This window comes from Phodopus roborovskii, unplaced genomic scaffold, assembly GCF_943737965.1.
Source record: "Phodopus roborovskii unplaced genomic scaffold, PHOROB, whole genome shotgun sequence".
NCBI classification, from domain to species: Eukaryota; Metazoa; Chordata; class Mammalia; order Rodentia; family Cricetidae; genus Phodopus; species Phodopus roborovskii.
This window is the reverse complement of record NW_026126480.1, coordinates 40,403,549-40,474,943: the sequence shown is the minus strand read 5'-3', so window position 1 is coordinate 40,474,943 and position 71,395 is coordinate 40,403,549. Positions and strand designations below refer to the sequence as shown.

Here is a 71,395-nt window from a genome sequence, read left to right as displayed (position 1 = left end):
GACAACGGGGAGTCCATGGATCCTTTGCTCTGCGTATGATTTGGCTCAGAATAAAAATGATGCGTTAAAAAGCAGGTGAAGCCTCCTTGTTGTCCGAGTGGTGGAAGATAAATTTGCTTTCAGCTGTTGCAAACAAATCAATGGGAAAAACCGCAGGGCTGCTCACTCTCAGTCAGCAGGTTTTTGGTTTACAAGAGGAGCCCTGTCTATTCACAGGCCTTCCACTTCAGATGGCCTAGGAACTGGCTGGCTCCCGTATTCATATAAGCAGAACATAGCTCTCATCTGGATGATTCAGAAAGTCATACAACAGGCCTTAAAAAGAAACCTCATTCAACATTTCTTTTAAAAAAGCAGCTTTTTTTGGGGGGGGGTATTATATGCTGTGTTAGTCAGTTTCTCATTGTTGTGACAAAAATAACAGACAGAAGTAATATAAGAAGGAAGGGTTTATTCTGGCTCCCAGGTGGAGGGCACAGCTTATGGTGGTGGGAAAAGGCATGGCAACAGGAACACCAGGTAGCCGGGCACACTGTAGCCACAGTCAGGAAGCAGACTGAGACGAATGTTGGTTCATGTTGCTTTTGCTTTTTATTCAGTCAGGACCTGAGCCTGTGGGATGGTTCCACCCACATTTGGGGTGGATCTTCCTGCTCTAGTTAAATCTTTCAGGAAACACAGTCACAGACACACCACAGGTGTGCTTTTATGGCGATCCTGAGTCGACTCAAGTTGACAAGCCACACATGCTGTATAGTTTATCCATGTGAAACATATAATTAAATGCCGTCTGTGTATCTGTAGGTATGTGTATGGCATCACAGCTAGTGTTATGGTATTTCATCCACTAAGCAAGAAAGCCTGTATCCTCTGCTTACCGTTGCCCTCTTCCCCCATCCCCTGCCACGCCACCATCCATCCACAGTCCTGAACAGCCACAAATCAACTTTTGGTCTCTGCCAATCCAGTTTTCTCAGTTCTGGACTTGTGTATGGATAGATCATGACGAACATGGTGTTCTGTGGATGGCTTCTTTCACTCTGCACGATTCACGTTGTCCCTTGGTATTCATTTGCATTATCGCCATGATTTGGCTCTCATGAGCATCATTACTGTAAACTTTCTAGTCTAGGTTTTTCCATGTGAATGTGCTTCCATTTTTGGGTTACATTTTGCTTTCTTTTGTTTTAACATATTTTTATTTTCTCCTAACAACAGGATTCATTTATTTTTCTTTCCCCGGCCCCAGAGAAGTCTTGCTTTATAGATGAGGTCTTGACCTTGCTTGTTGTAATGCTGGATGAGGCACTGAAGAGTTGAATTGTTGAGCTGAAAGGACCTGTGCTGAACATAGTTCGTGTCGTCTTTATACATGGGGAAACTGAGGCCCCAGAGATGTCACACAGAGGCAGGATTGAATCTAGGTTTGTAAGTTATAATTCAGTTACTCTATGTGCTCTTCCAAATTCTTTGTGAAACTCCAGGCTGCATTCTTGATCAGCCTGGGGAGAAGGTGAGGGTGGGTGGGCGAGTGGTGACCATCAGCCTGTCTATCTAGCCACCCAGTTGTCCAATCTTCTCCTAATATGAGGAAGGTTCATTTCTTACTTCAAAGGTACTGAATGGCAGAGATAAAACAAAGGCAATCATGTGCTGTCAGCCATTGTCACAGATGACACCTAAGCCTCTGGCATGGCTGCTGTGGGAACAGAGGGTGGGAACACTCACAAGGAGAAGGAAAATGAATCTAAACTCACACACACACACACACACACACACACACACACACACACACACACACTGCTGAGAGAGGGAAGGTGAATTGCATCTAGGAAATCTGGACATGGGACCTAAAAACAATCACAGGGGAAGTCGCAACAGACACTGAGGACAAATGAGAGTCATTGTCCCAATCACTGTTCTGATTACCCATCCCTCATCTTCAATGTGAAATGCCCCTCAGAGAATGATTGTAATCACTGCCAAATTCCAGAGAATACTTCCTAGCTAAAGAGCTGGATAAGTGTGGCTCTACATACATCCATGCATGCACGTGTTCACCTATGCACACCTGCACCTGTGCACACGTAGATGCCTCCAACAATCTAATACAATCAAGCTAATAGAAAACCACAGGAAGCCAATGTCTTTCAAAACCCTGTGGGGTTTCCAGTGCAGCACCCTTGATTTAGAGTCCCTAACTTTCCTCCCAATTTTACCTCTTTGTGTGGTTTGCAAAGGCCTATTAGCTAGAATGCTAGTGACCACAGCGTGATACAGCTATGCTGGTGAACTTGGGAGAGGGAGTATGAATAATGTTTCAACTCATCTTTCTCTCAACTCCATCTTCCTCATCTACCTTTCCCAGAGTGACCTTTGCTGGACCCTTGGGGCTGGTCTCTCTCTACCTCCTAATTCACCACAATGTGAACAGTACCCTCCTCATCCTCCCAGTGCCACCAAGCTTTCCTTTAGACAGAAAGCAGTACTCTTCAGCTTCCCCACCTTAGGGACTGCTGGCAGCTTCTCATTCACACTTGTGTTGTTTCACGTACCTGTCTGCCTCTCCTCCAGCATCTCTCTAATTCAACTCCAACAGAGATGTCACTGTTCAAGGGTTTCAACTTAGTTCAGCATAGAAAGAAGCCAGATGGCCCTTTATTGGACAGTGGGGTCCTTCTTGTCTCCCTGACCCAATCCATAATCCTTGGTTTTCCCACCATGGTAGATTCTGTCAGCATGGCTATATCATTAAATCCATGGCCACATCATTTAATCACTAAATAGAAACTTCTCCTTCTATACATCATCTCCCACCTGTCAGAGCACTTGGAAAGTTCTGCAAAACTGAGAGGCAGCTCTGGGGTCTCCTCTCTATTCTCTGCACATCTCCATGTATAAGTGCGCAGAGCAGACATCTGGCTTTCTGGTTTCTTGAAGTCAGCTTCAACCATGTGGCTGTGTTGTTTGCTGGTCTGGGCGGCAAAAAAGGGAGCCACTTCGGAACTCCCCAGTCTCTTCCAGAGTCACTTGTGAAGGCTAGGCAGAAGAACTCTCCATCCCAGCCACAAAACACAATTATCCACCACAGTGGAGCTCAAGAAGGACTTGGAAATGGAGCATCTGAATGGCTGGCCTGGGGACACAGCCAGACCCCCAGGACGGCACACTCTTGTCCATTGCCAACCCCAGCCAGGGAGGCCTCCAGCTTGGCCCCAGTGGAGTTTCTCGCATGCTTTAGCCCAGCACAATTCTTTAAAGCACAACTTCTTGATGTCTCCTGAAGACATAATCACAGCCCCTTGTTTATAGACGTGGCCAGATCAGATAAAATTTCATTCTCTGAATTGGTTCCTAATTTAATTACTCCCCCCCAGATCAGCAGCAGCCTCTCATTGCTGCAGGGAAAAAGAACTAGAAAGCCATTGGCGCCACACTTTGCAGCTCTTGTTGGTATCTGGTGAAGATGAGACTCTCCCAGGCCTTTGTTAGGTTAGGAGTGGGCTGAGCCGAGGTGGTCACCACTCGCCCACCCACCCTCACCTTCTCCCCAGGCTGATCAAGAATGCAGCCTGGGGTTTCACAAAGAATTTGGAAGAGCACATAGAGTAACTGAATTATAACTTACAAACCTAGATTCAATCCTGCCTCTGTGTGACATCTCTGGGGCCTCAGTTTCCCCATGTATAAAGACGACACGAACTATGTTCAGCACAGGTCCTTTCAGCTCAACAATTCAACTCTTCAGTGCCTCATCCAGCATTACAACAAGCAAGGTCAAGACCTCATCTATAAAGCAAGACTTCTCTGGGGCCGGGGAAAGAAGGCAGGCAAGAGTGGGTGGAAGTGTCGTGGGGAATTGAGAGCTAGGGTTAGGATGGCTGCAGGCTTTCCTGCCGTTCTGTCACCACCCTGCTCTCTGACTTTGTAGCCGGGGACACCTGCTCAGATGAGTGGCTTGATTGGCCCCTTTATCCCCCTTCATAAGAACACTTAGTCTGACCCCAAATTGCCATTTGCAGTTTCTTGCATTAGGGTGATGAACACCCATCTGAGCGAGCCTTGATGGCCAGCAGTTTCTTCGATGTTCAGAAGTCAGGGAGAGAGATGAAAAATATACCAGCAGCCCTGTCTCTCTTGCAATGGTTGGCTTGTGAACAGGAGTTAAAGGGGGAAGCCATGGTGGACAGCTGGAACCATACTCCTAAAAACAATACTGAAATAAGCACAATATCCAAAGGTGAGCGTTGCTGTTAACTTGAGTTCAATGGTAATTTCAAGCAGCTGGGCCAGGGACAGGAACTAGGTCCAAGAAACATGCGCACTGGCACGATTACCCCATCCAGCAACCCTTTCTTGCCCTGCCCTCTTCCACAGAGCGTGATTAGTCCTTGCTCTTTGCCATTGCTGCTTCCAAATGTTTCTCTTTGAGATTCTTGCTGTGGGTTTTCCCTTTGCTACTGTTGTCTCTCTGCTTTCTAGGTGGTAGCTGCCCAGGCTGCCTCCCCATTTCATGCCATGCTGTCACCCACAGGGGGTTGTGCCTCCATGGGACACTACTATGGTTTCCTGGGTCCTCTGTCAGGAGGACTTGTCTACAGCTGGGCTGCTACAGACAACATGTAGTTGATCTGCAGGGATGATGTGTTAACCCCAGCTTTTCTGCCCTGCAAACAAACTGGCAGGACCTCATCAGGTTATTCCTGTCCCTTTCTGGGTGTTAAGTCTCCTCCACTCCTCCTTGGATGTCCTTATGACTACCATGCTAGAAACTATTGGCAATAAATATTTATCAAGTAGCAAATACACAGATCTTTTTCCTATAGCTTATGATCAATTTTTTAAAGTTGTGTATAAAATAGAAACTTTAGTAAATGGAGAGGAAAGAAAATAGTTTTTCTTTTCTTTTTTTTCCAGAGTAGGTTGATTTAGAATCATTCCAGATGTTCACCCACCAGCTCTCTTTTCCAAGCCAAGCCCAACTGTCTGGACGCTGTCTTGACTGGCTGAAAACCTGCCAAGGGCCCCCTTAATTTTTCTCTACTTATAACACTGCCTCATAATTTTAACTTTTTATTTTGAAATAATTTTAGACATGCAGGAAGTTGCATTGTTCCTTCACCCAGCTTCCTACCATGATAGCATCATCTGTGACCTTGGGACCCCATAAAAGCCAGGAAATTGAGGCTGGCCCAATCTCATTAACTAAGCTGCAGGCTGCATTCTGTGCCTTCTGATGTTATTAAACCCAGGGATCCACAGCACTTTGGAAGCATTTTAGGATTTCATGAATTTCAGCCCCATCATTTATCTTATAGATGATTTTTGAATCTTTTCCAATTGGCAGTCAATGACATTAGCTTCCTTCAGGTCGATAAATCCTAGAAGAGATACTTTCATGTTTTTCTCGAATTCTGGAGTCCCCATGGTGCTCTATGGGTTCCTATCCCTGAAGAGAGTGTACTGAGAGAACCGTCTTACCTGGGCTTGAAAGGTTCTTGGAGACAAGGGATGGTTCAGATTATGTGTGTATAATGAAACATAGCACAGAGATCTGGAGATCTTGGGATCTGACCACAGTAACCAGCATACATGGGGAATATATGAACTACTTCCATTTAATATTCTTGTCAGCTTTTGAAGAGATAGGCTGAACAGCCCAGTGCCCCCATTTCACAGTTCAGGTTCCTGCAGCTCAGTGGTAGAGTTGGGACTTGAACCAGGGAGTCTGAAGCAGAGACTGCTTGCAGCCTAGTAGCGCTTAGTCCTTGAGTCAGGCTTATACACTTCTCCCTGTCCACTCTGTGCATCTTTGACTTCCCAGCTCTGAGACAGCCTTTTCTGAGTTCTGTCACATCTCTTAAGTGCAGTTGGTTTTCCTGGTGAAATGGTTCCACTGGTAGAGCTGGGAACCCTCAAAGAAACAAGCAAAATCCCTACCCTGCCCCTTGGAGGTACTTTAAAAAGGGGGAGATTTCTGTAGTCCCCTTTGGTGTGATAGAAGCCTTAGTTCCCATTGAATTATGTTTTGATGGTGTTTTAATTAGGCTACCTTTAATTAGGTTACTGATTTTAAGATGCAAAACCCTGAGTGGCAGGTTAGCCCAGCACCCCCATATACACTCAGGACTCAAGACTCAAATGATGTGTGTGCATCCTTCTCTCTCCCTGTCATTGGTACCATTAATGGTGACATGCGACTAGAATGGAATGTGGGAACTTTATCTGCATATACCTAATTAGTTTTTGCATTCTTTACTAAGGGAGGTTGAAATGAAGCCTGTTTATAAATGGTGTTTAAGCTGCACAGGCTTGGGGACAAGCTGTAAAAACTAACAGTGCAGAGCACTGGGTGAAGGGCTTAATTTTCTCCTCTGGTTGGGGACTAAACACATCACTCCATGAAGGTAAAGATTTTCCCATTTATAGAGGCTGTGAGGGATAAGCCTTGGCTCATAAATTTCCTCCATGGCCTCTCTTCAGTGCCTGTGAGATGGCCTGACTCTGGGGACCAGTGTCTAACCACATTAGTACGATAAATTAAAGGGCCTAGTGTTGGCTAAATTGTCAGGCAGAGAGCTGCATGGGAGCTGGTCCTGAGATTGGAGTTGTGATAAACAAGCTGCTGCTAGCTCCTCCCAGGAGAGGGACCATTCTGGTCACCTTCTCAAGCACTCCTAGAAAGCCCCAGTGATGATCCCAAATCTGAGAGGCAGAATGTAATTTTCTGAATGATGACAACCATCAGCTCTAATGCATAGAAAGAGATTCCTGGGTATGTTTTCTCTCTCTGTTCAATCCTCATTGTTGTTTAATTTTTTCTTTTTAGACAGTGCCTCACATATTCTGGGCTGTCCTTAAACTCCTTAAACTAAATATGCAGCCAAGGATGACATTGAATTTCTGATCTTCCCATCCTTACCATGACTGCTGGGATTGCATGTATGGGCCACCACACTTGGTGATGCTGAGGACTGAGTTCAAGACTAGGCAGGCATTCTTACCAACTGTCTTGGTCACTTTTCTATTGTGATAAAGCACATGACCAAAGCCACTTGTTAAATAAAGCATTTAGTTTGGGGTTTACAGTTGCAGAGGGTTAGAGCGCATGATGGTGGAGCAAGGGCAGGGACAGCTGAGAGCTCACATCTCGAGCTACAAGTAGGAGGTAGAGAGAGCGACACACTGGGAATATTGCTAGGCTTTTGAAACCTCACAGCCTGATCCCTGTGACACACCTCCTCCAACAAGACCGCATCTTCCTTCCTTTCTCAAATAGTTCCACCAGATGGGGACCAAGTATTTAAATGTATATGTATATGGGGGCCATTCTCATTCCAAACTGAGTTATATCCCTAGCCTTCATTATTAAACTATAAATCTCTACACTGGCAACGTCATTTACAGGCTCCAAAGCAATGTGGTCATATTAAAAAATTAAGAACTTCAGAATGGGGCCAGCATAGCATTAAATCAAGTATCCAGAGGGCTTGAGCATGGCTTTATGAATGTGGCTGGCTGTGTGACTGCTGAGTCCTTGTCTATGCTGCTAGCCTTGGAAACCTGCATGGTACTGAAGCTGGCACCTGATGGAGGGCATACTGGGAGAGTTAGACTGTAAGTGTGCAGACGGCAGAGGTGTGCTGCATTCCCAGTACAGACCTCTGAGGAGTCTGGCTGGGTGCCTTTCTGAGGACACACGGAGTCTGTCTGGGGATAATCTTAGGGAATACTTGAGGAACTGAAGCGACACATCATGATTTTTCTAATCAGAGCTGGGATTTCATGTGGCTCTCAGATTGCATGCATCAAGACTCTGGAGTAATTACCCATGGGCTGTTCAAAATGAACAGGGACAGGGACCTAAATATCTAGTGGAGCTCACTGCCTTCACAGTTCTGCCTTGAGAATATAAAATATGAATATGTGTTTCTCCCAGTGTGTGTGTGTGTGTGTGTGTGTGTGTGTATGAATCCTTGTGCCTTGCATGATGAAAACAGGAGGCTGACAAACTGTGTGTGTTTATCCAGTGCTGTGAATGCTAACATGAGCTTCTCTTCCTGGCTTTTTGCCTCTATATCTCAGCCCCAAGAGGGGAAGTCCATCTCCTCTTTCTTCTTGGCTTTTCCCCTCTGATATTTTCTTCTTGGGCCCTGCCCTTTGTAGCTGAGTGGAATGTCCTCGAAGAAAGCCTAGGATTTCAAAGGCCACCATAGGTCACCCTAGTCACTGTGAAGAATGCCAGCTGCAAAGCCGGGGGCCTTCTGGGGAGGGCAGTGCATTTTAGAGAGGAGCTTTGGAGGGTATCTCTGTTCTGAGCAAGTGGCTGCAGAGCTTGGAAGGAACTTGTCCGCCTTTTGTCAAGGCTTTGTTCTCTTTCAGCATGAGGATCTTACTTCAGGTGTGGCAGGTGCCCTGTTCTTCTTGGAAGCTAAAAGGAGTGAGGTGAGTGTCAAGGGCTGTCTGTCACAGAGGGACACTCCCAGCCCTGGACAGCTCAGACTTTAAAGGGTTTTCAGTTGGAAATAGGAATATTGAACACGGATTAAAATTATCTAAACATTGGTTGGGGGATATGAGGGACTCGGAATTACACAGGGAGAGCTACCCATAACACACTCTTTCAGAGCTGGGTCCTGGGGTAGCCGTGCATATGGCCTCGATGATCGCCACCTTTTGTCCTCAGCTTGTCCCAAGGACACTGGACTTGTGAATCCCCAGCTAGCCAGGACTCTGCTCTCACTCTGCATTGTCACAAGTTGGTAAATCTGAATGGGGCCATGACACTTGAAAGAAACTGGCTGTCTTTTATGTCTCCTGGCTATGGGGAGAAAGTGTGGCGGGCTGCCAGGTGTGCGCAGCGAGGGGAAGTCGGCTATACCTGCTTGTCTGGAATTAGATCCTCATGGACCATGAAACACTGAACACAGTCACTGAATAACAAACACAGAAGTTATGTGTTCAAGTGAAAGCTGTTTTTTTTTTCCTCCCATCAAGACAGCCACAATCACTGCTTTTACTTTAAAAGGAGAATAATAAAATTAAGTCTATGATACTCTTATTACCCGACAGGAGAGCCTGCTATATGTGGGCCCTACTCCACAAAGTTGCTTAGAGCCCTGGAGTGAACCAAGTGACATGGTTTCATTAGCAGCTAGGGGCTTGGTAGGAGACTGCTGAGTGGTGTGTTAGGTGAGTGAAGTGAGCCCACTCTGGGGAAGGTGGTGGGTAGTGTCGCAGAGCTCTAGACTGTGGTGGAAGAATCCTGGAGGGGAGCCTGGAGCTCTGAAACCCTGAGCCCAGAGGTCAGGAGAGGGAAGGACCTGGAAGAAGGACCTGGAAGGAACTTCAAGGGTGAAAGCAGGTCTGCAGGTGTTCTGTGAGCATGGTATTGGTGTTGGTATCAGGGAATCATCAAGGAAGAGGTCACCCAAATGTCTGTGGATCTCCTTCTAAGCTTTAGAATATGCTAGAAACCTGTACCCAGGGACTGGACTGATTCCCCCCCTAATGGCCATTTTACTTATAGTTTTGAAATGATCTCTGTTTTTATTTAACATTGTGTGAGGGTGCTGAATCCCCTGGAACTGGAGTTACAGACATCTGTGAGCTGCCATGTAGGAACTGAACCTGGGTCTTCTGTGCTCCTAACTGCCCTGCTTTCCTTGCCTCACACTTCCTGACTGCCTCAGAGTTCTGTTTCCCTCGGGACAGTGGCTCACATGTTCACTGTCTCTCAGTGGAGCCAGGCTTCTTCCATGGCCAGCACATAGGGTCCCAGAGATTTACTTTGACTGTCACTTTCAAACGTCTTTGAGATATTTCCTGTAAGCATCTTAAACTTTATGGCAACCCAGGAACTAGAAGACTTCCCTGCATGGGAATACTGGCTCTGCCCAGTGCCCTGAAGATTCTGGGGTTATGTGCTTCTGCCCTGGAAAGAATTGTAAGGAAGATGATAAAAGGAGTGTGTAGATGGCGTTCCTTCCAATGTCCACTTAAGACTTCTCACCTGATTTGTGCCAGTGGCCACTGAGTAGAGCAAGGCTTGTAACCCCCTCCTGTCTCACTAGAGAGGAGCCATTTAAGACCTTGGCACCTGGAGGTCATTAGCCATCTGATTGCATGACGGATCATAAAATAAGCCCCAAGTGCTTATGAATGCTGCTAACCACTTAAAAGTGAATGGAGAGTGGACGTTTCATTTGGCACCTCTGAAAGGAAATGGCATTGGCCTAATGGAAGAACACTCGCCTCCATGGTGGAGGTGTGCAAGGGCTAGGCTGTTAGAGAATGGCCCATGGGATCTTCTCCACCCCATTGGTAGAAACCAAACTACCCATTAAGCTAATGTTATGAACTATTTTTATTTTTATTTTTTATTTAATTTTTTTTTGGAGACAGGGCCTCATGTAGACCAGGCTGAACTCCTAATCCTGCAGTTCCTGAGTTCTGAGATTCTAGCCATGAGCTTATGGACTGTTTTTAAACTGGAGTACAACTTACATCAAAAATATCCACCTTAAGTGTAGAGCCTGAAGGAACTTAACAAACAGCTCCCCCATGGGCAACCTAAAAGCCCCTGACACTGCCATAGAGGTCACTAACCACCCTGCCCATGGGAAACCTCCTTCCTAACTGCCACAGCCTTGATCTCTTTGGCTTGGATCTTGAGCTTCATAGCAGAGGAGTCATGCGGTATGTTTTCCTTTGTGTTTGGTCTCTTTTGTTCGACACTATGTTTGTGAGATTCTGCCCTGGTGTTGTGTGGTCATCCACACCACTGTGGGTTGACACTGAGATTTACAGTTTGGAGCCTTAAAAACAGAACTGGGGCTATTCCAGCTTGTGTCTTTTGGTAAGCCTGGGAGGTGTCTCTGATGGGCATGAATGTAGGAGTAGATGGCTTCACTATAGATGAGCTTGAGGGAGATTCTGTCAGGCCTTCAAGTGATCAAGACAGGTCTACCTACAGTGTGTGGAATTCTCCTGAAAAAATGAGACAGGAGGCTGCAAGAAGGGAACAGGAGAGAGAGGACTTCGTCTGTGTTCTGCCTGAACTTCCTGAAAGATAAAGTTTGGGATGACTGCTGGATTGATGGAGTAGGGAGAGAGTCCTTATCACCGGTGGGTGACCTGGAAGATTCCCCTGTCCCGATGGGCCTCTGCACCCCCACACTCACATTTCATGAAAAAGTAGTCTGTGTTTAAATCTGGGCTCTGGGGGATTAGTCAGTCTCTGAAAAGGGCTCAGGACCAGCATTTTGGTCTTGATGTTCTGGGGTTTGTGTCTACATTGGAGTAAAGTCTCAGGGCTAATCTTTGAGATGGGAGTGTTTAATTTAGGAGCTAGCCTGGAGTTCTCCCTCCTGAGAAGAGAGCCTGGGGCTGCCATATATACCCAGTGGCTCATTCACACAAGGTCTTCAGGAGATGGGAGAGGTGAGGACTTGCAGCTGTCACACTTATGCTGCTGCCTACCTGAATGACCCCAGCCACATAGGTCCATCCCCAGGGACAGCATTGCACAGAGTCTTATAGCAGCTCTGGGAAGTGGCTTCCCAATGCCTTCTGGTTGGCAGGCTTGCAAGGAGGGAGTGAGATGTGGGACTCTGACCCCGCCTTCCTGGCTCACAGCCCCAGCAGTCCCAACATTTCTGTGATGTTGCACCTGCTGTCGGTCCACCTGTGCCATCTACCTGCGTGATACACCCTGGTGACACCACTTAACTAGCAGGTATTTGTCATGTGACCAGTGAGGCCAAAGAAAATTTTTACATTTCTTTTAACTTGTCCTAATTTCACTTAATTTAAAATTAAAAGTAGATTCTCAACTCCAGAGCCGAAAGACTTTTTTTTTTTTTTAAAAGTATTTGGAGCAGCTTGGGCACATGACGCTTATAAAAATATTATAAAATAAGTACAGATCACTTACTCTCAGGTCAGACAGGAATTTAGCACCCAAAATGGGACATGCTAAAAATGAGAATTATTCATTAGCAGCTTCTATATGAAGATGGAGACCATGACATCTTGAAGATGTTGGCTTGAATAGCACGTGAAAATGGAGCTTTTCCTGGGGCTCACACTCATGTCCTGTCCGACAGAACTGTTATGGGGAGCATCCTGTCCTCGAATCCCAGCAGGGAACTGGAAGTGGGGAGGGAACCCTCTGCTTCCCTTTGTCCCTATCACCTGGGTGGTGTCTGGGGATGACTGCCCTTGAGGACCCCTGGTTGCTCATGTGGGGGCTCTGGTTGGTTGTGGCAGTCCCGCCCATTGTGTTCACTGTCCAGAAAGGGGGAGCTCTGGCAGACTTGGGGCCATGTCCTCCCTGTTACTTCTCCCCAAGCTGGGTGCTTACTTTTTAATTTTTAATGTAAAACAAAACAAACAAACAAACCGCCATTGTATGTGGTACTTAGGACATTTTCATACAGGTACATACTGTATGTTGAGCATATTCCTACATCCTCCCCTCCCCTCCACTTCCGGTCTCTCCTCTCCACACTGTTAGTCCCTTTTGTTGCCCTGCTATCATGCCATACAATATATGGCATATTTTGCTTACTCTATATTATAATCTAGGGAGAAAGCATACAATATTTGTCATTCTGAGATTAGCGTTGTTTACTTCATTGGCTTGCCTTTTTTCCTTTACGAACTTTCCCCCAACCATCCCTAGTTAGTTTCTCCTGGAGCATGGTGGCCACGTCACCATTTTCATGTGCCTTGGGGCAGGCCCACTGGTCCAAAGTCTTACAAGTAAAGGGAGCGATGGCTCGACTTCAAATTCAGGGGAATACTCATTTTTGGGTGACTTCTTTGACCTGGTATATTCCACATTTAATGCACACTAATTTATAAATCCTGATGGCCCTTGGGAAAGAAAGGCTGAAGTCATGTGTCAGGCTGTATGATTGAAAGTCTGTTTTCCTCCTCAAGAAGACTGGAGTCTGCTCTGGCTAGGACAAGCTGGCCATCTGGTCATGGGCCGGTTTCAGGCTGGCCTTTGAGTGCCTGTGTCTCTTAAAGAGAGTTTGTGAAGGAGTGCTGTTCCAGTTTGTACATCTGTGCCTGGCTCTCTGTTTAAAGCCAGTGATGTATATGCCTACGGCCTGAAACTGTCAGTCTGGGTCCCTAGTCCCCTTCCACCTTCTCCAGGCCACTGCATACTGTTCTTATTAGTCATATTTCTCCTACTATGTCACCTTTTCATGCTCAGTGACCTTGATGGGCTATCACTGTGAAGGCCAGGGCTTACAAGCCCTTCTAAAATCCCTAGGGCCAGTCCTGATGGATTCCCTGCCGTGGTGCCTCTGTTTCTAGCCCACTGTATCCTGCTGCCAATGGGGAGGAAACCCTGAGAGTTTCTGGGATAAACTTGAACTTTACAAGAGTGCTTCCTGGTTATGAGGCATTGGTTTGTAAGAGGGCCAAACCTACAGGAGTCAGCTGAGCCTGAACTGTCTGTGGGGGACTCAATGGGATCTTGGAGCATGGGCATTTACAACTTGTTTAGTGACTGCAAAGCACAGACTAATGGTCTTCTTGAGATGGCCCAAAGGTGGGACTGGGGGTTTATAAGCAGCCCAGAAGTGTCTGTGCATCTGCATGGCAAAGAGGCCGGGGTTGGATCTGCCTTGCCTGTCCCATGGTACCTGTGGCAATGCATCCCAGGCTACGTGCCCAGGCAGGCGTGCTCTGACACTTTCTGGTGTGGGTCATCTTGCTACATTTTGTGTACTCAGGGTCCAAAAAGATAGAGCAGTCTAAATTTTTTTAAAGGACTCGTTTTATCATTTGAATTTTTGCTTTTTCTTAAATTCAAACATTTTAGAGCCATTCTCAGGAAAAGGTCTCCTTTAAAAAGTAACAGTTTCCTCTGTCTCTCCCCCCCCCCCTTTGAGAACAGGTGTTTTTAAAAATAAGAGTGTGGTGATATTTTTCATAGCTGATGTAGAGAAGACATTAAAATGGTTTCCTCTTTTTTTCTGATTTGGAGATAACAGGATAGTAGCTCATATCTGATGTACTTCGGGGACCCTGGTGTCTAGAAGAGACAAAAAGGAAGCTTGTCTCTATAACCTGAATGTTATGGACCAGAACAGAAAATAGACACAACCCACATGTCACTTAACATGAACTACAGAGATGGTGATAGGACCAGAAATGGAAACAATGGTCAGAGCAGTCTGGTGATTGTCAGTCCTGGGCTTCTCACTCAGTGCTTTCCATGGATTGTTACACATTTGTATCAGGCCTGAAAACCAGGCCAATGCTTGTTTCCAAGTCTGATAAGTTGGAGAGTTTTGTCAGGCAGTTTACCTTACAACTCAAAGCTTAAGGCATCAAGTACTTTAGGAAAGCAAGTTAGAAACTGAAGTTTGTATCTTTTTGCCCCAAATAGAGTTGGGTTTTCAGAGGTCGTGAAGGGGGCTGTGTCTAAGCACAGGAAGTGAAAAGAAGCAGTAAGGCAGTTACTCAGATACTTAATGTCAAAACTCTCAGCACCTCTGCCTCAATTAGTGAGGTAACTGAAGCAAAAAATGAACATATGGGCGATTCCACAGGCGATTCCGGGAATATCTGGCTCAAGTTCTCAGCTCCTGAGGAGCAGTGGCCCGGAGGAAACTGTAGGGGATGGCAGAGCACTGACTCCATGTGGAGTGGTTTGTGTGTTGAGCAGTGGGGGGGGGGCAGGGGCATGCTTACAAGGACACAGGTCCTCATCACTAAGCCAATTTCAGTGCCTCATCTTAAAATGGAGATGAAGGGGCTGGGGAGATGGCTTAGTGAATAATAGCACTTGCTGTAAAAGCACATGCAAGCCAAACATACCTGTTCTATAACCCCAGCATTGAAAGGGGGGCCAGTATCTAACTGGCCAACCAGGCTCATGATGATGAGTTTTGTGTTTAGTAAGAAACCCTGTCTCAAACAATAAAATGGTGTTCAATAGAGGAAGACACTTGATGTCCTCCTTGGACCTCTGCATGCACCTACTGGCAGCACACACACACACACACACACACACACACACACACACACAATCAGTCCAGCTTTGGCCTTAAGCAGGTTGTCACTCTGCTCCTCAGCTGGGAGTTTTGAGCTTTACTCAAGACTATTTTCTAGTCCCCTGCCAGTGACCTTGGTGGCCACTTGGATTGCACATTTTAGGACTAGGCCTGCCCTCTTTGCCTCCATCCTTAGTGCAGAAACTGCACAAATTGGGCTGGAGAAGTCTGAAATCTGCCTGTGATTTCAATAAATGAAATGAATGAAAATGACAGGCCAGGAACCATCCACAGAGCGGAACAGGCAAGCGCCACATGTTGTGTCTGAAAACGATTATGCATCTTTCATAATCTCTAGAGATGGTTCTAAGGAGGCTTGGAATACGCTGCTTATGACAGCTCAGTAGTGTTCTTTGGCATGTAAGTTTGTGGAGCGTAGCATCTGGGAGTGCCTGATTACCTGGGCTGGGTGCTGTGCTCACTGATACTCTGAGAAGGCCAGCCAATTACTTTGGGATCTGCAGGTAACCCTCTCCTGCTTCAGTGCAAAGCCACTTTGGAGTGGGTCAGAACCTAAGGGATGGTGCTAGAGGGATGGTGTTGAATTCGGCAAAAAAAAAAAAAAAAAAAAAAAAAAAAAAAAAAAAAAGGAGGCTAAGCACATTGAGAAGATCACTAGGATGGCTCTGTGCCAGTTTCCCGAGGGGGGCGGTTGGGGTGGTGAGGAGGCAGGAGAAATCATATTCTGGTGGTAAGGTAGAGGTATCCATGGATGTGAGTCCAACCCTGCTGGACTACTCCCAAGGCTAAGAAACACCATGCCCTGTTTCTCATCTGCATCTCCTACTCTTCCCATATGGAGGAGAGTCCTGGCCTCAGCACTCTCCGGGAGGGTGTCTACTGAACTCCAGGGCTAGCCCACCAGTAAACCCCAGCAGTTCCATTATGCAACGTGTCTTTTCTGAAGTGCAGAATGGAGGAAAGCAGCAGAGGAGCCACAGCAAGGGAGAGAGACATGAGAAGCTGGGTAATTAGGGGCTTTAGTTCTCTCTGAATACTGGAAGTTTTTGAAACGCTTCCAGATTTCCTTTATGGGAGAGGAATGAAATGTCCACAAGGAGGAGGGCCTCTCTCCCCAGGCCCTCCCCCCCCCCCCAGCACACTTCTTTTGTCCTGAGCTCAGTACCTGGGATTTTACGGCATGTGGTGAAAAATGGTATGGTCTGAATACATTCGGAAAATTTGCCTGACAGTGGGGTTAGAACTGAAAATGGGCAAAGCGAAAGAAAATGGAGAAAACAGAACTTCTGCACACAGATCAGGATCATATAATTTACCAAGACGTATCATGTTGTTGTTTTCTGAGGCGTGAAAGCTAATTTAGAAAGGACAGAGAGGCGCACTGGGGTTGGCAGGAGTGACCATATCCCCTTGTTTCTGTTCCTGCAGATGGGGTGTGGGCATCAGAAATCCCCAGGCCAGTGGAACCAGGGCCCCCCACATGTCCCCATATTAGTGACAACATCCGCCAGCAAGATACCAAGAAATGAGTTTTCAATGAAGGACACTAATCCCAGAGAGGCAGATTTTAAAATTCTGGTTTAGTTATAAAAAGTGAAACATTTATCGGGAGTTTTTACTTATGGTGGTATGGGATTTTGATGCGTGCTAACGCTTCCAGTGTCCTTTTCTGGTTTCCTTCCTTTGGGACACTTTTGTAACAATGAACAGAGCCTCTCCCACCTGCACTGAGCTCACCATCCAGTGATTGAGGCAGGTGCTGTCAGACACCCACAGATATGCCCAGCAGAAAGGGTGTGAGGGGCAAGAGCAGGGTCTGATGGGCTAGGGATTCAGGGAGAAGCTTTAGCTCATGTCTAGAGTATGGGCAGCAGTGATAGGCCAGTGGGACCAGTGATGTTGGAAAATGGTGCTGGCCAGAGGCTGAGGAGTACAATGACTGTTATATACAGGTAGACAGGACAAAAAGGAAATGGCCAAGGTGGACAGGTGGGCTTCTGTTTGTCCTTTAATTCTTCCTGTGGTATTGTAATGGGTCAGCAAGTGGCACCGGGCTCCAGCCTGGTGGTAGAGGAAGGGCTGGAAGCAGCTGTTTCTCCAGGACTGAACAGTTGCTGCCTAACCCTGGGTGTCCACTGCCTTGTAAGTGCCATAAAGCCCAGACACTCCTGCTCTGCTCATCTTAAATCACCCAGGACTCCAAGTCCAGCAGTTGTTCATGTCAGCTGCTTAGCCTCTGTTGTGCTTTTGCAAGTGCGGGATTGTATCACGTAGGCCCTTGACAGCCATCACTACTGCCGCTAAACTGACCTAAGAACTGGGAACAGTTGGGTCAAATGTTTGTTTTTCAGACAGAGACCAGAGCAGCACTTGATAGGAAGTTGGTTGCAAGGTTATTTTCCTTTTGACTCTTGCTTTTAAGCCCAGGAGGAAGTCTGACACAGGACGGGGGAGGGTACTCCCAAGTCTCCATGTGACTTCGTACTCTTCGGCAGTTAATTCCGAGGTTACAGATTTCTCATATCACACATCATTTGCTTTGTGGGAGTCTGCACTTGAGCCAAGAAGCAATGATTATTTTTTGAATAAGTACTTTTTCTTTTTTATTAACTTGTTTACATAGAGCTGAGAGCACAGCGGCTCTTGGGGCCAGACAGCTGGCTTCATCTGCTTTGTCGCAGCCTCCCTATGTTCTCACCTGGTCTCACAAAGCTGTGAGTGGCAGCTTCACCCCCAGCTAGTGGTGTCCTTGACACACTGGTCACAGACAGCCATGGTTCCAGAGTGTCATAGCAGCATCTGGCAGACACCAAGATTCTTGGATTCACCTCCTCAGTTTCAACTATAGAGACTTGGGGAAGATTTAAAGAAAACTAAACCCAAACCCATGGTCTACCAGGCACTTTAAAATTGTTTGATTAATAGAGAACCATGGGGTGGAGCTCCCCTTCTGATGTATACAGCACGTCTGTGTTTAGTGTCTTGGGTGATAGGTCTATAAATAAATGCTTTGTTGACCTACTTTACAGAGGTTGGGAATCTAGGTCCTGGGTTTGAGTCGAGCTTTCGGAAGCTGGGTCTGTTGGACCCAGTGTTCCGGGGTTCCTGTGTGGTCTCTGATGCACTGCAGGGTGTGGGGGCCCTCTGGATGAGCTTGTTCACACCCTGCTAGTCTGCTGCCTTAAGGATTCCAGCATCATTCAGGGATGGCCCAGGTTTCAGACACCAGACCTATTGCTGGCTGAAGTCTTTGCAGACCCAGGGAAAGGAGAAAGTGATGACAGGATGGGGGTGGTGGTGGCCTCAGGGAAGCATTTTGCATGGGCGATCCCATTAATCCTTCAGCATGTCCTGCTGCAATTTTCTCTATACTGAAGGGAAGCAAACAAGCCCAGAATTGTAAAGCAGTTGGCCTAGGGACACACAGCCGGGAAGAGGTGGATGTGGTCCAGATGGGGGGCTATGGTAGTTCTTTTCGGTTTTGGATTCTTTTTGTTTGTTTGTTTGTTTTTGTTTTTTAATTTTCCTTCTCATTTCTCTTTCCACCAGGGTGTACCTACCTACCTGTCCATCTCATGGCCAGTGCAGTTACTTGGAGCCACATACAAGGGCATCTTTGTTTGTGGCTCTTGGACACAGGTGGATACTCTCTAAAGAGTCTTCCAGAGCTTCATTGTCCTATTTGGTCCTGGACCTCTACTTTTGACTTGTGCATATTTATAAAAATCTATATCCACTCCGGGGAACCCTGTGGTCTGTTCTGGGCTTTCCCATCTTGTGACAGACAAGGCAAGAGACAGTGTCCTTCCTGGGCTGACTCTCAAGTGCATCATCGTTCTCAGTCGTGTGGGAATTGGACTGATGATAGTGAACATGGTGATGATGAGGACAATGGCAGTAACAACAAGGACAACAGTTGAGCATCATGCTGTGGCTGGAGGGGGAATGTTAACAACTCACAGATACTTGAGGAATGAGTGGTTAAAGTAAAGCCAGCATAACTCCTCTGTTGTTCTTTGCATCCAATCCTTTAGCTTGGTCATCCCTAGGTTCAGGCAGTCCTTCTGCCTCATCTCTATCCCCTGTTTACCTGGTCTGATGAGGACAGCAAGGAGTGCATATATTTAAGTGCAAGGAGGGAAATGTGCAAGGAGGGAAATTGATGGCCACGGGTGTGTTCCAGCCTGTTTCTCTTTGCCCAACCTCTGTTGCTTAGAGTTCATCATTTCTTTACTGCTATTGTAATTTGCAAGAGAAACACTTGATTTGTCTGAGTGAGCCCCGAAACCAGATGGAGCTGTGCAAGTGTGAGGCAAGGTGTCCCAAGCTCCACCCACAGTCACTCCTGGAAACTGATTGATGTGGGATGTGCATGTCTCCATGCTCAATGGAGAAGAGGGCCAGCTGGGGCTTCTGCTGTGTCTAGATTTGCCTTCTGCTGTGCTGTGATTTTGGTTTTTTAAAGAGTGGGCTCTGTTTCCCTTCCTTCTTTACTACAGAGTGGTCACACTTCACCTGTCCTATTGTAAATGGTCAGGAGCTGGTGATTTTGCCCTCGGCATTGGACCTGCCACTGCCTACCAGGCTTCCCTCCTTGTTACCCCAACAGTATATTTAATTTCGAAATGATGTTCAAATTTAAATCTTCTAAACATGGACTCTTGTATTTGTCATACAGGATCCTGTAATTCCCCACCCCCACCCACCCCGTACAGCTTCTCACATTTCAGAGCTCTTCAGTGGACACACTTGCTTGGGTCTTGCCACATCTGGTAAGGGATGGTCTTCTGGGGACAGGTTGTGCGTGCCACATCCAGCTTCACCCAAAGAAATCCCACTGAAGTGTTTCAGGAGGCTCTCCCAACGCAAGGGTTAACCAGACTCTTAGTTTGCTTATCTTTGAAAATAAAACAATATTTAAAAGTATTCAGATCAGGGAGGCCATCTGGTGGGGAGCTCACAGCTGCTCCCCTCTCAATTGTACCGCCTCTAATTTATTCATTCCAGGGCTCTGCTGTACATTTGTGAGATCATTATTCGCATTCTGTGCTCAACGTGTGAATTCTGTTCTATGAGAAACCAGAGAAGGACATCTGGGCAGGCCACATCCGCGCTATTCACAACCTTCCCTCCTCTCCCCTGAGTCTGTCACAGTGGGCAGGAAGGGACTAGGGACCCCAAGGTGTACAAACACCCTGTTTCTTTGGGGGTTTCTTTCTCCTTCTCCTTCCCTGGGCACATCTTTCGTTTATTTCCCCTGTCGTGTTAGGGGGAAATTGTTGGAGGGTGACTGTGATGCCACAGCTTAACTGTTTTGTACTCCAGCCACACAACAGCCAAAACCATCCTTGCCTGAAAGTGTGTTGCTTTCCCTGGTAGTTAAGGTTTGGTGCTGCACATGCTGGAAACCTCACAGACAGGCAAGAAGAATAATAACTAGTCCTCAAACACCTGAATTCTTGAGAACATTGAGCCCATTTGGCAACACAAAGAAGAGGATGAGGACCTCAATGATGGCAGAGTTTGTCTGCGGTCACATGACTATTTAAAAGTTGTGGCTGGTGTCCAGTGCAGATTCTTGGGTCCTTAGACTCACCATCCTCAGGTCCATGTTCTCTCCTGTCTCTGTAAGTCACACCACACAGGAAGAATATGACATTAAATTCACAGTTGAGTTACCTGTACATTGGGTATAGTGGTTCTACCTGTCTCTGATATTATCAAAACATTGAAACCCAAGCATTCATATTAATCCTAGGCTGGTGTATCCACACAGGTCAGTGTGCACTGTTACTCTTGTTACCAAGCCACAAATGCCCTGTTCTGGATCATTCCTAGGAACTCAGTGAAGCGTATTGGAGCTTTCTTCTGTCACTAAGGCAGGAGTATTTACTGTGCACCCACCCAGTGTGAGGCCCGTGCTCTTTGGGGCTGAGCATCTCTGGCCCTGTGCTTGTTGTGTGCAGCTCATAGTCTGGCCTGGCTGCCTTGCCTAAGCAGTCTCATATACAGGCTGGCCAATCAGGTGTTAGCTGACATGCCATTCATATCTGTTCGAAGCAGCTTCATTGAGTGGTAAAAGTGAAAGTTTGCAGCCAAACAGACCAGTGGTCCTCTCATCATTGTCTGTCATTCTGCTCAGGAGCAACCTATAAAAACCACACTTTGTGCTTTGCTTCAGAGCCAGCCCAGCTACTGTGTGGCTCTGGGTATGTGTTTAACCCTTCTGGGCCTCAGTTTCCCACATGTACTTTGAGGATCTGCATGCTGACCTTGGAGAGTTAAGAATGGTTGTATGTGGCCTCCCACACAAGCTGACTGTACCAGTATTCATTTCTTTCTTTCACTGTCTCTGGGGTCCTTGACAACCCTGAGTCTACATGCTCCCCTGGGAGTTCTGTCCAAAGGTCACACACGGCTATTTTGGTGGCCAGGCTCCAAAGCAAAGCACAAAGCTTGGATTCTGTAGGTTACATCTGAGTGGACACATGCAGTGTCCTGATTATTTGAATTACCACTGGAAATAATAAAATGAGCACTTTAAAATAGTCCCCGACACAGATATCTGGGCTCAGAAAAAGAAAATTGTCTGTTATGTCACATAGACCTTCAGAGTCCTTTGTGGAAGTGGAAATCACCAGGGGACAGCTGCAGTGTGAACATGCTTGAAGTCTCTTGCCCACTATGCGTCTGTGGAGCAAACCTGAGTATGTCCTGATTGTTGGTGAGACAGGGCATCTGGCTGGGTTCAGCCTGATCAGAGCTGGAGCAGATGGACAGACCCACCCACCCACCTGTCCCTGCTGTCATGGTCTGTGGGGCTAGGCTTTGTCACTGTTGTTAGAGTGTCTCCAGCCCCTAAGCCAAGGTGTGCCTTTTGCAGATTGCCCGGCACCAGGTGAGTTTGGGCGCTCTTCCTATAATGGGGTGAACAAGTCTAGGCAGACAAGGTGATCATGCTTCTGGAGTCCCTGGCTGGAGTCTTTGTTCTGGTGTTAGCTGACTGCTCCTGAGCTCTGGGCTGTGTGGTCTTCATATTCATAGCCCAAGAAAATGCAGGCTTTGAGCATGGTGATGTGGCTGATACCTTATGATAGGCAGATGGGGCTGGGGTGGGAAGGGTGGGCTGCTACCAGGAGAAAACCCACAGTGGCCCTTTCAGAATGACTGACCGGCTTCTCCAGAAGCTGACAAAGCAAGGCCTGTGCTGGCTTTTAACTTTTGCTGAAAACTAGTGGCCAAGAAGCAGCAAAAGGCAGAGGTGATAAAGGCAGGTTTTTGTTAAAGAGAGATTAACTTCAGATTCTATGATGGAAAGTGTTAAAGCTGACAGTGGCAGTCCCCAGCCCATGGCTTCCATATGGGAAAGCTACGGGCCAGAGAGAGGCCACCATATAAAGATGTTTGCCTGGTTTGGGAGATGGAGGGTGTTCTGCTCAGGACCATCCCCACCCAGTAGCTCTCTGCTGGGTGGGTACATATTTTAGACTTTCAAGTTTCAAAAACACATCCTCGAGGGCATTCCTACATGTGGCCAGTCTCATGGAACCTGGCCTGTCACCTGCAGGAGTGAGAAGGGACTTGCCCAGGTGGGCTCCTGGACCTCCCTACTTTGAAAGATCAGATGTGTGATGTGTCCAGGCCTGCCTCTTCTCCCTTCTTCAGCCAGAACCAGGAACAGCCTTCTTGGCTTCTTGTGGCTCCTTCTCCTTGCAGGACGCATGGCACCAGACCAGCCTGTGTTCCCTGACCCCTCCTCTCTCTCCAGGTGTGAACCTGTAGCCCATCTGCTTCCAATGTTTCTGGATGAGCTGCTGGACCACTTGAGGCTAAACTAGATGATGGGCTGAAGTCAGGGTAGCCCTCTGTGGAGGTACAGATGGTAAAGGTCGATGGGCCAGGCCCTTGATTCTTTTACCCTGTCTCTTATGAGCTACATGTTCTTGGGAAGCAAAGAACCATGTTGCCCCCCATTTCCTCTTTAGAAGGCAGGACTGGATAGGCAGGTGCCTATAGGCTTCTCCTGCCTGGTTGATAACTCTGAAGTGCACGGGTTCACCTGGGCTCTGACTATGCCCATTATCATCTTTAAGATATGTACGGGGCTCCTGCTGCAAATGGTCCTTTAGGAAAAGTTCTTAGGGGGGTCTCTGTTGGAACAATCTTCTGGTTTTCTCCAAACACTTAGGGACAGGCATGATTCTGGAAATTAGGCTGCCACCTGCCTCTTTGGAATTTGTAACCCCACATGTGATGCTGACGGTGAACTTGGACATCTAGGCATAGGATTATAAGTATGCGGAGAGCAGGTGGTACTGGAGTGAGGGCTTGAGGCTCTGTGTAGTCGCGCAAAGACTGTGTTTTACTTACAGAAATTTGCAGGTCAGGTAAAAACTCCTGGGGTATGTATGATATATGCTTGGGGCCAGTCAGGAAGAGCCTGCTGATCACGGTCAGCGAATACTTGCAGACAAAGCACTGATAAGAGGCTCCAGGCACCAGGAAAGATGAAATTTGGCAAGGAACTTCTCAGGGTCAGATTACAGCAAGGGCTTTCTAGGGGAAGAGGATACAGGAATAAATGACAATAACCCAACAGAAGTTGGATGGAGGGGCTGTCAATCCTGTAGGGGAGTGGGGTCAGTTGTCCAGATAACTGAAACAAAATAGCTGTGTCTATCATGAACACACATTTGCCAGAAGCTAGTGTGGTTTGTGGGTTGCTTCTGGTGCTGGGGGAAGAGGCTTTCGGAACAAGGGCCGATCTGTGATTAGCTGCATCCCTGGTGAGCTGCTTTGTCTTGTGTTGCCCCTTCCCAAGCTTTAATCACACACATGCACTGTGCAGCTCATCACACAGTTGTTGCAGCTGGCCTTTGTAGCTCCGATGGATCACAACATGTAGCAGAGGATACTGGTTAGCTTTTCCTGCATAATGAGAGACTTAGAACAGAGTTTCTGGAGGAGTGGCTGGGACACATAGGTTCCAGCTCTTCTGTGTTGACCTGGACTCTGCTTCACGTGTCTGACATCCTTCTAATGACTCAGCCATGTTCTTCTCATGATGATAGCAAAGATGCCAGTGGGATGAATAGGCACAGCCTGTGCTTTTTCACCTGAGCTTAAGACTAGCATGTGGTTTCTTCTGCCTCATTCTGTTGGCCAAAGCAGGTCACCTGACTCAAGCTGAAGGTTGAGGAAATAGTCTCCTCCTTTATTGTAAAGTGCAAACAATGACAAGAGTGTGGCTATAGGGAGGAATAATGCATAGGGCCCGGTAATGCAATTTATGAATACTAATTAGAATTAATGCTACTGTGAGCCAGCATTATGTGCATGCAATAGTCACTAATGTTTATTGTTTATGCTGGGTCACCTTCATAAGTATGTTATATGTGTTAGCTCATTTGATGCTTATGGCAATGGTAGGCTATAGGTCCTTGGATTCTTCTCACTTCTTATTCAAGAAAACAGAGGAGAGAGGTTTAATATCTTGTCAAGGTCAAACCCAAGCAATTTGACCACAACATTCAGGTTCTTAACTCCAGAGCTGTGGGTGATTTATGCCTGCCCACATACCATTTGAGGATGCAAAGGCTCAAAAAAGTCACTTGTCTGAGGTCTCTTGGTAGACAAGAGCTTGGAATCCTTACTCACCTGACCACTATGTGCTGTCTACAATGCTAGAGGACGCTGGATGTCAAGGTGAGGAGCAACTCTGTTCTGTCACTTGACTGTAAAACTTCAGGTATAAGATATGGCTTAACTGGTCGAGCACTTACTGTACAAGCTTAAGACCCTGTGCTTACTTATACCCATAACATCCATGTGAAGGGTCTCTGGGCCTTGTAAGCCAGCCAGTCTAGCTAAATTGGAGGGCTCCAGGGTCATGGAGAGATGCTATCTTAGGAGATGATGAGGAGAGCAATTGATGATGACATCTGTTGCCAACTTCTTGCCTCTGTATGCATGTGCATGTGTGCTCTCATATTCGTGTACACATACACACACACACACACACACACACACACACACACACACACACACTGGGGGTGGGGGAGGGAGGAAGAGAGGGAGGGAGGGAGGGAGAGAGACTACTTATTTGTACAGAACTCTGTTGTCTGTTAGCTTTCTTTTTGGTTTTGGCAGTCTCTTTGTATCTTTGAGCTGACTCAAAAATTCCTTCCTCCACTTACTGACTAATATTCCTGGATTTTCATATGCAAATCCCAAAGAGAGACACCAGCATTTAGACATACTAACCGGAAGAAGGGTTTGTGTTTTAGTAAAGGTTAATTAAGACCCATCGAAAATTTCCCCTTAAAGCATATAAGTAGAATCATGTAATTAGCTGTTTTCCCCTTTTTCCCCCCTGAGGGCAGACATGAATGTTTCGGCTAAATGAAGCTATTTATTGAAGTCCATCCAGATCTCCTTTGAAGTTTCATACATCTTTCTTCTGCTCTATCAGCTTCTAGCTACAATAATTTAATAAGTTTTTCCTAGGGTGAAATTGGATGCCCTTTATCGATCTTTCACTAAGGGGCATTCAATTACTTAATCTAAAGTGGTATTTCTGGGTCTCTCAATTACAATTTTGTTATAAATGGTTTGCTAATGATGCCTGGGTTACATAGGTTAATAGGGGGCATCCAAGCAAAGGCTGGGTAATTGAATGCGTTCTATTTGGGGACCAGTTATCTGATCTCTCACAGTGGCACTGGGTTCCCACAGTTTTGGTCTGCATCCACAGGGCACAGCATGGAGTTCTGGCTGGGAGGGGACAGAACTGTAATGTATCCCTCAGTACCTTGGTTTACTACATGAATGAGAGCACCAAGGGTCCTGCCTAACCTGAGCCGGCTGGCACCGAGCACAGGCATTCCAGCCAGGTGAAGTGCAGGATGCATTACCTGTTTCTAAAGGAAGAACACCCGAGTGTTAAGGTTTTGAGTGGCTGTCCCTGGGATCACCTGTAGTATATGGGGAAACAGTTAAGGGGAATGATAGCAATCCATTCTCCTTCTAGAACAGTCACATGAATATGAATTGGCTTCTTACACACACACACACACACACACACACACACACACACACACACCACTGAGCTGTGTTATTTAATAGCTACACCCTGGGAAAGAGTATGTAGCATGCCTCTCTTTATGCACTTGGACCAATATCACCCCTGATTCTAGTCTTCAAGGCTTTATAGGATCTAATCTCTACCTTCCTCCCCATGTGGTTGATACCTCCTCCAAGCCAGCACCAGTCCCTAAGGATCTATCCACAGGTAGTTCTCAGGGGTTTTGATTTCCCCCAGAGCTCTCTCCTCCTTTGCTTCCTCCATCTCCATGGACCTGGGCTTCCTCCTGTCCAGCAGGCTTTGGTCAGTGGCACGTCTGAAGTCACTTACTCTCTGCTCAATGTGCTTTGGATTCCTTCCTCTAAGACAGGCTCCCCCTGGGGGAGATTGTGTCCTCAAAGGGACCTTGGCCTATGTTTGGACCTGGTTTTGTTTGCCCTCTCTCAGTACCTAGTAGTGGAGGCTAGGGATGATGCTAAACATCTTGAACTTCCTACATAGTGCAGGGGCAGCCTGTGCTGTGAGGAATTATCCAGCCCAGGCCTTGCACGGTGGCACTGAACAGTGGCTTCTAATGGTATTACTGTTTGGGACATTTGGGGCTCTTATTGCCACCTGAGGTTGTCTTGCGCACTGTGACTTCTTCATGGCTTGGTGCCCCTGCTGCACCTCTGGCCAAGGTGGAGTAAAAGCCAGCTCAGGTGGGGGGAGACAACTGTCATGGTCCCCTCTGTACCTTTCTTGTCCACCCAGGGAATGGCTCGTCCAGAGACAATGAAGGTTCACATCCTGCACTTAGGGCACCAGTGATCCCATTACCTGGTCACGGGATGGGTCTTAATAACTTTATGGAGATGTATTTCATGTATAATAGAGTGTCTGTATGGTTTTGGTAAAAAAAAAAAAAAAAAAAAAAAACAAAATAAAACAACCACAAAAAAAAATCCTTGTAAAAATAAGACAGTTTCATATATTTTCCTTGAAGAAGACTCGCTGTCCCTTCCTCCAGAAGTGTTACCAATACCAACCACTCCTTCAATTTTGTGACATTCAAGGTCCACACCAGATGCCTGGCTTCTGAGGGCCCATTCCCAAGAGACTGCTCCACCTTGCATCACAGTCATGGGTGTGGGGTTCCCAGCACCCACACCTGGAGCCTGAATTGACCACAGAAGCTACGGTTCCCAGGGTTTCCCGAGCAGCTTCAGTAAGTTCCGGGAGGAATGCATTGCTCTCCAGGAAGTGCACCAGTAGCAGTCTATCAGGAGAATGTGGACCAGGGCTGGGCAGCAGGAACACAGCCAGTCAGGCACAGGGAAGTCCTCATGTTTCCCATCTTTGGCTACCTCTGTGTGCTCATTAATCCTGAAGCCCTCAGGTCCCGGTGATTCTGAGTTTGGGCAGAGGTCTCAGGACATGGAGAGATTTATTACATCATCTGTCACCAGGGATTTTGGTTTCCTCTTCTTCATCCTACTTGAGAGTTTAAGTTTCTAATCAAGGCTTGGGTTATTTGAAGACCAGCCCCATCCTGAAGCTCCTAGTGGCTCCTAGCACCTCTAAGTGTTCACCTTGTTAATGTAAACTTGGGTGTGATTGGAAGGGGCTGCTCCTATACTCAACAAGCTGTGTGTCAGGGAGCTGAGGCTAAATACCAGCTATGCATGTCTGTGTACATGCCCCTACATGCTACATCTCATATTGACTTCTGGTTCCCACCCTAGGATGTGCCCAACACACACTCAGCCTTCAGAAAGTGTGAACTGAACTAGTGAATGAATTAATAAATGAAAAGAGAACACTGCATTAGAGTGTTTTGAGAGTACTCTCCCTGGTTCTTTAATGAGTAAGAAACCGGTTTTGGAGTGGTTTGCCTAGCTAGGAAGAGGACCACTGAGCATGCTGGAGCCTGTCCTCTGTCCCATCCACCCCCACTAAGATTATCAGCTTCCCCCATTCCAGATGTTTGTTTACTTTCCTTGAAATAAGATAGCTTAGCTCTTGGTTAGAAGTGTTTTGCAGTCTGTGGGATCCTGAGGATGTACATTCTTGTTCTGTGGCTTTAAAGGCCATGTTTGTTTGTTGTTTTTTTTTTCTTTTTTCTTTCTTAAAAACAAACAAACAAAAGCCTAACAATCCAACAGTAAGACAGAAAGAAGGGTGTGAACACCCTCTCACTGAGTCCCTGCTTGGAGCCTCATTTTTAACCCTGTCTTGGCCTTGTCTTTGACAAATGAAAAAAAAAATGTTTTCTTGGCCTCGGGTGGAGTTTCCAAGTAGGGACCTTGCCCTTTTGTTTCTTTCATTTGGAAGAATAGTTTGTAGCAAGTAATGGGTCAGGGGTGATGGAGCAAGCTGGAAGCAGAGGCTCCTGTTCTGCCAGCTGCCCTAAGGGAGGAGACCAGCTTGGTCCCAGGGCATCTCCTCCCACTCTCAAGTCTGTTCCTCCAGCTGTCCCAGGCTCTGCCTGACTCCAGCCCCTTAGACTAGCACTTCTCAGTGTGGCCTCTTGGTTACAGTGATAATTCCTTGGCCAATATGGTGTGTGTGTGTGTGTGTGTGTGTGTGTGTGTGTGTACAGTGTGTCTGTGTGCGAATGTGTGTGTGTAGTGTGCTCCTGTGTGAGTGTGTGTGTGTGTGTGTGTGTGTGTGTGTGTGTGTAGTGTACTCCTGTGTGTGTACAGTGTGTCTGTGTGTGAGTGAATTTGGAGCACATGCCCGCCATGGTGTGTATGTGGTCAGGTGACCTCACATGTCAGTCCTTGCCTTTCACCTTGTTTGAGGAAGTCTCTCTTGTTCACTGCTGCATATACCGGGCTAGCTAGTCTCCTAACTTCTGGCAATGTTCCTGCCTCTGCCTCTCATTTCCCACAAATGTGAGATGAGGTGTCTGTCTTTTCTGTGGGTTCCAGGGATCTGAACTTAGGTTGTCATGCTTGTATAGCAAGTGAGTTATCCATTTAGCCATCCTCCAGCCCTATACAATGCAACTTTTGTTTATTATATTCCCGGCTGTGGAATCACAAAGGCTCATTTTCATATTAAATATCCACAGAGTACTGCTGTAGTGAACTGTATAGAATCCGTCCTCCTCTCCTCCCCTCCCTTCCCCTCCCCTCCCCTCTCCTCTAAACATTTAAGCACAGACACTGGCAGCATGCAGGACACTCTGTGGGTGGAGGAAACACCACTTTGTGCCAATGTATTTCAAGAAAACATGGGCTTTGGATCCAAGTGACATGAAGGTTTCTACTGTAGGGTTGTGACCCTTCATATCTCTAGCCAATATGTAGAGTCTGTAATGAAGGCTTGGTTAATGCCACTTCTCTGGGGACAGAGGATTGTTTGGGAAGAGAGTTCACCACCCTTGGGTAATTAAGGAAAAAGAATGTGCTTAGGTCTCCCATTCGGGAGTGCATATTACATGCTTTTAGAACTCAGGGGCAATTAAAGACCGCAATGTGGCCAGTGATGATGCTGTTATCCATGTCTCATACATTTCCTGGGTCACTAAACAGATACCAGGCCTATGCAAACTCTTCACACACATTAATTAATTTCATGTCTTAAAAAGGGTTACAAGGAAATACTAATTTTATTGGTGAGGAGGTGAGAATTCAGAGAGGTTGAATAGCTTAAGGTCACACAGCCAGTGGGGGTGGGGTGGGGAGGGTGGGGGGTAGGGTGGGGGTGGGGAGCATTTATGGCAGCTAGAAATCAAGTCAGGCTCTTTCATTATTTCATCTATTGCTCCTTTAATGACATCTCCAAGGAAGTGTCATTTGGGAAGAAAATACACTTTAGAACCATGGCATTATGTTAATGGATTTTTAAGAATTGTGCCTTCCCTGGATGATGAAAGTGAAAAATGACTTCAGGGTCTGAAGTGTTACATGACTTGGGGGAATTCTGTATATTGGACTTAATTGCTTAATAACTTAAAGTCAGATGGGTTTTTTTTTTATTTTTTTTAATATGATACACTTGACTGAAGAAGAGGGTTGTTCCATTGTTGCTAAATTTTCATTAACTTTTGCTTCTTTAGCTGTAGTGGAGAGACTAGAGAAGCCGTGAGGAGACAGCCTGCCTCCCTCTGCTCTCCTCCCTCCCCCTTCCCATCCCCTCCTCACCATGCTTCACATCTATCATTGAGGTAAAAATGGTATTTTGATTCATTTCTCAAATTGGAAATCACTGATGGTCTTGGATCTCTCTCTCTCTCTCTGTCTCTCTCAACTTGACAAAAGCTACAGTTATGTGGGAAAAAGAAACCTCAATTGAAAAAACTCCATCAGATTGGCCTGTAGGCATGTTTTAGAGCAGTTTCTTGCTTAATGAATGACCTGCATGGTCCAGCTCACTGTGGGTGGTGCTATCCCTGGGCTCTTGGTCCTGGATTGTGTAAGAAAGCAGACTGAGTAAGCCATGGAGAGCAAGCCAGTGGGCAGGGTTTCTCCATGGCCTCTGCTTCAGTTCCTGCCTCCAGCCTGCTGCCTTTAGCTCCTGCCCTGACTTCTTTCGATGATGGACTGTGATGTGGAAGAAAAAGATGTGATAATCCTCTCTACCGCAAGCTGCTTAAACCTAACTAAGAATCTGACTGGGCATGGATCTGACTACAGTTACACAATCTTGAGATACTGGGCTGTCATAGCTCAGATGTGTAAAGGTCCTGGAGGGTTTATCGGTCATTTAAAGTGTAGTGTTTGGGGTCATATTTGGTGACAGAGAATGAACCCTAAATTCAAGCACAAACACCCCAAACGTCTCCATTTACCTTGTACAGTCTGTGCCTTGTTTATGTGTGGTTGAAATGGGGAGCTAACCGTCTGCTCTTCTCTGGGAAGCAACTCCTATATTATCACAGTTACCACATAATATAACAGACTTAACCTTTCTTTGTGTTTAGGTCACCTGCCATTCCTAAGAACCTGCCCTCCCAGGAAGAGGAAACATTCTGGAGGATGCCAGACTGCCGGCCAATGAGGATCCCATGATGTCTTCTAATCTCCAGTGTGGCTCCATGCTCTCCACGGATGCCACGCCACCTTTCTTTGGTGCCATGGGAAAAACCTGAAGTTCTAGCAGAACTGCTTCCACACCTGCGGTTGCCTCAGTGTTGCATGGCTGGTGCAGAACAGACGATTGGAATTGGCTTTTTGGGGGGGGGTTGTCCTTCATGTTTGAACCAAAGAATGCACCTCCTTCGATAGTGTGCTGGTGTCTGCTCTGCTTCGCATTTATTTCCATTGCTTGTGCCTTCTCACCATCTTCTGTCACCACAGGATACCCTTAAAGTTTTCCCAGCAGACTCCTTGAGGGCTGGTCCATGGCTCCCTAAGCCCGGCTGCCCAAGGGCTCTACCATGAGGCACTGCATCGATTGCTGCATACAGTTGTTTCCTGAAGACACACACAAACAGCAAGTTGCCTGCCAAGGAGGTCCCCATCACAGTCATCAGGTGTGCCCCACTTGCAAAGGAGAAAACAAAATTCTGTTTCGTGTAGACAGTAGGCAGATGAACTTGCTTGCTGTTCTCGAAGTGAGGACGGAGGGCAATGAGAACTGGGGTGGGTTTCTGCGCTTCAAGAAGGGGAAGCGATGTAGCCTGGTGTTTGGATTGATAATCATGACCTTGGTGATGGCTTCTTATCTCCTTTCTGGGGCTCACCAGGAGCTTCTAATTTCATCTCCTTTCCATTACGGGGGTTTCCCCAGCAACCCCAGCTTGATGGACAGTGAGAACCCAAGTGACATGAAAGAGCATCACTACCAACCTTCTATAAATAATATCTCCTATGTGAAGGACTATCCAAGCATTAAACTAATTATCGACAGCATCGCTGCCAGGATTGAGTTTACAACCAGGCAGCTCCCTGACTTACAAGATCTCAAGAGGCAAGAGTTGCACGTGAGTAACCTCATGTCATTCTTGATGGTTGGCTTTTAAAGGACGACTGCTTCCATGTTTGGGGGCACAGGTGGAATGTGACACACACTTCCTAGATGTCTTACAGCAAAGATAATTTGGCAGCCTCTGGGATGAGATAGCGCTGTGTGATTATGTTGGGAATTTGCTGTCCCGAATGTCTCTATTAGAGATGGTCAATGACTATCTCTTCTCATCATTGCATTTGGGGACTTCTTGCCTAGAATGGGGTCATAGTGGTTGAAGTTGCTTTTGGAGATCATCATCATTTAGTATTTTTAAAAATGTTTAATTTTGTCGTGTGTGTGTGTGTGTGTGTGTGTGTGTGTGTGTGTGTGTGTGTGCTTGCCTGTGTAGGTGTATGTGAGGGCAGGTGCCCTTGGAGGCCAGAGTAGAAGTTGAATCCCCTGGAGCTGGAGTTATAGGGGGTTATGAGCTGGGAACTGAGCTCTGATCTTCTGACAGAGCAGTATACACTAACTGCTCAACCACTTGTCCAGCTCCACCATTTAGATTTGCTTAGTTTTGTTTTTGAGATAAGGTCTCTCTGTCCTGGAACTCTCTGTGTAGATCATGCTGTCCTTGAAATCGCAAAGACCCACCTGCCTCTGTCTCCTGAGTGCTGGGATTACAGGTGTGGGTCACCCCTCCTCCTAGCTTAGAATATGATTTTGCTAATGGTTTTCCCTCATTGAGTCTGTCTCCTTCTTTCTTTGATTGCAGATGTTTTCTGTAATCCCCCATAAATTCCTTCCGAACAGCAAGAGCCCCTGTTGGTATGAGGAATTCTCTGGGAGGAACACCACTGACCCCTACTTGACAAATTCCTACGTGCTCTATTCCAAGCGGTTCCGCTCCACCTTTGATGCCCTACGAAAAGTCTTCTGGGGTCACCTGTCACATGTGCATGGCAAACACTTCCGCCTGCGCTGCCTGCCACACTTCTATATCATTGGGCAGCCCAAGTGTGGAACTACTGACCTTTATGACCGCCTTCGGCTGCATCCAGAAGTGAAATTCTCGGCCATAAAGGAGCCCCATTGGTGGACTCGGAAGCGCTTTGGTGAGTGTTGGGTCTTATTTTCTCTTAGTCATTCTATGGATGCATGTTATGGTTGGTGGGTGTGAGATTCCATGGAGGAAGGCAGGGTGAGGTTGGAGAGAAGATGTGTTGAGATTCAGTGACACGGCCCTTGTCAGTAGACAGTTTCATTAATCTGTCTTGTGGTATAATGACAAAGTGCCAGTGTTTGGGTAATTTAAAAGGAAAGAAATGTATTGGGTTCATGATTCTAGGGGCTAAAGATTCCAAAAAGCATGTTGCCAATGTCCCATTGAGAGGCCGTTAGCTATATTGCAAGGTGGTAGAGAAAGGAAAAGATGACTAGTCATATGCAGCAGAGGCCAAGTTCATAGTGGGGCCTGGTTTTACAATAAACCACTTTCTCAGGAGCAAAGTCACTCCAAGAGAACAGCACTAAACTTTCCAGGTAGAGCTTCCATAAGCTAATCAATCCTCTTCCACTATACTCTGCTTTTTAAAGGGTTCCATTTCCCTCAGCATCCCACGCTGAGTACCAGCCTTCCAAGCTTCCAGCACATGAGCCTCTGGGGGACACACTCAAACCACAGCAGTGTTTTACAGGCAAAGACCCAGATAGTGAACACTGGTTGAGTGCTAGCTGTGTGCAGGGCAAGGGGGCAGGTACAGAATGGGAACTTGGTGCTGTTGCTGCTGCTGCTGCTGCTGTTGTTGTTGTTGTTGGTGGTGGTGGTGTGTGTGTGTGTGTGTTACTGAGGGTTACATTACACACCTAGCTCTTTTAGTTGTCCTGAAGAACTTTAACATGCAAACCTTGCAGGGATCAATATATGCCAGGAACTAGGGTGTCTGGCAGCTCTGGACTGCTTTACTGAAGCCACCACACCTGGAGGAGACTCAGCTTGTGTCCTCAGCTGTCTATCTACCTCTTGTGTTTGAAATGCAGTGGGGATACATATCACCACCAGTCAATAAGTTTGACTGTGGGCCCCGCCTGCTCTGCCACTCCTTGTAGGCTGGGTTCTGCTCCACCCAGCCCCAGACACCCTGTGGCCCTTGGTCACTGTTTCCCGTCCATAACCTTTTCCTTCTGCCAGGAGACGTTTGGTCACTGAAGCTAATGGGTGATACATGGCCTGTTGTCTGCCAAAGTCTGGGCAGGCCATGAGGGTAGTTTCCATATAAAGGGACCCAGCACTAGAAGAGAATTGTAGACGTTTTCTTAGACTAACTTTTCCCGACAAATGTTTGATTTCCTCCTTTTGTTGTTCACTCAGGAGTGGTTTAACAGTAGCTGTCGAGTGGTCAAAATCTCTTCCTAATGCATTTGATGCTTTTGTGAATGAACACATACTCTCCTACCATAGTCCATGTCCTTCCTAAAGAGATCCAGCCTCCCCCTGGCAGGAAGGAGGGAAAGACAGGGCGTGCCTCAGATGCTAATATTCTGTATCACCTTGGATTTCTTGTTATTTTGGCCAGAACTGTTTTCTTCCTACTTTGCAGTAACTTTGGTGTCTGTGGTGGCTGGGCAGTGTATGTTTTCAAATGGTTACAAGCTATTTTAAGGCGGGGAGCAAATTTCAGATGTGTGTTGCTGATGCCAGAGTCTGTATCCATCCAGGGCACTATCAGTTCACTCTACTGTTTGGACAAGTAGCAGGGTGCTTCATAGAATGCATCCATATTAGAGCAGCTGTTGGGTCCCAAAGGGCACTGAAGAAAGAGGCGCTATGAAGGTGACAGGATGCCATTTCCTTGCTACTTACCTTTTGTCTTTCTTCATATTTGGCACCCCACTCAAAACCTAGGTACCACTGCTGTGCATCTGCTTTAATCTCTCTTGGTGAATATGTTCATCAGTTCTCAACTCTAGCCCTCCACGTATCCCTTTGTCTACCTCTTGAGTGGGCGTGGCCTTTAATAAGTGGCTACTGCCCAGCAGTGGTGGTGTCTTTCACCTTGTGAGGCATGTGTGTACCAAAGCAAGTGGGCAGTTGACAGAGCTCTCCATCCCACACCCATGTACCTCCTCTGGAAGCTTGCCTGCATCAAGCCTTTTGCTGCTAAAGTTCGGCCCCTTTGGCCTTTTCCTCCCTCTCTGGTCATGCTCCAGGAGGCCACCACACTATTAGTGGCAATGTTGTCTTCAGTAACTCAACTTGTTTGTTGTTGTTGTTGTTGCTTTTGTTTTTTGAGACAGGGTTTCTCTGTGTGTAGCCCTAGCTATCCTGGAAATCTCTTTGTATGCCAGGCTGACCTCAAATTCATAGACATCTGCATGCCTTTGCCTCCCTGAGTACTAGGATTGAAGGCATGTGCCACCACTGTCCAGCCAGTAACTCACTTCTTGGTTCCTGTAGGAATTGTCCGCCTGAGGGATGGACTGCGAGACCGCTACCCTGTGGAAGATTACCTGGACCTCTTTGACTTGGCTGCACACCAGATTCACCAAGGACTGCAGGCTGCCTCTGCAGAGGAGCAGAGCAAGATGAACAAAATCATCATTGGTAGGTATAGCTTCGTGCAGCTTCAGGGCAGCTGGTGGGAGCAACCTCCTTGGGGTCCTGGTTCATGTTCTGGACCCAGTTCTGCCTCATCTGCAGAGCATTTGCAGGTGCGTCCCTTCATCACCCGGCTGTCACTCTTACCCCAGGTAAAACAATTACACCATGTGTACTATTACTATAAAGCAGAAGCGTTTAATCAGCTTGCTTATTCTGTGCAGACTCAAGGATGGCTGCAATGGCTTTTTAAGCAACTTGCCATTTTTTTTTCCTTAATTTGAGCAGGGGTGCTTTGCTTCTTTCCATAGTGCCCTGATAAGGGTTAGCCTTCTGATGAGTCACTGACTGAACGGGAGGACTGTGGGAAGGGGACACCATCTCCTTTGGTCTCAGCAGAGCTCTGCACACTCTCTGGGATGAGTTGCTGTGTAACCCATGAGCAGTCAAACTGAAGTCGTTTGAGTGGCATGTGCTCAGGATATGGAGGCAGGAGAATCTTGAGTTTGAGGCTTGCCTGGGTTCTTTAGTAAGACCCTGTCTCAACAAAGCAAAACCAAGTGAAGCCATGGAAGATGAAACAAACTGAGACTGCTTGATTTAAAACTTTGCAAGAGTGTTTTATTGAAAATAAAAAAAAGTTTCTATTTAGATGTATACATTTTGATACATACACATAATGAAATGATTATTGTAGCTTATCAAATTAGCATATCTGTCTTCTCACAGTTCCCTCCCTTCATCCTTTGCCTTCTTTCAAATGGGGAGAGTACCTGAAGCCACCCTCCCCCATTCACAAATGATGGCACACAGTGGGGCATTGCCACCTCCAGCTCTGTCTCTGTGCTTTAGATGCTAGACTCATTTCATCTGACAGAACTCTTTTCATCAGATTTAGCTTGGGATGAGGTGTTTATCTCCAACGCCTTCTGAAAAGGAGAAATTGAATCATACATTTCACTTAAATTGGTTCCCCTAGGCAATGATCTATTTTGTGTTCCTGGATCCATTACATTTTGATTCTCTAAATCAAATGAATCTCTGGATGAGCAGGATAGCTTGTGACCAGCCACTTTCATGAGGCTGTCCCTGACTCTGTGAGCAGATTCTGGCATCTGCCAAAGCCTGGACTGATAGATGGATTGATTTTTTTTTTTTTAATTCATAAGTAAAATCTCCAGATCCACTGGGAATGTATTTTACCCGCACTCATACCTATAGTATGAATTGGCTGTTAGATTTTTTTTTTAACTCAGGGGTACAAACACCCCATTTAATAAGTCTAATTAATATTTTGCTGAGACTCCGATACCATATGCCTGGGAAATCTCAGGTTCTATGAAAGAGCTAAAAATATTCCTCCCAAAGCCAAGAAACAGTCTTAGAAAATGAATGTGAAAGGAAAGTCTTCGTTTGGGTTCCTAATTATAGTTACTGCTATATTTCAAAAAAGAACAAGAAATAAAAATACTACACTGATATTTACTCCAAGCCAGGTTTGGTGCTGTATCATATGATAGCCTCTTGGTGTGAGAGGCAGTGTGGAGAGGCAGAGACAAGCTGGCATCTGTCTCTGCCTATGTCACCAGCCAGCTCTATGCCAAGTCATCCCAGTCTACAGGTCTATGGGATGGGATTGCTGGACCAATGTGACTCAGCCCCTTTTCAACTCTTCTTCCCAAGGAAGGCAGGGGTCAAAGAGTCATGTCAGCTTGGGTGAGGGGTCAGAGGAGGCCCTCCCTCTCAGCAGCTTCTAGCAAGAGAGACACTTGAGGACTCAGGACTGAGGCAGTCAAGTTCTGTGGGGATGTGGATGCTGAAGGGCTCTGCTCTGCCTGCTGGGTGCCTTGTCCCTGTCCACTCATTCAGTATCTGGTGGCTTCTTGAACTTCTGATTTTCTCTTAGAAGAGATGGTCTATGCCTGTCTTGTTTCCCTCACTGGCCCTGTGTCAAGGACAATGAGGAACAAGAATTAGATGTCAAGTGAATGTGTTCTGGGTGGATGGAGGCTGGGTGGATGGACAGATGGGAAGATAGACCAATGCCTGCATGGTTCTAGAACCAGCTCTCCTTTGAGATCTGGCAGAATTTGTGCCAGTTTCAGGTTAGACACTCCATTTCATACTCCCTCCTTCATAGTGAGTAGATTTGCTAAAGATTTGACTTGTCTTTTCTCTCTTTCTTATGTTTTTAAAAATAAATAAAAGAAGCCTGAGATAGAAGTGTTCACCTGATACCATCACAGACCTTGCAGAAGAGTAGGGCCCATTGTCTTCACATATGACCATAATGCGCTTATAGGTCCTATGTCATCACACATGACCCTAATGTGCTTATAGGGCCTACTATCTGATTGTAATGTGCTTATCACTGACCAGGAAGATCCTTAACTCAGACTGTCCCTGAATGAGTGACATTGAAATGTGGCACGTGGTCCATGTCTAGAAACCAAGTGTAGAGCTGACTGGCTTGTTCATCCTGAAGAAATAGTCTGGGGATAGTGATGGCTATGGAAGGGTAGGCACCAGTATTCATCTCACTAGATTCCTAGAGTCCCCTTCTACATTTTTGCAGGCAGTCACAGAATATTACAAGATAAATGAAGCTGGGAAGATGGCTTATTTGCAAAGCACTCGTTACACAGTCATGAGGACCTAAGTTTGGATTTCCAGCACCCTTGGAGAAAGCTAGGCATGGTTGTGTGCTCCTGTAATCCCAGTGCTGGGAAGGCCCAGGCAGGAGCCAGAGTCAGGAGCATCCCTAGGCTGGCAATTGTCAAGCTCTGGGTTCAGTGAGACACAGAGCAATAGAGGGAGACATTCCTTGTTGACATCTGGTCTTCACAAACAGTTACATATACATGTGAACATAAGAGTACAAATGTCATATGACACACACACACCACACTCATACACAATAACAACAGCAGCAATAATAATAATTAGTTCAATTATCCAAGAGTCTCTGTTATTTACTTGCCTGTGTCTTGGCCTCATCTCTCGCCCCAAAGATATACTGACTATTAAAATATACTGACTATTTTTATGCTTGTGTCGGTGAACTCTGATTAAGTAGTGTTGGGCCCTGTTTATCCAGCCACTGAGAGTACTGGCTGGATAAAAAGCAAGAGGTGAGGTACAGGAAATAGGCAGCTGACCATGCGGGGAAGTGGGGCCTGAGGCTGAGACCCCCGGGGCTTCTGGCAAAGTCTCCCTCTCATTTGGTTCTATATTGTGCCCTGTGACCAACTGTCATGGTTCCAAGGAAAGGTAGATGTGAACTACATCCAACTTTCCACCGAGAGTCAGCTTCCCCAAATGACTCTTTTCTCTTCCTGACACATTTTTGAAGGAAAACCGTCTACTAGATTCCTCAGTGGGCCCTTAAAAATGCCACAGAGCTGTGAGCTGCCAGCAAAGCCAAATATTGTGAAATTGAAGTAGTGGGTGTTAGTAAAGGTTATATTTTGTTCACTCTGAAGGAGGAAGCTGGGGGTGAGGGTGGCAGCCTCAGAGGGGTGCCAGTTGTCCTTTCACAAGATTCCGAGTCCCATCTGCCAACAATGGCCCATAAGCTTGCTGGTCATGGCTATTTAGGAGGAAGACACAGGAGCCAGGCTTGGCCTCTGGCTCACAGTGGGAGCCCATACTCTAAGGCCTAGCATCTGCTCCCTGTTTGTTTGCAGGAGAGGCCAGCGCCTCTACAATGTGGGATAACAATGCCTGGACCTTCTTCTATGACAACAGCACAGACGGGGAGCCACCATTCCTGACCCAAGACTTCATTCATGCCTTTCAGCCCGAAGCCAAGCTCATTGTCATGCTCAGGGACCCTGTGGAGAGGTGAGTGGGGGTGCCATGCTTTGCATCCTTTGGGAAAAGAAAGGGATTTTTGGAGCACACTGTTTCTATCTCGTCACAGAGAAGATTTGCCTGTTTAAGAAAAATAATGAAGAGGCTTAACTTGCGACATTACTGCTGTTTCTTACATAAATGTTATTCTTAGGGCAATCCTTCCCTCATTTAAACAAATCCTGGCCTGTCTTCTCAGTAGTTTTGACTGGTTTGTGGGTGTTAGCCTCTGGTGGGTCTGGACCAAGGGACAGGAGATTCCAGTGCTGTTAGGGCTGGGGATACCCTTGGTGTCAGGTGTGTTGGGGTTTTCTGTGTACTCTGACTCCCAGAATTCCTTATGGCTTTGGTTGGTGGGTCCTTTTCCCCATGCAGCTCTGAATGTGTACCATCCATCCCCCCCTCCAGTTTCCCTGGAAACCAAAGTAGGGGGAAATGACTGACAGGTTGCTCTACCTCTGATAAGATCAAGGTTTGCCCAGGTCTGGATGGAGTGGAGCTTACACAGTTGATGAGACAGTACCAGGGTGGCAACGCTGTGTATGCTGTAGACTGTTAAGACCTTTCCATCACTTAGTCTGCTGTGCCCTCCAGACATTATCTTATTGGAACGAGGGGTTGCCACTCCAGATGGCCAGTCTAAGTCAGAACAGCTCAGCTTCCTATCTGGCGAGCAGCTGTCTTTTGTCCAAACCCTGTTCTCATTTATTCTCCTGTAAGCCATACAATCCAGTCTAATCATTTCAAACTATGATAGCCGCCACCTGATATTTAAAGGCAAGGCCTGCAGCCCTTTGTTGTCTTATTTTCTATGTTTTCCTATGTTTTGAATTATGATCCCTGCCCCAAATAAGATATACTAAAATCCTAAGTCCTGTAGCTTTATCTGGAAATTGGGTCTTTGCAGATGGATTAGGGAATTTACCATGTGAAGAGATTGAAGGTTGTGGCCACAAAACAAGGGATGCCAAGGATTGCTGTACTCCTTAAAAGCTGGGAGAGAGGCATGGAACCTGAAGCTAGCCTTGTTAACACCTACATTTTACAAATCTAGCTTCCTGAATGACAGACGAAGAACCTCCTGTCATGTGTGGCACTTTGTTACCACAGCCCTAGGAAATGCCCATCTGATTTCTTCCTCAGATGGCATGAGTTCCAGGCTCCCACGGTAACAATAGCTGTATTTATTGTAGAGGCGTTAAGGGAACGCATTGGAAACTATAAAGGAAACTGACCATGTAGGTAACTATTAGTTATGTTTTTCTGTGTATTCTTCCAGATTTCTCTCCTATCAGATACACATATGTGCCATGTGCACACATCTATGAGTACAGTTTTGTGAATATGCAATCTAGCCTTTAGCATGTCTGCCTGAGAGCACGTGCTTGCCCTCCCATTAGCTGAGCGGGGTTCCCAAATTCTCATGAGGCTCTAGAAGGTCCCCAGCTCTTCTTTAGATTACTGAACAGAGGACCATCTCAGCCTGGGACACAGCGGTCTCCTGAGTCCACACCATGGGGCAGCCATTTCATGTGGTTCCCAAGACAGCCATATATATATCTACCTTCTCTTCTAGGCAGGAAGTGGACCTCCCTTTCCCCCCCCATGGAGTGGGCTGGGTTTTCCAGGCACAGAACAGCAGGATTGCATAACTAGGAAAGGTAGTCCTGAGAAAACTGACCCTCACCACCCGCTGAGGTATTTTGACAGCTGCTTCTCCCTTCTCCCCCAAGCCACCTCAGCCCAAGTTCCCCAGTAGAACGTACATCTCTACTGTTCTTCCTACTGCTTAATTCTGAGAAAAGTCATCAGATAGTCCCCAGTTTCAGGCCTGAGAACTGAGGCTTTGGCAAGCATTTTGAGCAGATGAAGACAGAGCTGTGTGAGTTGTTTCTGTGTGTACCAGCCCCAGGGAGACTGGAACTCTCGGGCTAGCTGGAGAGACAGGCAGGTTGCCAGTGTTTGTCTTGGTCCTACAGACTATAACTGGAAGGGGAAGAAAGCAAGTTTCCCAGTGCAGAGGACCCCTCTCCATTTGAGGAGCTGCTCTCAGGCTGGGTTTTAAACGATGAGTAAGAGTTTGCCCCACAGACAAGGATGCAAAATAATCCAAGGAGAAAACTGCACTGAATAGAGCTATGTCTTATTCAGGGTTCTATTGCTGGGAAGGGACACCATGACCACTGCAACTATTATAAAGAAAACATTTAATGGAGGGGGCTGGCTTACAGTTTCAGAGATTCAGTCCATTATCTTCATGGTGGGGAGCATGGCAGTGTGCAGACTGATGTAGTGCTGGAATAGTAGGTGAACAGGAAGTCAACTGAGGCACTGGGTGGTATCCTGAGCATAGGAAACTTCAAAATCCGCCACCACAGTGACTCATTTCCTCCAACAAGGCCATATCCACTCCAACAGAGCCACCCCTTCCTAATAGTAGTACTCCCTATGAGTACTAACTAACACAAGAGAGGACATCACATACAGAGACCTCATATCTTCTTGATGGAGAGCGGAGGCATTTTCCCCCAGAGTGTCCTTTCCTAGAATTATGCATCCATTTCTGAAGACAGGAGGTACCAAGAAACTGAGCCCTGGAGCAGCAGGACAGCCATGCTGGCCAGGCTCAGACTTGAAGCCAGAAGTAGAACCTGCTCTCCCTGCCTTCCTGGCCCGGCTGTGGGCTATCACTTGTAGGAGGTTGAACTGGCCCACTCTGCCCTTCTTGCTTGTTTTTAAGGAACAAATAACCTCTGCCAGAAACCAAAGGGGGAAGCTTTTGGCCTCTCTTGCCTTAAATTAACACAAATATTCTACCAATGGAGGCACTTATTGAGCCCTTACATGCTAGGTGCTATGCTGGTGGCTAGTTTTTGAATGGCAGCTGTGATAGGGTCCAGGGCTGCAGGTATTGACCATGTGATAGTACTGGGGTGGAGAGGGGTGCCTAGCATGTGTTAGGCAGCTGGCCTGCAGCATTAGATAGCTAGCAATGTGACAAATTGCTCCAAGACTTCATAGCTTCTACTGCCCACTTGCAGTTTCAGAGTTTCTGGGGATCAAAGGCCTTAATGCCTCATCACTGGGTTTTCTGCTTCAGGGTTAAGGTGTCCATTAATGTTGGGGTCTCACCTGATGGCTTGGGAGGGAGACTGAACAGCTCCCACACTCACATGGTTGTGGCAGAACTGGGTTTCTGCAGGGTTGTTGGAGCACAGGCCTCTGTTCTTTTTGGACTCCACTGGAGGTGGCTCTCAATCCCTGACTGCTAGACTTTTCCAACATGGCCAGTGGTGTCATCAAAGCAGCAAGGAAGAGAGGTTGGCTACCACATCACTTGTGATCCAGCTGCTGGTCTGCCAACCCAATACTGTTGCCATATTTGGTGTATCACAGACAAGTCCCCTTGCCATACCGTACCACTCTTCTGGGTGCTTGTTTCCCGCCGGGTGCTTGGGAACCTGGTGCCTGCCATGTAGCCCAGAGAAGAGTAACTTCAATTTGATGCCAGCTCCAGTGCCCCCAGGAGGCTGTCCTATGCTGTGAGTTAATGAGAGCAGCAGCTGTCTGCTACTTCTGGAGCATTACCATTTTGCCTTTTTGAAACCCATAGCTCATGGCCTATCTGGAGTGGCCGGCTCAGCTCCTTCTCTGTCTCCACCAGAAAGCATGATAAATACTGTGTGTTTAGGTTACTCTTGAAGAAACAAACACTAGAGCCCAAGTCCTCATTAGTCGAACTGGCCCTTAGGCCTTTGGCCCACTTTAGCTATCCTTGAGCCTTCTGCATGTGGGAGATGCTTTGGGCGGCTCCATGCCAAGTTGGATTGGTTCAAATTGTTCGTTTAATTCTACAAGTCAGCTGGGATAGAGGAGGATCGTTTGGAGTTTCTGATTCATAGTTAGCCTTTATTTCTGTTAATAGATTAAAGGAGGAGAGGGGTTGAGCATGCTGGGATTGGAGGAGGCTCACCCTAATGACTTTTAAGTCTCAGAGAGAGACAGAGCAATAAGTTTAACCCCCACCCAGGGGGAAGATAGAGGAATAATGAAAAGAAGTCTGTGGGGTGGTTTGAATTCATGTTCTAATTCCCTCTCTGTAAGAGACTATAACAATTTAGAACTAATGGATTCTTGAGCTAAAGTGTCCACTTAATTAAAAAAAAAAAGTCACCAACAGACAAGCAGAATTTTTCTTCATTTGGTCCTTCTCTGAAATGGTCCAGTCTTTTTTCTTCCCCCTGCATCTTTTGTTTGTGAGATGACCATGAGAGTTTGTTTCCTAACTCAGGGCCACTTGAGCTCTCCCATTCTATATGAGGAATGGCTCATGAGGAAGGTGCTGGCTCCCTTGGCCCTGTCACATTCCTCTTCTGTTCAAGGGACATTAGGAGAGGGGCTTCTGTGCCATCTGTTAAGGCTTTTACACTGTCTCCAGTTTTGCTTTTAATTCTGTCTAGTCAAAGCACAATGCCCAGAAATGACCATCCAGGAATGGTTGCTTCCACATTCCATGGTGATGGGCCTATAAGTCAAAAAGGGCTCCACTTGGTTAAGTAGACTTCCATCTTGACCCCAATCCCTTGGACCTTGAAGCCCGGAGAACTCTGTTCTTCATCTGCTTATATAAACTGAGTTTTTAGCAACCCTCTGGAATGGTTAAACTAGGAAGGAAGGAGGTGTTAGATGAAGTGGGCCCATTTGTATGTAGTTACCCATATTCATGGGGAGATAATAGAGTGAGGTTAAATATTTGGATGGAGATGTAGGCTTGATTTAGTACCCATAGTCTGCAGAATGTGAGGAGGTGTGTAGATGGGGACCCCCTTCAGCCAAAAGGGGATAATTCTGATGAGAAAGGAGAAGAGATTTCTGGTTTTGCAAAGTTGTCTGAATAATAAAGATGAGATGGGGGACTGAGTTCATACTGGCCTTTCTGGCTTACCTCAGCATCCAAGGGAGCGAAGTCTGAATGAAGTAGGGAAGGAGCTGGCTCCAATGGAAGGGAGCTGATCAGAGAAGCCTCAGAGTGGCTGCAGGTCTTTGACCTGAGGTAGGGACCATTTGCTGCTAAAACCCTCCTCCCAGCTGGGCCACTGCAGGCCTGGGAGAATTGTCTTCAGACCAGGGAGGAGTCACATGCAGCAGCCACACCACAAAACAATATGTGTCTTTTTGGGGGTGCTGTGTGAAGACTATATGGGGTGGCCACCAGGTGAGGGCCTGGGACTTGTGATTGGAATAAAGTCTTTCGAACTTGAACCCTACAGCTCGCAAACTGTTTATCTTGAGGGTACATTCATCAGGCCACAGAGACTGTTTGCAAAGGGCAATTCAGTGGGGACAGTGGAGAAGATACCCTGGGGCAAGAAACATGTTGCTTCTCTAAGTGCTGAGATGGGAGGGGTGTCCTGATGGGTTGGGATCTGGGAGAGGACTCTGGGTAGCCTGGAGGATTGCCCAGACTTGTCACACACAAGGATTCTGGAGCTGTGTTGTAGGAGAGGTTAGTGCCTGTCACTCATTATCCAGCCCTGGTGTGTGGCAGCCATCCCTTTGCAATGAGGGTTCTGTGCCCCAGGCCTAGGCTGGCTTGGAGCCTCCTGGTTTCCTCACCTGTTCAGGACCTCTGTCTGCCATCAGGATTGCCAGTGAGTACTGAGAGGTGTTATGTGAACCTTCTGTTTCAGGGATGCCAGGAGTGTTTTTAATGCCCATTCTGTGACCACTAGCGTGATGGACACACAGGAAGGAGCGAAGGTGGAAACAGCCTCCCTATGTTCAAGGAACCTCAGGCACCATGGGGAGAGGAGACCCCCATTCAGTGTCTCAGCCGATAAGCAGTTTCCATGTCACCTTGATGTGCTACATTTCTGACCTAGATGTTCTTACTTAGATAACACTTGCCTCCTCTGTGTCACCCTGTCTAAAGTGACCCTAGACGTTTCCCCAGGTAACCTGGCCTGGCCAGTCCTGTCTCATCAGAGCTCATGTTGAAGTATTCGCGGGAGACAGAGAATATCTTTAAAGCTACATGAAATGGCCATTTTTTTCATGTAGGAAAAATATCTATAATGATTATTGATGTATCATATCAGAGCCTGGGAAGCTATTGATCCGTGCTTTGAGTGTGGATGCTGGCAAATGGAGAATAATGAGACCAGCCGCTCTGGCGACCATCTCCGTGTTCCATTTATTATGACCCTCATGTGGCTACAACACTGGGAGATGGGGGTGGAAAGTTATTTGAGAGATACGAGTGTGTCCACCTTTCAGAGGCTCTTGGGTGAGGAAATGCAGCCACCGGCACGAGATGCTGTTGGGGGGGGGGGAGGATGGGGTTCATGGAGCTCAGGGAGGAGATCTTGTTTTGGGGAGAGTCAGCTCGGGAGGGATCAGTGCATCTAATGGTATTGGCCTTGGACCCTTTCTCGGAATGTATCTCTGAGAAATCTGGAGCATGGAGCAGTCACTGGAGGGAACATTCCCAGGTGAAGCCACCAATGGTTGTACTTGTGCAGTTGAGCCTGACTTTGAAGGCTATGATTTGGTGTATGCCTCCTAACTGGATTGTGTGGCTTCTGACATGGCCCTACCTGTTAAAAAAGAAAGTTGTTGCTTGCTGGGAAAAGAGCATGTTCTGATAGCAGACCATGGTAATGGTTGTATGACTCTGTACTAGCCCAAACTGACTAGTCCACTGAATTCTATGGTGTGTGCTTGCATATGGCTACAAAATGACTACAAGAAAAAAAAAGTTACAATGAAAGGAGAAACTTGCTGTAGAGAGAGGGTTCACCAAACTAGTGACCTGGAGCCTGAATTTGCAAAGTCCCCATGCAGAGGGAACGGGGATGAAGAGACCTATTGTAGGTCTTAGTAACAAACACTGCTGGCAGCTAGTGAGCGATGCAAGCCCCATTAGCTTGTCCCAGTGATAAGTGGCCATAGTGTGAGCCGGTGTGCGATGGGCTCCAGAACACCGTTTATTGCTGTTGTCATTTTTGTAGATGAGCATAGTGACACACCATAACACATTGGCTTTTTGTGACGATGGGCAGCACCATTTCTTGTATCATCCCTATGTTTGTTTGCTGCTCTGTCACCCATTGTAATTTTTTTTTTACCAGTCTCCTGTGACTTATTAAGCAGTTCCAGAATAAAATTGACTCAGTTCACCTAAAGTAATAGAGATATCAAATAATATCCTCAAACCATTGACTCAAATGGCTGGCATCCACCTTGGTAGCCACTGGCTTGTCTCTTACCCTAAGTTGGGAGGGGCTTTGGGGTCTATGGGCCTTGGGGCCTATGGGCTTTGGGGGTCTATGGGCTTAGGGGCCTATGGGCTTTGGGGCCAGGCAGACCTTGTATTTTTTTCTGGGCCATGTGACATAGAGCGAGCCTCTGAACCTGTCTTAACTCCAATCTCCTCTGTGATAGGGGTGTGGATCTCATGGGGTGGTTATGGGGACAGAATAAGAGCATGCCTGCTGTGCCTAGCATGGAGCCTCTGCAAGTCCCTCATCAACAGCCACAGGCTGGAAATGGGAGGGCGGCGGATTTCAGAGGCTAACCTGACTTGGCCTTTGCAAAGCCCAGGGACAAACAATGGCTATCCCCCACCACACCCACACACAAATTGGAGGAGGTAGAACAGAGAGTCTCATACATGGAAGCCAACCAAGTGCACACATCCCAGCCCCAGATCCCATTTTAACTGCTATCAGTCTGCTGACCTCCGGTTTGTCCTAACTCAGAGCAGAGCCCCTTAACTGAGCAGCTGTGGCACTGAGGTATCCACCTACGTATTATGTGTCTGTCTCTGGGAATATGTGGTAATTTTAAGAGGAGCCCTCTTTTGCCCACAAACACACCCTTCTAGCACCTCTCCTGGGGTTCGAGGACCCTCCTCTGTCCTCCACAGAACTGATAAGGCATGTCTGGCTTTCATGCAGGCCCACAGTTACAGATCTACACCAGCAGGCTTCTAAAATAACCGCAGCACAGAAGGCCTGGAATGTTCTTGGGCATATATTTGGAATTGCCGTTGGAAACAGTCTTGGCCAAATGCAACACCCATCTGTTCAGAGTGGTTTAGGACTGAGAAGGTAGATCACAGGAGGGGGCTGGGCAGCCCTGACACAGGATGCCAGGGGCTTTTGGACCCTGCCCTGTCCCTCATGCTACTGTAGAACCCCCACCCCCTCCAGTCTAGGCTGCTGGAGACACTGCCCTTACTGGAAGAAATTTCCCTTTTATGAAGCCAAACTTTCCACCCACTGGTCTATCCTTTAGGGGTCCAGAAGAGCAATCATTCCTATTGAATCTTTGTTTCCCTGCAGATGCTACTCCTTCCCCATCACCATCTGGCACCCAGCACCAAAAGTGGGTGTCCCTTTAGGTCTAGGACTGTCTGCCACTTTCCTGTACCCTCCCCACACTTCATTGCTATCTTTGTCAACGCACCCTCAGGTGGCACCAATGTCCCTATAGCCTGTGATGACTCATACAGCTCACACCGTGTTTCTCTTTCTCCAACGTCATCACAGCGCCACTGAGGTTAAAGCCTAAGCTGTGAGTGTTTAGGTCTGTGGTGTTCCATTTTATGTTGCTGCATACCTCTGCCTACTCTGGCTCTTTTAAGTCTTCTAGATACATATTCTTGATACGTTTGCTGTCATTTTCAGTGTTTTCTGAGTGACTTTAGTCATCCAGTGTCATTAGCTTTTGTCCTCATTCCTCAGAGGCCTAAGCTTCTGCCTTGCCATGACTCATCTTTATGTTTCCTTCAGGAGATAATGGCCTCATAACCAGTTCTTTCTGTACATTTGGGGAAATGCTCAGGTCTCTGGTGAAGAGTGACATTGAATAAAATAACCCCTCCATCTTCCTTGGATTAAGGACTACCTTGTTTTTTTCTGGGGCTGTTACAATAAACCATCCACACTCAATGGCTTTAACCAAACAAACAATTTTCTGTTCTAGTGTGGAGGTTGGAAGTCAGAAACCAAGATGTCACACAGGGTTGGTATCCTCCACAGGTCTGAATCTGTCCTCTGCCCGGCCCTGGCTTGGAGCTTCTGGTGGCTTTCAGTGATCTTCAGTGTTCTATTAAGTGGTTACCAGAGTCTTGTCTCTGCCTCGGTGGAAGTCTCTCACCTTGCCATGAACATGAACTTCCACTAATTTAAAAAGTTGAAAGGTAGTCAGTATACATGAGCTTGCCTCTGGGTGGGGTGCAGGTTCCTGGATGCAACATTGAACATTTCCCAGTGTTCCCTCATGGATTACTTCCCTGTCTCTAATGAATGTCATGGAATCAGCAGGCATTTTTATTTGGTACCAAGAATTGAGTTTATAATTATTTATGAATCAAATGCCTCTAAGAATATTGTTATTACCATGGGAGAAAATGTCACAAAGGAACCTTGGGCTAATGACATGTTTTTCCGAGGGAGTTTATGTGGATAGCTGTGGGCATCCTGGGTAAAGGTCAGGTTTGGGTGTGGGTAAGAGTCAGAGGCAGCTGTCATTTTCTCGGTCACAGTTTCTTGGGTTGAGCCAGACTATTGATTGTCAGGGATGCTAAAATACATGTGAAGCAGGAAGGGTTCCCCATCATACAGATTTTCAAGTGGGGTCCCTCAGTCTCGGCATGTGACTGACCTGTGTGCTGAGGTCCATGAAAACCTGATTATTAGCTGTGACTGAATGCTTTGTGATGCATGTTCTGATTCTGAGGAAGGACGGTACAATAGTACAGCTAATACTGGGGGCATCAGATGAATTAACTTGGATATATGCCTTAGTTGAGGTTTCTATGGCTGTGAAGAGATGCCATGACCATGCAACTCTTACAAAGAACATTTAATTGAGGCAGCTCACTTACAGTCCAGAGGTTCAGTCCATTACCATCATAGCTGGGAGCATGGCAATGTGCAGGCAGACATGGTACTGGAGAAGTAGCTGAGAACCCTACATCTTGCAGGTAACAGGAAGTCTATTGCAGCACTGGGCATGGCTTGGGCATACATGAGACCTCAGAGCCCACCCCCACAGTGACATACTTCCAAAAAGGCCATACCTTCTCCAACAAAGCCATGCCTCCTAATAGCGCCACTCCCTATGAGATTATGGGGGCCAACCACATTCAAACTATGAACACAGTATATGAACCCTAGGGATCATTCTGCTTATGCCTCATGAAAGCATGGAGTGTCTTGAGGCAAGTCATTTTGAAAGTAGTATTGTTGTTTTCTTAAATTTACATTGTGGTTGTGTGTGTGTACATGTGCACTAAAGCATGCCTGTGGGGGTTATATGATAACTCTCAAGAGTTGGTTCTCTCCTTCTACCATGTGGGTGCTCTGGGGATCTTTGCAATCTCTATAGTTAGCCATCACCAATCCAAACTTCTGGAGTTTGACACTAGGCAGTATACTTTAGCCATATTTAAGCACAGCACCATTTTGGAAAAAAAAAAGTTTTCTGATGATATACAACAAAACCTAAGGTTTGTTTACATTGAATACATTTACAAAGCACACATGGCTTCTTCCATACAGATGGGTTGTGTTGACTTAGAAACAATGCTTAAGATAAGGCCCTAGAGAGATTCTACTGAGATAAACATATTGCCTGTGGGAGTCAGGATTGGCCTGACCCTATACTAACATAGAAGTTACTTGGGCTGCTGTAAAGTCCTAATGACATCTTTCATGAGGATGGATTTTATGAACTGAGAAGCGAAGTTCAAGATTTGATGGGAAAAGGTCTGGAGTAAACAAATATAATGTCCTGGGGGATTCAGGTAAAACCTAGTCTTATAGATAGCAAAGAATCACCAGGTTGTAAACTATATCCTTTCCCTGTGTTCTGGGTGGAAGACAGGTAAACATCTTTCTTTGAAGAGACAAGCCTACATGTTTAACTTTCCTAGCTTCTTCGATTCTTATCTGTGTACACACACACACACACACACACAGACTTCTTACATACATACCCATGGGTCCCAGGGACTGAACTCAGATCCATCAGGCCCCTTTACCTACTGAGGCATCTTGCTGGCTCAAGGCAAGTTCTTTTGTAATGTTTGGCTGGCCAAGCTGAAATAAACAATATACTACATTCCAACTGGCATGCTGATTTTAGGCAATCCCTGAGCAACCCCAAACATCTCCAACATCCTCTGTGGACCTCGGCTGAGAAAGAATACTCAGGGAGACCTCAAGGACATTGTGTCAGGTGGGGGTTGAGGTTAATAAGATCTCTGTGAAGTGACACATGGAGTGTTATGGTGGTGTCAGAGGTAAAAGTGGTGAAAGTTCCCAGCAGCAGGCCTGGAAGGGGGCCATGACCTCTGTAGGATGCTGGTAATGCAGTGGACGTAGAAGCACAGGGATGATGACCAGGGCAGATATTCCACTCCTAGATACATAAGGATGAGGGGACTCACTGAAAAGAGAGATAACAGACTGGGGGTGTGGGAACTAGAGAGTAGGAACTAGGAGGAGAGGGCAGTATGCCATAGAGCCCCAGTCACCTGGCACCAGCCCAGCATCACCCTTGGAAGGGGATGCAGTTGGGATCTATCTGCATGCTCATGAAGGGTGCCTTACAGAGCTGTGGGAGCATGGGCAGGTGTTTGCAGGAAGAGCAGAGAGAGAAACATCTGGAAAAACAAAGCCGAATTTGTACTTTGTCTGCAGGCAGAAAGGGAGGATAATGGTTAGGAAACACATCCCAGGAGTTCTCAAAGTGAAGAAATTATCCCAACATCTGCTGAAACACTCAAACAGACTTCATTTCCCGCTGTTGCTGGAAGTGTAAGACTGCTGTAATGGGGCTCTGCTGTGGAGGAGAGTGGTTGAGCTCAGCTCAGAATACAGCGAGAAGTGGGATTTTTATATGCAAGATGCAGATGCTGTCGGTGGGAAATCACTAAAGGGAAGCATCAAGCCTGAGGGGGTCTGGCTAAACCACTGCACCAGGATTCCTCCCTCAGCAGTCCAGGTGACTAGACATCTGTTGGGCTAGGAGGATGCCTCTCAGGTCAGAGGGTGGTAACGATTTGGGAATGGGGGTAGGTTACAGCCAGATCAGTTTAGCCATGCCTGCAAACAAAACAGATTCAGTGGATTTCTTAAGTTGAAGGATCTAAGGGCTTCCCATGAATTTTCTGTCCTTCCCATCCTGTCCCTTACCTTTCTCTCCCCTCCCCTGCTCTGTCCTTCTTCTCCCAAGGATCTATATTTGTAGTCAAAGCTGACTTTGAACTCAATATGTAGTTCAGGTTGTTCCTGAACTCAAGATTGTTCTTCCTCAGCCTCCTGAGTGCTGGGATTACAGACCTGCACCTTAGCACACACCTTCATAAGTTTTCTCTTTCTTTCTTCCTTTTCTTTTCTTTCTTATTTCTTGTTTTCTTTTCCTTTGCTTTGGTTTATTTTGAGACAGGTTTTCTCTGTGTGGTCCTTGCTGTCCTAGAACTTGCTCTGTAGACCAGGCTGGACTTGAAGAGATCTGCCTGCCTCTGCCTCCCTAAGTGCTGGGATTAAAGACAGGTGCCTCTCTTTTAACACCAAGATTCTTGCTAAAATTGGACATTGCTAACATTAAAAGTGAAAAAATGGATCACTCACAAGTGAAGTTAAGGGAGACTGGCAACTCCTGTGGAAACTGTGGTTACATGCAAATGCACATGTGTGGTGTCTGCACAGACATACCGGTCTGCAGGTGTTTCCATGCATATTTGTGGGTGCTTTTATTCTGTTTTGAGACAGGGTTTTTACACAGTAGCCAAAATTGGCCTAATAACTTTCTATCTACCTATCCCCTGTGGGCCTCAAAACCAGAGAGCCACCTGCCTCAACCTTCTAAGTGTTTTGAATGCAGCCGTGAGCCACCATTCCTGATGTTTAGTACACCTTTAGACGTCCAGAGTATCTACAGGGAAATTCAGGTACTTCACAGCGGATTGTAATCTTGCCTGGATAGCCTGAACCCTGGTTTAGTTCCCTTCAAGAGAAGGGAGCGAGACACCACAGAACATTCTCAGGGCTTCTTTTTGAATGGAAGTTGTGGAAATGACTTCTGTCTGTGGAAACTGGAAGGGATTTTGAACATCACGGTGGGGGGAGCAAGTGGCTCAGTGGGTAAAGAACTTTCTGCGAAGGCTGAGGGCTGAGTTCAATCCCTGGGCACATACGGTGGAAGGAGCTGCATGCTGTCCCCCGACATCTACATGTGTGCTGTGGCATCAATGTGCTTTCTTTAAAAAGCAAATGTGGGTGAGGTGGCCTAGCGACAAACATGGTGGACTTGAGTTTCATTCCTGGAACCTGTACAAAGAGAGAACGGGCTGCACTGAGGTGTCCTTAATCTCCACACTTGTGCTATGGCGTTTGCACGACCTCCCATGTCCCAGGAATAAATAAAATGAGCAAAAGAAAGACAACAAACAAATCGAAACAACCACAGACTAATAACAAAAGCCACCATTGGTTGGTGTTTGGGGCTGGTCCAGACATATCTGAGTGGGAAGGGTAGATGGTGTGTTATGGGTGGGAGCAAGAAGGGAAGAGAGGGAGGGGGCTCACCTGAAATAAAGGGAAGAGAAATTGTTGTGTTTTAATAAGTCAAACTAGCTAATGTAATGGCAGGATGGTTCTCCCTGTCGCCCACTCGGTGTGATTGCACGTTCCGGACGGTAAGATTATCCATTTATTTTATTCACAGACTGTACTCAGACTATCTCTACTTTGCAAGTTCAAATAAGTCTGCAGACGACTTCCATGAAAAGGTGACGGAGGCTCTACAGCTGTTTGAAAGCTGCATGCTGGATTATTCCCTGCGCGCCTGTGTCTACAACAACACCCTGAACAATGCCATGCCCGTGCGTATTCACCAAGCCAGCCCTACAGAATGGGGCCACTCTGATGCTATTCTGTGTGGGAGGGGAGTGGGGGGGGGCGGCGACAGCATTGTGAGCAGGGTTTTAGCGCAGAGATGAGGACAGAGCGTTTCAATGTGCAAATGATACTGAGCTGTCTTTGGGATCTGGCTAATGTGAAAGCAAACACTCCTGGCTGGGAGAGCCATGGAAGCAGCTGATCTTTCCCAGCCTGCTGTCTGTGTCCTCCCTTACCTGTCACCCAGACACAGCATCCTGCATCTCCTCTGTCTACTAGAGAGCCAGTGTGCCATTTAGTGAGGCTCCCCAAGTGCACGCTGTAATTAGAGATGTCAGACGGGAAGACACCTGTCCTCAGCTTGTCCCATAGCATCACTGCAGCATGGGCTGTTCCAAAAAGAATCACCCACTTGTGAGTCTGAATGCTGCTGTCTTGATTCCTCTGTTGTTTTCCGTCTCCTCTTAAGTAGCACACCTAAAGTTCCAGCCTTCTGCAAACAAAACAAAACACAACACTTGCTGGCTTTGAGTCCAGTAACTTAGCTGAAGTCGCTTGTCCACTCTAGGCTCTCTGGTCTAAGTGCTTCCACAGAGTGGCTTCTGTATTAGATAGCTACCTGCCCCATGGGTGCCTGTGTCACACATCAGATATGCACAGACCACTGTAGATGAGACCCCCAGGGCATTGAGGCTCAGGGCAAAGACTCAGATCTCTCTGCCTGGCTTCTCAGACCATCTTTTCTTACTCTGGGGTGTCTGTCTTCCTGTAGGCATTATTGTTCGGCAAGGAAAATTCAACATAGTTAGCCACATTTTCAGATGGGCAAGCTTTGGAGGTAGACTGTGGCGTGGGGTCACTCTGGCTTTTCCTGGCTGAGTGGCTTTGCACAACTCTCTTAGTCTCTGGGAAACTCAGTTGCTTTACCATAAAACCTCCAGACTGTTATGGGAATTCAAGATTGAGAGTCGTTGCACAAGTGCCTGCATTCACAAACGTATGGTACTGCATACAACTGTGAGCCCACTGAGGAGGGAAAGTCCTCCTCCCACATGGCTGGGAAGTGATAGACTCCACCAGTGTTGGCTGCCCACTAGCCTGGGGCTGTTCTTCGATGCAGGCCCTTCTATTGCTTGTTGCCTTCTTGGTGGCCAGCTACCCAGGAGGATCTGCGGCCCAGGTCTAGACTTTGAAACCACTTTCTTTAGGGCTCCAATGTATCTCCAGAAGTCCTCTGTTTAGTAGTTGTCATGCAGCAGGCTCTGGAGGATGGGAGAAGGCAGGCGATCTGTTGGGAGAATTCATATATTCCTGGATGCAGCCTGCCTCAGGCTTGCTTTCATCCCAGGCCTTCTGGAATTTCCTGTTTGTGATGATGGTGTGCAACTCTCAACACAAGCCTGCAAAGTAGGTGGGAAGACGGGCAGAGGGAGGCAGGAACGGGCCAGATGAACAGTGAGGGGTGAGGCTTGCGTGGCTCTGGAAAGGGGCAGGGACATTCCTACTGAAGCAGTCACCACCCAGCTGTCTCTTTGGGAGATCTCCTGAGGAGGACTGCAGAGAGGGAGGGACAGATGTAGGTTCATTCCAGCTTCAATTGGCTGGGTGTCATGGGGAGAGAGAGGCAGGGATTTAGGAATCCTGACACAGGCATAGTTGGGTTTAATGGCTGTGAACTGAGCTTCTCCTGCCCTGTGAAGGGGTCAGCATCTGATAGAAGCAGATCCACATGTGGTGGCATTTCATTCTACCTGAGATATGTCCTAGGAAAGACAAAGCCTGCACCAAGCAGGCTAAATGTACCCTGGCTGTCTCTAAATAGGCTTCCTAGAGACAGGATATCCGCAGCCATTTCCTCTCACAGAGAAGCGGGGGTGTGCCTCTCTTCTTCCTGTCTACAGGCCGACTGAACATGGGAACCCCATTGTGACTGTTTGGGAAGTTCATAGGTAGCTGTGTGATTCTCTTCACCCCTGGGTGTGTTAGAAACATCCTTGCCAAATGCTTGTCAAGTGCACTGGCGAGAGACAGGAAGTATCTAACTTTAGTTCATTGCTCACTGGATACTATCCTAAATTTTACATCCTCACTGACCTCTGAAATTGCTCCCATTTCACAGATGGGGGACACTGAGACTCACTGCAGGTGTACCCCACCTGCACCTAACAACAGGCTGTCTGTCTGATAGCCTTTGAAACCTGTTTTCCTTTCCTTGATCTTAAAAGTGGTTCTGAGATGGCAGGGGGCATGTCCTCTAAATTTCATTTGTGACATTCCAAGGATGACAACACCACAGTCTAGCTCCTCTTGTCTGAGGGAGAGACTCCAGGGGCATGGCAGTGGACAGGGTGGCTGAAGTTCAGGAGGGACTCTGTGCAGGAAGGGGAGTGGGCAGTTAGAGATGGCTAAGACTACTATGGGAGATGGTTTTTCACTCTGAGACAGGAAGACACTTCCCTTCAGGCTGCTGGTCTGCTGGTGCAGCCCACCGATAGCATGAGGAATGTGGTCTAGTCTCCCGGGCGTTGGCATTGCAGATGTGTCCACTACAGCTAGCCCTGCATACTCTCTCTGCCTGAGGGCCTCCTTCTGTCCTCACAGTCCCTCTTCCTCTATCACTGTGTCATGGCCACACTCTACATTTAGGTCCTCAGATAGCCGTGGCCTTTGAGCAGGGCTCATAGAGTGGGGTCCTGGAGAATTGGTCAGAAGTGCAAGGCCTCTGCTCCTCCTAGATGTCATGTATCAGATACTGCAGGAGGGTGCAGGTGTGGACACTCATCTAGGCCACGGGGTGAAGGTGTAGGTGGAACACCCATCTACCTAACTGGCCTGCTGTGGATGTGCGTGTACTCAGGATCTGCTGGGCTCTGGAACCTTCTCTGAGTTTCTTCTCCCTCTCCCTCGACATGCTTCCCCTGCCTGTCCAAGAACTTGCCATCTTTTAGATCTTTCTTTAATCTGACCGCCACCTCCAATAGCATGTGCCACAATTGGTGAAGGCAGGTGTCTGTCTCCTAAAGGAGACACCTTTAGAGGTGTCTCCGAGCAGTCAGGGCCATGCCTGGTAAGTGGCCTCACATCTCTGCTGCCTAGTGTGGTACCTGACACACTGTGTGAACTCACAGCGTTTACTGAATGAATGAAGAAATGAATGTCTGGGTGGGGAGAAGGGAGGCTGGGTGGGGAGTCCCAACTGAAATTGGGGGGACTGTGAGGGTTGGAGTGGCACCTGTCTGGGACAGAGGTGGACCTGTGACTAGGTTTGGCTCAAAACTGGATCCTTTCAGGTCCTTTCTACACCCCTCCCAGGTGCTTTCTGGGATTCCCATGAGTTGGTCCCTAGTGGTCTTTAGACTCCTCAAGGCACTTTTTAGGATGCTCTGTGTTGCTTCCTGTGCCTCCCTGAGGTGTTCCCTGGGTCCCCCATAATGTAGTCCCTGAGCCCCTGATGTGCTTCACAGAGCCTGATCGGGTGCTCACTATTTACCAGAGCTCCTCTGTGATGGAACAGGCATCATGTCCGTGAGGGACATGCTGAGTCCAGGTAGATACCCCTGCCCTCCTGGTCTCTGGTTCTTTGTCAGTGAGTCACCAGGCATCCCTAAGCTCAAAGGCTTCCTTCAGCTTTGGAGTTTTCCAATTTTAAAGGTATTGGGCTCTTGCCCTAGATGTTGTCTCTACATTGGCTCTATTTTGATACTCATTCTATTTTGGTTCCCATCCTATGCTGGACAGAGGTGACTTAAATAGGACTTTGTATGGCATTATTTTAGGGGTGTCTTCATGGCTCCAAATTGCACTGGCATTACTGCATGTATAGACAATGTCCCTGAGGAGCCCAGAGCTCTCCCCGGCTGACCGAGGGAGTTCTAGAACCAGTGAGTGGAAACCCTCCCCTTGGGAGCCAATGCATTTGTAGGAATCCCATGTCCTCCCTCCCTGGGCCAGCCCTGTTTGTGAGGAAGGCTCTGTATGGTCAGGACTCTGTAGGGCTTTGTCCTGAGGGCAATGGTAGAGTATCACCAAGATGGTTTCAGAGGGCAGGTGTCCTGTTGCTGACAAGTCACCTCCTTTCCTTCTGGATGGATGTCATGTTACAAAAGCACTTTCTCTGGAGGAGATGAACCTTGTGAGGCCAGGCTGGCTGTAAGGTGGTGGGAAAGAGACAGGGAAAGCCCCTGGAGTCCTGACCTAGCAGTGTTCTCGTGCCCATCCCATGTTGGAGGCCGTGTGTGTATTTGCTACTGAGACTGGAGCATGCTCATCTCCTTAGCCCAGCTTGAAGGCTTTATCAGCCAGCGTGTAAGGTAGTACCAAAGCAAGGCTTAGCGACAGCTAATGAATTTTGGAGATAACTTAGCTCTTTGCTCTAATTGTTTTCTTCCTCCCTGTCTTCCTGCATCATTAGAAAAATGATGAAATGGGGGAAAGAACAGTGAGAGATGAAAACGATTAGCACTTGCATGCATTCTGTCACCAAATGTTCCCTTACGGTGTTGTCAATGCTGTGTTCAGCAGTTCCACTAAGAGCTCAAGCGAATGCTGACACAGAGCTTGGTTCCAGGTGACTTGATGGCCCCCACCCCAGGAACCTCAAAGTCAAGTTCGTCAGGGAGAATCTAAAAATAAATAAATGATAGATAGATAGATAATTAAAAAAACGAAGGCCCTAAGGAGGAGCATAGGGCTGGGAAGAGCCATGGAGGAAGAATGAACTGGAAGTTGGAGGTAGCTCAGGGCTTTCCAGATGGAGAGCCTCAGGACCAGTCATGGACAGCTCACTGCTCTACAAAGCACATTCCCATGACAGGTGGAAGGACAGAGTGTGGAGATGAGAGAACCAGCCAGGAGCCTGTGGGTGTCTAGTGGGTGTTAGTAGGAGTGGACAAAGAAGGTATAAATAGGGAGGGGGGTGTTGTGAGTCACTCCCACTTGGACGCCAGCTGTGAGTTCTGGGAGAAAGTCACCAACCATCTTCAAGTCTGGTATTGAGGAAGAGTTCACAGGACAAATCAAAGGCTGTGACAATGACCAGGGCATGGAAAGGATTCAGGGTCACATCAGTGAGGGAAAGTGAATGGCAGAGCCTCCAGGCCACTTCTCCCTCCAGAGTCACAGATGGTGACATCACCTCCCAGCCATGATAGATGCATGAGCACTTGACCACAGCGAGGAATCTTACCACAAGGTTGTAATGTCCAGAGTTCTTGCTAGGGTTCCATTACATACTGACCCTCTGGTTATTTCAGAGACCAGAGCTCTGTCAGAAATCCCTCTGTGTTAGCTTGACTGGTGCTCACATCCTAGGGAAATGAAACTGCTCCTGTTGGGCAATGCAGTCCAGAAGCCTCAGCAGTCACCTTCCAGGCCAGAGAGCAAAAGCCAGGGATCTGTCTTTGAGTGGGTCAGTCCTTTGCTACCCATTTGAAGTTTTGCTTGAGAGAAGGAACAGGGTTAGGACTCAGGAGATGAGTAGGAGGGAAGGAAGAAGGCTTTGCCTGTGCATTGGTTTTATTCTCCTATGGTTACGTTCCAAGGACATCACACACATTCATGGTCATGGTGTTTGGGTTGTCTTCGAGGTGTCTGATTTTGACTTTTCACAGCCTGTTGTGATTGACAGCAAGGAGACAGACACCCACAAAGACCTGTCATGCCCTTGACTTCTTTGCTGGGCTTCTGCTCTCACTTGTGAGGAGAGGTTGGAGCCACCCATGGGCTGACATGAAGACTAAATGCAGCCCTAAGTGTAGGGATCCCTTGCACTTGTGGCACAGAATGCCTTGTGTTAAAATTTGACTTCAGAAGGTGATTGTTTGCTGGGATGAGTCTGTGTTGGTTTACAGGGAGATGTCCATCATGCTTTGGAAAAAGCACCGCCTGGGTCTGGGAAAGTGTTTTCTGCAGTAATATCCTCCTCCTTCCTTCCTAGGTGAGGCTCCAGGTTGGGCTGTACGCTGTGTACCTTCTGGACTGGTTAACTGTCTTTAAAAAGGAACAGTTCCTCATTCTACGCCTGGAAGACCACGCGTCCAATGTCAAGTACACCATGCACAGGGTCTTCCACTTCCTAAACCTGGGTATGTGTCATGCTTTAGACAGTGGGGCTCAGCATAAACCCCAGGGATATGGGCTTTCTCATTTGTGTGTGTATTTGCAGTGTGTGTGTTGTGTGTGAGTGAGTCTGTATTTCTACCTATGTGTGTTGGGGTGTGTGTGTATCTGCACCTATATGTGTGTGTTGGAATATGTGTATGCATCTAAGTGTGTGTGTGTGTGTGTGTGTGTGTGTCTGTCTGTCTGTCTATCTGTCTGTCTGCACCTATGTATTTTGGGGCATGTGTGTGTATCTAGACCTGTGTGTGTGTGTGTGTGTGTGTGTGTTGGTGTTGGTATATGTGTGTTGGGGTGTTTTGTGTTGGGGTGTGTGCATGCACACTCACAGGTAAGAAGTCAACATCCAGTGTCTTTCTTACTCTTCTCATTTTTTTTTTTTTCCGAGAAAGGGAATTCACTGAACTCAGCTTGTTGTTTGGTTAGAATGGCTGACCAGGGAGTCTCAGGGTCTGTTTCTTCCTTTCTTCCAGTGCTGGGGTTATAGATACATGTTGCCACAGTCAGCCTTTAAAGGGGTGTTGAAGATTTAAACTCAGGTCCTCATGTTTGTAGAACAAGAACTTATAAGTACTTTCCCCTCTGAGGGAACTCCCCTTACCCATGGCTTGTACTCTTTAGGAATGCATTAAGTTAAGTGTAAAATGGGAAGAGATGGGCTGTGTGAGGCCCAGGGACTCCAGAAGAGATACCTGTTTAATTCATGTTTACCTAGTATCTGCTGCATGGGGAACTGTGCATGTGGTGGTGGTGGGCAAGCTCTGGAAAAGGAGGTACTCTTGAGATCTTTCAACCTAGAAGGAGAAGGAAGTCCAGTCTAACTCATTAAATGACTGTCAGTATCCATGGGAAAGGTAGGTACTGTCACAGTGGGCCTAGTAATGATGGCTGACCTCAGCTGCTATGGGATTATAGAGACATTTATGAAAGGCAAGAGGATATAGATTGAATTCTGAAGCAGCTCAAAGACACAGAGAGTGCCTAGGACAGCTCTACAGGGTCATGGAGTTTGGAAGTCTGGCTATTACATCATCTCAGGTGTTGGTGGGGAATCCCTAGAGTCAGGATGGCTCATAATTGGTCTTTAGTCTGCCTTCAGCCTGAGGATACTAGCTCAAGGGCAGTCTGCTAACTGGCTATGGCACTGGCTGGCAGAGGCACAACAGAAATGTTGCCTGTAAATGCCAGGCCATGGCACTTTTCCATGGGACATTTCCTATATTCCTGTCCAATGGCATGACCTGGGAATTCTGTTAACTGATTATTTCTTGAACTATATGTATGTGACCACTGGGCTTTAGGACTCTTATCTTGTAAATTTTCTTTCTTTCTTTCTTTCTTTCTTTCTTCCTTCCTTCCTTCCTTTCTTTCTTTTTTTCTTTCTTTCTTTTTCTCTCATTCCCTTCCTTCTTTCCTTCCTTCCATTCTTCCTTCCTTCCTTTTTTTTCCTTCCTTACTATTATTATTATTATTATTATTATTATTATTATTATTATTATTATTAGAGAACTGGTATGGGCTGGAATATAGACACTCTCTTTCCCATTTAGGACTTAGAACCATTTTTCTTTAATTTGACCACCTATAAATCTCTCACATTATGTGGTTGTCTTCTGTTCCTAAGAGGGACAGGACTGTAAGGTAAATTTCCTTGCATGACCCTGAGATACTGGGCTATTGTAATGGTCTTGGTTGGGTCCTATAACCTTGGGGAAGCATGAGGAGTAGCTAGTGGTCTAGTGATGGGTTGAGCCAGTGAGCAGCTGATGACCCAGAAGTTTGGGATGGGGAGGTATAAGCCTCCTGTGTTACCTTGGCTGGCCTGCCCTGGGGCATTTCCCCACTGATGCAATTGCTACAGGTACAGAGACCACTCCTCCCACCCTCAATGCCTCTACAGCACGAGAAAGAGGAAATAGAGTTCACTGAGACCTATGACCTTTGTGTCACTCAAGAACCCAAAGTGGGAATGATGGTGGCAGAGTTCCAGGCAACCAAAGTCTCTGTACACAGTTATGCAGGACAAGTGATGGCCCTGGAAGGCAGCCCATGCAGGATGGCTGGGGATGAACTCTGAGCTGGGCCTAAGGTGAAAGGACACCATCCCACAGTACCAGTAGGGCTCCCCTGAGGGCAGACATGCACCTGGACTTAGGATTGCTTTACAATGTCTAGTGGTTTCTTCCTTCCTTGGTTTCTCCAAATAGATCTATCCAGATTTTTTTTTTAATTTAAAAAAATATTTGTTTTATGTTTATGTTTGTTCTGCTTGCATGTATGTGCATGTGTCATATGTGTGCCTGGTACCCTTGGAGGTCAGAAGAGGGTGTCAGATCCTCTGGAACTGGAGTTACAGAATAGTAGGTGCTGGGAATTGAAACCAGGTCTCCTGTAAGAACAAGTGCTCTAAGCCACTGAGCCATCTCTCCAGTCCAACGATATATCTTCTCAGGAAAGTCTTGTCTGAGCATGAAGTTCAGCTGGAGCTCTTGTGAAGTCCTTTTTACCTCCAGCCTTACAGGACTGTTTCCCTTCTCATTATAGGGCCTCTAAGTGAGAAGCAGGAAGCTTTGATGACCAAGAGCCCTGCGTCAAACACACGGCGTCCTGAGGACCGTAGCCTGGGACCCATGTGGCCAGTCACCCAGAAGATCCTGCAGGACTTTTACGGGCCTTTCAACACTAGGCTAGCACAGGTACTGGATGATGAAGCATTTGCCTGGAAGACAACGTGAGCGCTGAGTCCCTTCTGCTGGAGCTGGGCCTGACCGACTCTGTCATTGTCATGACTTTAAAAGTCTCCTGGTGGAGAACTGTCACCTGCGGTGTGGAGAAAACCACTGGTGCCCCGTCCTCTCCTCTCAAGGCAATAGTTCATTGAAACTATGTTGACATTTTTCTTGCCATCCTCAGCAGCTCTGCTCTTAATCACTGGGCTCTTCCACCTGAAGCCTTGGAAAGTACACTGGGGTTAGGCTTCTGTCTGTTCCCAGAGTGCCTTGGAGCTTAGGAAGACAGGCTGGCACCCAGTGGGTAGGAAGAGGAGGCTTTGGAAAGCCACAGACCAGCCTTAACTCCTACCTCCAGGAGAGCTTGTCTGGGTGTAGGTTGGACAGCTCTGGGATCCGATTAAGTCCAAGTTCACTAGAGGCCGTGGTTTGGGGCTTGCTGGAACCACCCCTTCCTGTGTTATTTCCCAGTGCACCTTGTGTAAATGGCTAACCCCAACTAGCAGAGAACGAAGCTGCTTGGAGAACGGAGGCCCTTTTCATTTTTGTTCATGCTCTCAAGTTAGCCCTTCAGTGACATCAGAAATAAGCTCTGTTCCCTTTGCTGTGCCCAAAGGAAAACAAAATGTCGGCTTTTGGCAGCACACTCATTTCTCTGATCTCCTGTTCTGCCCCTGTAGACTTTATTTATGCCCAGGATAGAGAAAGAGCACTCTTAAAACAAACTGCGTCTTGACTTTGACTGGCCCTGCTTCTCTTTTCTGCTCCTTTGGATGTTTTCTCAAAGAATTCAGTTTATATTTTGAAAGGGATGTTTTGCTGTTAACGCCAGAATAGAGAAACCTCAAGGCATCGAACAGTTGGCGGGAAAGGAAGTGAAGCCCTCACCATGTGTGGAAGGTCACCAGAGAGCTCAAGATGCTTCAGTTTTTGGTTCTGGTTGGTTGCAGGCTTCCTCCCTCCATCTTCCTGTTAGAAGAATCTTTTATCTATGTTCTTTGTCATGTATGGCCAAAGATCGGTCCTCACTAAGGATCTCAAGACACGTGTGTCCTCAGAAACACATCTCACAGACTAAGCTTGGGCTATATGCAGTGTGTGGTGACAAGGAGATAGCTTTGTCTTTCTGGGCCTTTCCAGGCCTTTTAGGAACTTGGCTTGCAACGAATAAGCTAAAGGTCTCGTCATAACCAGAGAGAACAGCTTAAGCCCATTGACACATAGGGTCAGGCGGGAGTGTCACAAAGCTTTTCACTGGAGCATTGCCAAGGGATGCTCCCTGTGAAGCTGTGTCCTCAGGTCAGGATCCTGTCTACCAACATCAGAAAGTGTACACACTACATACTCAACTGTCCCTTGACCGTGTGAGAAAAGCTGGGCGTTTGTGGCGAGCCCTTCTGCTACCCACTCTTGTTGGAGACGGAACTCTCAACCCATGGGAAGGTTCAGAGAGCTATCAGCATGGCCTGGGCCAGTTCTGCTACTGAAGGGGCTGTGTGTCTAGAAGTCTCCATTCCAGGACAATTCCCCTATTCTCACAGCCAGTGGGGAAATCTTGCCTGAGTACAAGGATGCGGAGAGAGAGGAAGAGAGACAGAGAGAGAAATTATTTATTTGGGTTTATGTGTGTGTGTGTGTGTGTGTGTGTGTGTGTGTGTGTACGTACATGAGCGTGCATGTGTGTGGATGCTTACACTGAGTGGGTTCCCCTCAGCTATCTTGCTGATGAGGCTTCTCCCTCCATTAGAGGCACGATGCCTTTGTGGATTAATTTCTCCACCAGTTCGCCTGTCATCTCCAGGACATGTCTTACCAACTGCACACCAACCACGACTCTAAGAGATTTTTCTTGCGCATTCCTATGCATGTGAATAACATGTAGCGTGATTCTGCTTCTTACAGAAGTATTGCCAAAGGTATTATTTCCAATATTATTTGGTTCATTGCTGATCTTTTAAAATATGCAGCCCTCTCTTTCTTCCATCTGGGGTTATTCAGACTCATTTTCTCTCTAATGGTCTCTCCCCAGGGGTCACCAGCATTGCCTTTGCTTTTGCTCGGTTGAGGCCTCCGCTTATTGAGAGCACAGGTTGTGTTTTGGGTGGTGGCTCTCTAGCCTGTCACCCCAAACCAAAGCAAAACACAGACCTGGTACCGAAGACACTATGTATTCCCAAAGCTGTGTGCCAGGTTGTATGAAACCTTCCCTCCCTTTGTCATGTAAGGTATGATATGCGAGTCACATTTATTCTGTACTTTATTCATATTTAACATAATTAAAGACGGACCCACATGTCTGGTGACTGTGGAGAGTGGGCCCTCCATCACAAGTTTCTGGCCAGTTCTTTCCATGTTGTCCTGTGTGTGTGAGCAAGGTGGGACAGTCAGTACCTCCCCTGCCTTCCCGGGATTCTCACCAAGTACATGTTCTTACCACAAAGAGATGGGCTGTGCTCCTCATTGAAGAAGAAAACCTAACAGCAGACACAAGGCCACAGCTTTCCCTTGGGAATCCCCGTGGAGGCCTGCTGTGGTTGAGAGACAGGGTGGGAGGTTCTGCACAGCTCCTAGTGGCCCTCGTGTGGCGTTCAGATGTAGGAATCTAAGACTGAGTGACCACTGGTCCCAGGGATGTGAGTTTGAGGTGCCTCTGGGTATATCTTATCCCTGGGTAGGCAGGGTCCTGCTGGTATTTGAGAATGGGTGAGCTTGAAGAAGGAGAGGGTGTCCCCCTCAGAGTTGGCCTCCATAGCAGAGTAGCTCAGACAGAGCTCTTTACACACTGAACCACTTTCTCCAGTGAAGCTGCACTGCTCAGAGATTCCACAGCTTTCCTAAACAACATCAAGAGCTGAAGACCACGTTAAAACAAGGAGCCGATGGGGACATTTCACATCCAGCCACCACACAGCATGTGCTCACTCAGTCACTGATCAGGTGCAAGACTGAGCTCAAGGAGCCAGTGCATTGGTTTCTCTGGAGCCTCTTTCCACGGCTCACTAGTGACGGCTCTCTCACCCGCTCTTCACATGGGTGTCCCTCTGTGCAGGTTCCCCAGTACCTTTTTCTTCTTGTTATAAACATTTGACTTCATCACCTCTTTACAGGGATCCTCTTCAAATGCAGTCATCAGCAGAGGCTCCACCCGTGTGGGATGTCAATACTTAGATTTGGGGATGGAAACCATTTGGTCCACAGAGAGGGCTTATTCCACACTTAGAAGCTTGGGTCATCCTGGGCACAGAATGGCCCTTGGGCCAGTCCCACAGTTCTGGGATCTGTCTTCTCAGCATGGCTCCTTACTGTGGTATGTTGGGTGTGGGGTTAGACTCAGCACAGCCTGGAGCTGACTTTACGTTCTGAAAATGCTTTTGCCTGGAGAAGGTAGAGGATGATGGGGTTCAGGAAGCAGGCCAAGGCCAGGGCATACTTCTGAAGACTAGTGTTCCCTCTTGAGGGAGTTCTCCTAACTCTTATTGCTAGCAAACCCAACGACAGCCTCAAGCCTGGGTGGTGTTGTGCAGGATAGTGTTTGTTGGGGCAACAATCATGTACAGAGAACATCCTTGTGCCCTGTGAGTTAGGCTAATCTAGTGGAGACTTGCAGGAAAAATTAGCTTCAAGGAGCTTAGTTTTTCCTGAATTTTGGGGCTAGCTCCACTACAGGCACCAGAGAAGGAATGGGTTTGGGCAGGCATTACAGGGTTGAGTGAGGCTTTTTAGATATTGCTTTGACAAATCACCTCAACTGGAAAGCTTCTCCATTCCAGAGGGAGCTCTGAGCAGTGACCTCCTTAACCCAGACATCTGGGAGAGTCCCCAACAGCCTCATTAGTATCTATCCCTGCGATGGCCTCAGGCTGGTCTTGCATCCAAGACCCCAGCCTTTTCCCATTGGTCATTAATGTCACCTTAGTGACTTCAAACAAAGTGAGTTTCTCATCATACAGTACCCCACCAGGCATTTTACGCTGAAGCAGGGTCGAATTAGGCTGTATCTCCTGGGATCCAGAGCAAGCTGTGCTCAAGCCTCCCCAGCTTGAGAGGCTACCATGTGCTTTGGATACCCGGCTCCTTCTCAGAGTGCCATATTTAGACTCTTATCTCTGTCTCCCCCTGCTTCCTTGGTCACATGGCCTCTGATCAGCCCTTTCCTCTCATGAGGACCCTTGGGGTTACATGGACTAATCTGTGATTACCTCTCCATCTCAAGATCTCACCCGCAGTTTCCCTACCAGGTTATGGGACATGTCAATAGGTTCTGGGGCCTGAACTGTGACATCTTCAGAGGCTGACCACAGGAGAGTGAGTGGCCCTGGGAGCCTGCCAGGCCAGCAAGTGGGATGCCATGGCTTGTTCATGGAGGGCCCTAGCAGGCCTGAGGGGCAGCAGCTCGGTAGAGGCTCTGAGATAATACCTGGTATTCTGTGACGGGGTAAGTGGGGCAGGGGTCTCAGCTGCAAACCTTTCCCCGAAGATGCTCACCTGGCCGACTGCTGTGCAGCCTAGGCAGAGCTCTATGAGATGTGTTTTTTGAGGGCTTGAGGTTGACTTTGCTTTTTAGGGCTTGTGAACCTACTCTGGCAGTTCCCCAGTTGCAGCTGCTGGGCAGCTATGAGTTTCTAAAGTCTGGCTGTTGTTGAGGTCATCATTCTGCACAGATAACTGCTTGTAAATGCTGCAAAAATTAGAATCCTTTCTCAGTTTCCCAAGAGATCATCAAGCTCACAACCTCCCTGGCCCCATCTTCTACAAGGCTGACCTCTAACCCCACTGGCATCCATCTGCATAATGGCTCTGGCTGGCCTTGCCTTCATAATCTCTGTCCCATTGCGTTGGCACAGCCTCTGGCCTACAGCCTCCCAATCTGGCCAGCATCCTTTCTCCTCTTCCTCTTCCTTTGCTCCTGAGCATGGCTCAGGCAGCAGGACTGTCTGTGAGCAGTTGTGGGGGCCTTGGTACTGCAGGTTGATGTCCCAGGAGGAATGACATGGGATCAATGATGGTAGACTTTCAGGTGGCCATGCAGAGCTGGGTTAAGGGCTGGAGAGGAGCAACAGTGTTCCTTGGTTGCCACTTATATGTGGGTGTGTACTGTGCAGGGTCTTGGGACATGTGGAGAGGAATGCGCTGGGCAGCACGTGATTGCAGCCCTGTGATGGGGCACAGTTAAGGATGTGAAAGGAACTTTCTGCTTCACTGTGAAGAACTCCTAACTGGAGCAGCAGTCTGGGGGAAGTCATCTGGGCTTCTCAGTGAGGAGTCATCGGGGCCCACCAGCGTTCTGGGGGTGCATAAGAAATCCTTGTGCTTTGAAAGTCCTCAAGAGAGTCAGACCCTGGTCATATAGAAGCAGGTGGGTCTCAGTTAAGGATGAAATATACGTCACAAGTATACTTGTGGCTTAGCCAAGGCAAAATAGTGAGGTGACCATGGAGACCGAACTCAGTAGGCCTGAAGAATCCCTTCCTGGATAGACAAAGAAAGGATGGGTCTTGGCAATGGAGGTGAGGAGTGGCACCTCCTCTGACCTAGCTATTCTCTACCAAGAAGGATGTTTCAGTCGGCACCCTCACATTCCAGTCCCCCTCTGTCCCCAGAAGGATAGCATGGAAGAAGACAGTGAGTTGTGGGTCTAAGGCCAGTGTCCCAGCTGACCCACTGTGTAACCATGGGGACTCAACAGTCTGTTGTCCTCATGAGTGGGTATGAGAGCTAACAAATCCAGACTGAATAGCAGAGAGGCTGCACACCTGTCTGAAGTCACAAAGTGCAGGTCCCCAGAAAGGGGTTGCACGAGGCCAACTTGAAGGATTTAATCTTTCACTTCCAGGTCAACACTTTTAGCCCTGGTGCTATACTATATGTCCTTGGCACCCTGGTGCTCCGCTTCAGTGGGCTGTCTGCTTTCTGTGTGCCATGACACCTCCTTTTCAGGCTTCATTTCCAATGCCCTCAGGAAGGAGTAGCCAACCTTCCTCATGGGAACCAAAGGACATTAAAGACACCTGCTCCGTTCAAAGGCTTGCTGCACCGAATCTCGGCTGGCAGAGGTATCTTCCCTTCCCTTCCCCAGGCTGGCTGGCTCATAGACTAAGCCTCCCACACAGATAGGCTACCCGGGACTGACCTATGGTGAGGTGTCCCCTAAGACCTGAGTCACAGCCTACAGAGGGAAGCTCCACCCTCTGGCCTCAGGCTTGCCTGGGCGGCACCAAGGCACACACCCTAGCTAGAACTTGTTCAAAGAACTAACGTTTCATTTTCTCAGTAAATATTTTCTGAACATCTACTTTGCACAAGGCCCCGAGCCAGGCAATAGGGTGAGGCTGGCCTGTAGTTTGTGTGCTCATATGCTGATCTTTTCTATTTCCAGTAAGTATTGGTGGCTCATCCGTGTGTGCCTGGTATCTGAGAGAGCGAGAGAGAGAGCGAGAGAGAGAGGGGGGGTAGAATAAACTCCAGCCACATGGAGCCTGGTGCCAAGGGCAGAAATTGATCCTTTACCCAAAGCAGCACAGAACTGTGGCAGCCATGATGAGAGATGATGGGGGCAGTGACACCTTCAATCTGAGGCTCCTTAGCTGCTGCACTCTGCCACCTCTGTGTATGCTCAGCCCTTAGACAAAGCCTGATGGCATGCATGGTTGGAACCAGTGATCTGGTTTTCCCCAGGGAGGGTAAGGATGGCTTCCCCACGTGCCCAGGCCCTGATGGAGTCCATGCTGGCCAGATCACCCCAGAGCCCTGGGCTCCTGCTCTAAGTGCCCACTCTATCCTCCATGAGAGCCATTGCACCTACCCCATCGACCCCAGGAGGCATCAGGCAGCTTCTTGCTCTAAAAGACCAGTTGGTCTACAAGTGCCAGGATACCCATGTATTACAGTATTCAAGTAGCACAGGGGATGTCTCAGAGGCTGGTGGTGGGGGTCAGGAGGGCACAGAGGCTGGCTTGAAGGAAGCACTCAGGGGCAGAGGCTCCTGATGAAGGTTTGTAGAGGCAACAGGGTGAGTCAGAGAAGTGTAGGGGTTGGCGCCTGAGGGAGCAGGCCCTGGCAGGGAGCTCAGCCTGAAGGCTGAGGTAGACTCTCTGGGGGAGGGAACGGAGGTCAGGCTCTTTGCCCTATCATTCAGGTTGGAGTTGGCTACTGTTGACTCCAGAGGGTACAGCAGCTTGGAATTCTGGGCTGAGTCTGGGAGTTCAGCAGGAGACACTCAACATCAGGGACTGGGGAAGACCAGCTGTGGAGAGGCCATTTGAGCTGGCGGGCTGCAACCTGCCCTGCTGGGGCCCACTGTGCAGGCTAGAAGAGCATGGTAGGAGGTCTGTGGTCACCACGGAGCATGCTGGGACCCCAGCAAAGAGTTAGCATCTCAAAAGCAGTAAGCCATCAGAGAAGCCTGTGGGGCAGAGAAGCTGTGCTAGAGATGGCACCTGCCGTCCACCTGAGAGGCTACACCAGCTTTGTCAAGCTGAATGTCGCCCACCCTGGAAGGAATCCCTTTCTCGTGAGTTGGCCTACCAAACCAACATCCTGTGCTCCTGTAGTTTGAATCCATCAGGTCACTGGAGAACAATCCTCTCTATTAATTGGTATCCAATGGTTTCCGGTTTGCCCTTGGGACCTTCCCAGGCTGGCCAATTCCTAGAGGACTGTGGGCTCCACTGAGAGACACTCACATGCAAGGACATCAGTGCAAAGCTCAGGAAACCCCTCATTCAAGGATTTTCAGGGGCTCTCTCTACCTTCCTCATCCCCTACATCAGGCAGGTGCCAGACAAGTAAGGCGGGTTCTGTACCCTAACACCCCGTATAAAACTCTACTCAGTGCATACCGCCCACTTACCTGATGGTCTCCAATTCTTCCATAGGGAAAGGGCAGGCAAGGTTATTCTGTCTCCTGCCTCCCTCCTGGCACACCCTGTGGCTTGGTGTAGGGTGCCCCGGTTCCTGGTAGAGCTGGAGCTGTGAGAAATAAGCTCATTTTCTAAGGGACCCTGGACATACCAAATCTGAGGGACTGGAAAACATTTTTATACCCTTTCCCATTGCAACACCATAGCCCCACATGGCTCTCCTGGACCCATTACCTCCCCTCCCACCACCCCCCTAATGGTGCTGCTCCCTCCTCTGAAGCTCTGGCATCCTCCAGATGCAGGATGAAGTGTGAAGGCCTGTCCCTCCCTCTACCTAGGCATTCCTTCAGGCTTGCACTGCAGCTTCTCCCATTTACTCTCATTCAGTGCCAGCTGCTGCCTCTCTGCTGCCCTCAGTGTTCCAGGGACTCTTGCCTCACACCCTTTCCGGGTCTTTGTGGTCCCACAGTGCGACCTGGTGGTTGACATGTGCAAATACACACACACACACATATACACACACACACTATACTCACACACGTGTGTGTATGTGTTGTGTGTGTTTGTGTGTATGTATTTGTATGTGTGTGCTCATGTGTATGTTTGTGTATGTGTGGTGTGTGTATTTGTGTATATGTGTGGTATGTGTGTGTGTGTATGTATGTGGTGTGTGTGGTGTGTTTGTGTTTATGTGTGTGTATATCTGTGTGTATGTGGTTCGTGTGTGTATGTGTGTGGTGTGTGTATAAGTGTGTGTTTGTGTGTATGTGTGTGTGTCTCTGTGTGTTTATATATGTGATGTATATGTGTGTGTGTGTGTGTGTGTGTGTGTGTGTGTGTGTGTGTGTATGTGTCTTCCAGCCTTCCTCACTTGGTTATATTAAGAGCACTTTTCATATAACAGTCACTTGAAATGTGTCATTTATGTCCTGCTACTTTTGGGCCCTCCACTCAGCAATACCATCAGCTGCTTTAGGTGGAAGATCTTTCTGTCCATGGTGTATCTTCGGAGTCTAGACTCAGCAAGCCTTAGAGCAAAGAATCAGGCTATGAATCAGAAAGGCATGGGCTTGGGGTTCCTCTGGCTTCAGCGATGAGTCCTTAGAAACTGGCAGGGAGATCCTTGGAGAGCTCAAACCACTGGCAGGGGCTGCAGATGGCCATGGCTGTGGTCAGTCAGGTAAGGGAATGGTGTTAAGCAGAGTCCTGAAGGCTGGCAAGATCTGGAAGCAGTTGGGAGGGCATCGAGATCAGCCTAGGAGGAGGGCCTGGCAGGGACGTAGGAATACAAAGGGTCTGGATTGTCTCAGTGTTCCTAAGAACGCGGGG

At 47.5% G+C, this 71,395-nt stretch overlaps 1 protein-coding gene across 1 annotated transcript; it reads left to right on the top strand.

Annotated features, from left to right (window-relative positions):
* Positions 1-31,261: 31,261 nt before the first annotated feature.
* Chst15 (carbohydrate sulfotransferase 15) lies at positions 31,262-63,813 on the top strand. The gene is made up of 7 exons (XM_051193184.1): positions 31,262-32,032; positions 32,774-33,113; positions 35,456-35,602; positions 39,283-39,439; positions 53,189-53,345; positions 59,297-59,444; positions 62,023-63,813. The coding sequence occupies exons 1-7, from the start codon at positions 31,487-31,489 to the stop codon at positions 62,211-62,213; spliced, it is 1,686 nt and encodes a 561-aa protein (XP_051049141.1). The 5' UTR covers positions 31,262-31,486; the 3' UTR covers positions 62,214-63,813.
* The last annotated feature ends 7,582 nt before the right edge of the window (positions 63,814-71,395 follow it).

Coding starts and splice junctions, on each gene's coding strand:
- Chst15 (XM_051193184.1), top strand. CDS start 31,487: ATGAGGCACTGCATCGATTGCTGCATACAGTTGTTTCCTGAAGACACA. Junction 32,033..32,773: donor TCAAGAGGCAAGAGTTGCAC/GTGAGTAACCTC, acceptor CTTTGATTGCAG/ATGTTTTCTGTAATCCCCCA. Junction 35,603..39,282: donor GATGAACAAAATCATCATTG/GTAGGTATAGCT, acceptor GTTTGTTTGCAG/GAGAGGCCAGCGCCTCTACA.